Here is a 71,816-nt window from a genome sequence, read left to right on the forward strand (position 1 = left end):
GTCTTTTGGGGGGGAGGTTGTTTCTTTGGATTTTGCCTGATATGCTTGCATACACTAACATAGCTACCTCTTCTAAAACTATATCTACAAATTATGAACACCATCTGCTGGCAGTCTCTAGTATTGCATAAATGCAAGAGTAACCCATACCTTTTATTGAAACACTGAAAAACCAATCAAGTAGCAAGCTTTTGTGGATTAAATCACTAAATTGTAAACAAAAGTCCAAACACTGATTGATTATACATGTCTGTGAGAGACAATCCAGGTTTTCTTGAGGCTGAGTCACTAGTGTCTCTGCAGTAAGCATTGGAATTTTTACAGCCCTGTTCTTGAAACACCACTGCACATGGCATTGTTGTTATGTCTGGTCAAGCTGACTCCAACTTATTACAGTATTTTATTTGACTGTGTAAAATATTTTTACCCCACCTTTCTCCTTAAAAACGACCCAAGGTAAATGATAAATGAAATCAACACCCAGAACAGATTCAAAATAGGAAAGTACAACACTCCATTTAAAAACTGCCCTCAGAAAGCCAATCACTAAGGGAAAGCCTGTCTGGAGAAAAAGATCTTCTTCTGCTTGAGGAAGGACAGCAAAGATGGGGCCAGCCTGACCTCTTATGGAAGGGAGTGCCAGTGTCTGCGTGCAACAACAGAGAAGGCTCTCCCCCCATGTACCCACCAAATGCACTTCTGAAAGTGGTGGAACCAAGAGAAAGGCCTTTCCTGAATATCTTAACACCTGGGCAGGTTCATAAAGGAAACACTATATTCGAGATAGCTTGGATCCAAGCTGTTTCAGGCTTTATAGGTTAGAACCAGCACTTTGAATTGTGCCCAGAAACAGACTGGAAGCCAGTGGTGCTGCTGTAACAGAAGTGTCATGTGATCCCTGTAGCTGTAGCCTTTTGGATCTGAAGTTGCTGAACCCTTTCCAAAGGTAGCTGCACATACAGTATACACTAATCCAGCCGCTATACAACACTGGGCATCCCATCTTTATGTTGTTGTTGTGTGCCGTCAAGATATTTCCCCAATTTATGGTGACCCTATTAATGAGTGGTCTCCAAAATGCCCTGTCCTCAGCTTTTACAAACTGAAGCCTGTGGATTCCTTTAGGGAGTCAAACCATCTCATATTTATTCTTCCTCTTTTCCTGCTGCCTTCAACCTTTCCCAGCATTATTGTCTTTTCCAGAGACTCTTGGCTTCTCATGATGTGCCCAAAGCAGGGCGATCTCAGCTTCAACATTTTTGACTCTAGAGATAGTTCAAGCTTGATTTCATCTAGGACCTCCGTTTTGGTCTTTCTGGCAGTCCAGGGTATTCAAAAGCTCTCTTCCACCACATTTCAAACAAATCAATTTTTTTCCTATAGAATGTTAATCTTCAGAATTCACCTATTCTTTTTCTTTGAGATTCCTAGTTTTATAACTTGTTGTTTAGTTGTTAAGTTGTGTTCGACTCTTCGTGACCCCATGGACCAAACCACTCCAGGACCTCCTGTCTTTCACTGCCTCCTAGAGTTGGGTCAAATTCATCTTGGTAGCTTCGATGACACTGTCCAACCATCTCATCCTCTGTCCAACCCTTCTCCTCTTGCCTTCACTCTTGCCCAACATCAGGGAAAAAGTTTTATAACTTAATTTATATTAAAAAGAATGACGCCGGAGTCATTGTTACTGGTACTTCTGGCTTAGAACTGATGCAGTTTTCTACACGACTTTCCACTTCCAAATACAGAATGCTACACTTCAGATGTAGCAGCAACGCCTCTCCATTTTCCAAAGAGTTCCGTCGACGTTGTACATCTACCATTTTTGTATCTATGCAACCGGATCTTCTCCTCGAGCCCTGCCCCTTCGCCTTCGGCGACCAATCAGAGCCTCACTGGGTAAGGGCAACAGGTCAGGTGGTTTTCATGCCGGTAGCCGGTTGAGAGAGCACGTCGCCTTAGCGGGTGGAAGCCGGGATTCAAGATGGAGGAGTACGCGCGTGAACCTTGGTGAGTAACTAGCTCTACTTGGGTCTCCTGCTGCTTCTTGCACGTCCGGGAGAAGAGCTTAGAGATGGCGGCCTCGATCTGCAGTGTGTGTGTGTGGGGGGGGCAAGGAGCGGACCTCGGATCGAGGGTCCCTTCTCCCCCTGCCTCCTGTCTCGACCTGGGGCCAGCGCTGACCTTGGTGGTCGAGGGCGTGAGATGCGCCGTACAAGACTCGCCGTCTCAGGATGGCCTCCTCCGGGCTGGAAGGGCGGGACGTCTCTCCCTGGGGATGGTTTCCTTGCGGAGGGTGGAAGGACCTCCAAGAAAGACAGAGGAGGGCTTGAGCCCTCGCTAGGGGACGGGCAGGCCTTTGGCGTCCCGCCTCAAAGAGGAGGCGTTTCTCTGTGGACCCTGGGCGCCTTTCTGATGCCTTAGAAGTGCCTGGAGGCGCCCCTTAATTTTGATTTGGTGACCCTGGCGTGTGTGCCGTTTGAGATGATAGAAGATAGCTCCACAATAGAGCACCAGCTACTAGCCGCAGTCTCTGGCTCCCCCTCTTAACCATAGTTGCTGGGGCTTCTGGCAGAGGATGTTGAAGGAGGCAGATGGATTTCATTCAGCAACAATTGCCCTTCGTGATTCTTCAGCAAGTACATACCTAGAATCACTTAAAACATTGGCTTTACTCGAAGGGAGCTTAATTATCTACTGCTGCTTCATCATTGTGGTGGATGCCATAAGCAGAAGGCACATTGCATAAGAGCGAGTTCATTGCATAAGAGTGGGTTCAGTATTCTCCTTCAGGAATTTGAGATTGAAAATAAATAGCCATGTCATGCTTCATCCAAAACTTCAAACAATTCTAGAAAGTCACTTTTGTCTAGTGCATGTTTTATATTTTAAAAACACTATGCAATGATTTAAAAGGTATGATGGAAAAAGAGACATAAATCTGTTCCCAGTCTGTTTATAGTACTGTATAAGTTTAATGAGGCATCTGTAGCAAGGGATTTTCACACTTTAGTGAACTTCTTACTCTGTTTTTCTTCTTTCCTGAATAATTCAAACGATATATCTTGAAGTGGCTAATGTCGCTGTTGGAAAAAAAAATACTAATGCCTATGTTATATAAATCCCAGTTCTGTTACTTTAGAGCTACTTCTATTTATTTATTTATTTATTTGATTGATTGATACATAGATACATAGATAAAAGCACATCAATATAACATATATAAAATCATAAAAAATTTCAATTCTAACAATTAATTCTTGTTTCTTGTTTTTTTCCTTCTGGGCCTCCCTCGGCGTCAGGCCCCTCAGCCGTCCCTGCTGGTTATATCGGGTGATTCGGGTAGATCTAGGTGGAAGCAGATGATCTGCCAAATATTGAGGTCCCAAACCATTTAGGACTTTATGTGTAATCATTAACACTATGACGTCAATGCAGAAACGGATGGGCAACCAGTGCAGGGCGGCCAGAGTGGGAAAGATATGCTGATATTTTCTCACCCCACTAAGAAGCCTGGCTGCCACATTCTGGACGCCCTGAAGTTTCCGCATCAACCTCCAAGGCAGCCCCACATAGAGTGCCTTACAATGGTCTAACCTTGAGATTATGAGCGCGTGGACTAGAGTACTGAGGGCCCCCCCCATCAAGATATGGTCGCAGCTGGGTAATCTGCCATAGATGAAAATAGGTGGAGCGGACCAAGGACGCCACCTGGGTCTCCATGGTAAGCGCCGGGTCCAGATGTATCCCCAAGCTGTGGAGCGGACTCTTTGCGGCAAAGATTGTCCCCCCAAAAGAAAGGGCGTCACCTGTACCACTAGTGGAAGGGCCACCCACCCTCAAGACCTTTGTCTTGTCCGGTATTAAGTCAGCACTGGCTGCAAAAAGAACACAGCTACCTGCGAGAGAGGGAAGTTTTCAGTTAGGACATCCCCATTCAGCAAGATTGTTATAGGGAGATAGCTTACATTCCTGCATCAGCAATGTAGGAGTAAATGCCACTGAAAATTCAAAGTAGCTGTAGAAAAGCTCAGGGACACTTATATTGGCTCTTTGAATACAGCACATAACAGGGAAGAAAACCAGTCTGGGAAATAGAAAGTAAACATTTTGTTCACTGTCATGGGATATTTGCAAGGTTGAACTTGTTAACAGTGCTTGCTTTCTTTCAGCCCATGGAGAATAGTGGATGACTGCGGTGGGGCCTTCACAATGGGAGCCATTGGTGGTGGCATATTTCAAGCAGTCAAAGGATTCAGAAATTCTCCAGTGGTGAGTTAAAATTATTTTTTATAGATAGGTTTTCCCTCCTCCCATTGTTAGAAGTACTGAGAAGAAAGAAAACGTCATGTAGTTCATTTAATGGAGATACTTCTATCAAGGTGACAGAATTCCTTTGTATATTGTAGCAATTTGGTGTGGAAACACCATCACAACAAATTATAGATGTCAAAAACATTTAATTTTAGCTCAAAGGATAAATAACATAATGCAACTTTTTCAAAAGTCCAATTTGCTGTGAAGTGTTTTACCCCCCCAAAAGGCTGAAATTTTGTTGCTATGCATAAAATACGTTACAGCTAACATAGGTCTATTTGATTTAATGGAACTTATTCACCAAATACCTGATTCAGTTGGTTGACTCCAGTGCGATTTACCACACTAAGCAACAGAAATTTAGCCAAAATGATAAAACAGCTAAGTGCAAATTTTTATCAAACAGAAGTAAAATATGTAGAAAATTCCAAAATGCTGTAGTCTTCCTTTTCTGTTTATTTAAAAAAAAAACAATTCCAGTGAGAGCTATGAATTTGTTGTTGAAGAATCTCTGACTATCTATGACAGAAATGCTATTGTAGCCTTCGAAAAGAATCTGAATTTGATGCCTTCTGTATGCTGGAAGGAAGATTTGGGAATAGGTCCTATCTAAAAAGTACCTGCTCTTCTGAGCAAAGACAAATTGAAGATTTCATGTGTTTCATTGTTTATTGTCCTCTTTAAAGTCTATTGAGGGTAAAATGTCTGAGTCAGAATTTAGAAATTTATGGAAGAAGGAATATGAGTTAAACTGGAATTCCATTATTGCATGGCGAAGATGGACATGTAATTATGCAACTTGCATGCTTCCTATCTGTAGTAGCTTAGACTAGAGGTTAATTTTTCTAGGAATATGCTCTTCCTTGTTGGAGTGATTTGATTTTAAAGTGTTGGTTCTATTTATTCTCACTCACGTTTCTTTGTGTAGACATCCAGCTGTCTATGAATTTTGTACTTTGTGATGACCTGAGGACTGGGCACAAACTGAACTGCAGTAATTATTCAGATTCTTTTTTGTGTACTTTTCCTAGCTTGGACAGCTTCCTATACTTGCTATATTGCATGTTGCAAACATAAGATTCTTCAGACATTGTAAATTCAGTGCCATGTAATACTTAAGTTCCCTTACCCAAGTAGTTTGTGAAAGTTTGGGAGGGCTAGTGAGCTAACACAGAGAATCTCAGTTTCAGCAGTGTAGATTAGGCTAAATACAGTAGGACCCCCTATCCACAGGATCAATATCCACTGATTCACTTATCCACAATCTGAAAATATTAAAAGTATTACAAGAAACATTTCTAGATTTTTCCCCCACATGTATCACCAGAACTGGCCATTAGAGGAAGCCAGAGACTGTGCCATGAGTACTCGTTAATAAAAAACACACCAGTTCTGGTAATGCATGTGAAAATATTTTTTTTTCTGGTCCCCCCCTTTACCATGCTAGCTATATACACACACACATATATATATATACATATACATATACATATACACATACATATACATATACATATATACATATATATATACATATATATATATATATACACACACATATATACATATATATATACATATATACATACATATACACATATATACATATATATATATATATATATACACACACACATATATACATATATATATACATATACATATACACAGTATAGTGTTTACTATTATCCATGGTTTTCAGTGTTCCCAGAGGGGAGGGGCTTGGAACCAGTCCCCTGCAGATATGAGGGTCCTACTTGATATTCTTTGAACACTATGTGGATTCATACAGTATGTGGATAGCTGCCTATAGTGGTCGTAATGACCAGATAGGCTGGGTATAAATAAAATAAATAAATGAATACAGTGGTGCCTCGCTTAACAGGTGCCCTGTTTAACGATGAAATCGCATAGCAACGAAGATTTTGCGATCGCAGTGCGATGTTTTAAATAGGGAAAAAGCGCTTTGCGATGATTGGTACCCTGTTTCGTTTACCGATCATCGCAAAGCGATGATTTTTTAACAGCTGATCAGCGGTTCCAAAATGGCCACCGGGTAAAAAAAATGGCCGCCCGCTGTTTTCTGGGACGGATTCCTCGCTTACCGGGCAGCGAAAATGGCCGCCGTATGGAGGATTTTCGTTTAAACGTAAGTCTGAAGCCCATAAGAACGCATTGAAGGGGTTTCAATACATTCCTATGGGCTTTTTAAAATCACATAGCGACAAAATCGCTTTGCAGCGATTTTTGCTGCACCGATTATCGTCGCTATGCGAGGCACCACTGTACTGTAAATAAAATTGATGAAAACGACTAGCATTGCTTCAGTAGTGTACTTTTGTCTATTGCAGGGTATGAATTATCGGTTGCGAGGTAGTCTAACAGCTATTAAAACCAGGGCACCACAGCTGGGAGGTAAATGCAATGTTTGCACATTTTCCTTTCCTACTCTCTTCCAAGAAAAAACTGTCCAAAATTCTAATGGGATTTAACTTTCAGTACATAACTACTGTTAAATGAAAAGAATAGAGGAGTACTATTCATAGAACTAGTTCTTATTATTTCCTATTTCTTGTACTTTTACAGCTATGTGGACCTAATCTTAATGGTTACTCCAGTTTTGTTGTGTTACCTTCATGAAATATACTGTTCCATAGCCTGGAAGCTGATAGATGAGGCTAATACAATATTAAGCTTACATTGATTTATACATTTCTGTATGAAATAAATGAAAGCTGCATACCTGATGTGTTTAAATTGTATGCATTTCTATGAAGACTGCACATATTTTAACAATGTGTGCAGAATTGTAATGAGAGGGAATAACTGCTTGCTGATTTTCTCAAAATGAGCAAGACTATTACCAGAGCACAGACAGAGTTCTGACTCCTGTCCTCTGAAGATGCCAGCCACAGAAACTGGCGAAACGTTAGGAAGAACAACTTTCAGAACACGGCCAAAGAGCCCAGCTGTGAAAGCCTTTGAGAATACATTATTACCAACTATTTTGAAAGCTTGTTTGCAGCGTGGGAAGAACTGCAGGAGAGGGAGAGAAGGAAAAAAATGCTGAACTGAGTAAAATCTTTATTAGATCACTAAAAATTTACAGACAATGTGAGCTTTTGAAGTCTCTGAAAGTCTCCATCAGGCATAAACAATACAAAGTTTGAAGGCAGAGAAGGATGCAAAAAAATCAGTTCAAATGTCAATTTTTTTTGGAGGATAGGCTGCTAGCAAGACAAGGTGGAATGATGGAGGTAAATAAAGACAACATAGGGTATCTGCTGCTCCGTGTGTCTTTTGCCACCTTTGGGAACAAACAGGACACAGGCAGGCAGAGGAAAATTAACATTATTTGGCTCCAGTTAATGTGGTTTTATTTAGCTTTAGGTCAGGAGTCTGTAATCAGGCAATATTTCATCCAGCCTTCAGTGTTGTTTTTCCAGGTGAAGATCTAACCAATTCCTGCTCTGCCTAACATTCTCATGGGCTGCTAGCAGCAGCCCTTGTGATATTTTTAGAAGAAAAATTGCCTTGGTGATTTGACAGAAGGTGAAAGAAATGTTAAATGAAAGAGGGAAACATGAAAGAACATCATCCTCTTTTGTTCTGCTCTTCATTAATATGAATCATTTGTGCTTTAGAGGTTCTGTTTTGGAAATCAGCAAAAGAACATGAAAATGGTAAAAATTACCTCTTTCATGTTTTTTTTTCCCTTTCATTGAAGTCCAAAAGTCCCATCCCTAATAAGATATTCTTAAAAGACAGAAACAGTGTTAAACAATGTTGATCTCAAAAAGAAAAGAAAAGTGGGTGTCCCCTGAATTCAATCCCAGAATGCAGCCCCTCACAATTGGCCTCCAAGGTGATGCAGCCCACAAGAGGAAAAGTGCTTGTGGCTTTTAATGGATAAATTGCTATAATTAAGACTTCTGCATGGGACAAAGCAATTAATAAAGTAAAATTAATCACAGTGTCATGTAATGGCTTTGCCTTTGACTTTTTTTTGTAATGATTGCTTCTACTTTTTCTGTGACTTCTACATGAATTTTCTAACTTCTCTTTCTGCTAGAGTCATAATCCTCACAACTCCTGTTTTGAAAATAAGAAAACTACCAGTCTTGAATTCTGAATAATCTTCTGCCTCCCTTTCTGAATAACATTCTTCTTTTAAATAGGAAGCTTTGCTGTCTGGGGTGGTCTGTTCTCCATGATTGATTGTGGTATGGTGAAAACAAGAGGAAAAGAGGATCCTTGGAATTCTATCACTAGTGGTGCCCTGACTGGTGCCATATTAGCTGCAAGAAGTAAGAACTTTTAAGTTTAGAGGGAATACTTCTTTTTATAAAGTCATTAAATTATTTGTTCATGTTTGTCAAATTATGAAAATGTAAGAAAATCATATGTCAATGTTTCTGACAGTGCTTTTGTACTTTATGAATATGCTAACATTTAGACCACAATATGAATATAATACAATTCGATCTTTATCAGGCATAAGAATGTTAGGAAATCAATCATCACTTTAGCCCCAGAAGGATATTTATGTTTGTAAATTCACTTAGGAACAGATCCATAGAATGCCTGCTATTCAATAAAACATTCACATTGTTTCTTTCTAGTATTTTTTACTAGACTCTTCTACATTCTCAAACTCTGAATATTTGTAACTGTTAAACATGTATTTGACATTGCCAGCAGTTGTAGTTGGTAAAAAAGTTTTTAATCCATCTTTTTCCTGCTCCACTTTTTTCAGATGGACCAGTTGCCATGGTTGGATCAGCTGCTATGGGAGGAATTCTTCTAGCTTTAATTGAAGGGGCAGGTATTTTATTAACAAGATTTGCATCTGCACAATTTCCAAATGGTAAGTTGTCTTGTAGTTTAGAGTACAATGCAAGATATTAGTAGTATTTCATTGAAGCTTTACTCTGTATCTTTGATCAACAGTTAATTTATCTTCATGTGGGCAAAATGTGCTGTAAGCCATAGAAAGGGTTAAATAAAAGGCATTGCTAGGGAATTATGATGGTCTAAGGCAGTAGTTCCCAACCTTGGGCTCCCAGATGTTATTGGACTAATACTCCCAGAAGCCTTCACCACTAGCTGTACTGGCCAGGATTTTTGGGAGTTGTCCAAGAACATCTGGGGACCCAAGATTGGGAACCACTGGTCTAATGCAAAGAACTGTCCCAGATGTATTGAGGAATGTGAGAGCATTTCAGTAATAGGAAAGAATATTTTTAAAAAACTATTCTTACTGATTTATCCACAAGAAGTGGAAATCAGTATTTATTATTCTTGTTTATGGTTTTATCATCCAAACTATTTGTTTCTGTAATTTATGTGAACCTTCCAGAGTAGTGCTGGGGCACTAAGTGGTGAGGTATACTATGATTGATATATATATATAAACTACTTTTTAATATAAATATAAGCGGCTAGGTATACTGTGATTTATATAAACTACTATTATCAGCAATAGGTTCTCCACCACTCTATTATATATATACTAATATATATTAGTGGTGGAGAACCTATTGCTGATAACATGTGCCTGGAATGGTGTACAGGTGACTGTTCAGCAAACTGGCTGTGAGAGTTCATCTAAAAAGACAGTTTTTCAGATTTTAGCCAAAACATACTTGAGCATAATATGGTTTGGAGCATTCTACAGGCATTTCAAGAGTAAATGGAAACTGCTGTAAACAGTTTCTTTGTAAAAGGTGGTGACAGTGATGTGAGCAATTTAGCCAATTTGGTAAAGATTTTTTTTAATATATTCTGTGAGTAGCTCAGATTTAGTGTGTTCTCTATCATTAAGTGACTCTTAACTTCTCCATTTGGAGTAAGAGTGTTCTTTACTGGTGACTTCTGAACTTCTGTAAGTCGTTCACAAGTAGTTCTCTGACTGAAACATGCAGCTGGTAAGCAAGTCAGTTATATTCCCTGGGTCCTTGTTAGTAGTTGCCCACCTGTTTTGGGCTTGAAAAGCCTAATTCCTCATTCCTTGTCCTTTATTGTGGACACCTGCAACATTCTGTTGTTCAGGTGTCTTGGACATCCATTGGGCCTAGGGCCCTGTAGACCTAGAGTGTGTTATAAATACATTGTTAGATTAAGTTTGTATTTGGGTGGTTTAATTTCAAAATTATTTGGCACAGACCCATCCAAGCATTATGGTATTGCTATTTTCAAAACATTCCATGAAGTTGGTCCCATGCTATGTTCTCAAGCTCTTGCTAGAGATTTCTGCTGGGCTTTCTTTCATTCTTGTTTTATAGTGCTTTGTATTAAATGCCTGATCTCACTCATACTTCTGCTGACTTTGATTACAATGAATAGATATACAGTGTTGTCAAACTTAAGAATGCACGGCTGTGCACATGTATTAATAAATTCAATTGTACTTTGAATGGGCTACTTCCATCAGATTAGATTACAAGCATTTTTTATTATTATTCAGGGAAACAGTAAACCATCCATGGATATTAGACCCATCTGTAATCTTTTTAATAGTGTTCCTCAAACTATAACAAACATTGAGAATTATTCCAGTCTCTGTTCATGGTTGTTACTGTTCTGCTGATAAATTATCAAAATCCCTGAAATAACTACACATCTGAAGTGCTTTATTTGAAAAATGCCTCTTGCTGCTGAAGTCTGAATGTGTGACTTCTTTTGTGTAATTGCAGGTCCTCAGTTTTCAGAAGACCCCTCTCAGTTTCAAACTTCCCCATTTGGAGACTACAGGCAATATCAATGATTGTATATATTCTTCCCTTCTGTGCTGTACAAGCAAGTCGTTGCCCTTAAAAGAAGAAGCAAGATGCAGCATCACTTGAAGACTTTTTACTAGATGTGTACACTTAGATGTTTCTGTATTTTTCACAATATTTAAATTATGAATAGTAGAATTCCATTATTGTAAAGTGGATATGAAATGCCTGAAAAACTCCTTAGTTTGGTCTTGTCTTAAGAGGACCAAGCAGTGTATTGTTTCAGAAAAACTTGAAGCCATGGCCTTTATTGTACAGCATTAACTATACTGGTGCCATTAAGGGACAGAGCAGCCATGCAACACTGGAGGTGCCTCCCCTAAGTATCTGAGTGTTTCTTCTTATAGGGCAATTGAAGTGGGCTGTTTTCTATTTTGTATTATGTGAGCTTTCTACAATTAGATCTTATGTCATTCACATAAGTGCATAAAGATGCTAAACTTGCACATGTAAATCTGTTGCTCCTAAATATGACAAATCTGCAGAGCAAAAACATTATTCCCCTTACTGTTCTTGTACAATCTTTGCAGGTCCTGAATATCTATAAACATTAGCGGGTTTGAGTGGCCTTTCCATTCCTGAATATGAATTAGCAATATTTTCACACTGCGTTAGATCAGATCACTTTGCAGAAAAGTAGACACGTAAAAGGGCAGAATTGATCCATCTTAGTCATGCTTGCAAATCCAAGTACCTGACATACACTGTTCAACTGCTAGGTGTTTTCCTCCAGAGACTCTGTGCAGAGCAGAAACGTACTATTTATATTAATTCTAAAAATGTGAATGAAGAAATGACTCTATCCACAAGTTGTATATGACTGCACAGGCTGGAGAGTAGGTGGGTGTGGGAACATTTTAGGTATTTGAAACAGAAAGATACAGCGATCATGTTTTAAAAAGTTGTGATTCAAGAAAACTGATAATGCACTACCTGCAGCATCCCTTTGCAAAACTAAATGTAAATTATAGTTATCTAGTGGCACCTTTCTCTCATTAATCCATGGTAAAATGCTAATTTTCACACAGATTATATAAAGATCCAGGTATTTATATACACATACAAACTTTCTGTCCATTCTGCATGGTTCTGAGCTAGTAGGCCAGTGTCTTAATTAAACCACTTCATGTGTATCTTGGGTATTTGAGAAGTAAGTGCTTTCCTGCATAGAAACATAGTTTTCAGCCATGGGAGTGATGTCCTAAAATTTGATGTGGTACAGCCCAGACGTCAGGAACACCTCTACTTGTTGTCTTGCATGAATGAGTGAAACTCAATAATGCTGTTACCTAGGGGAGATCTCTCTTAGCACAAACTCATTGTGTTAAGTAACTTCCTCCAATAAATACACTGCCCTGTTTATGACACTCTTTTGTCTTTCAATGCATGCTCCATCACTAAAAATTACTGTGGAAAGCCAGCATGGCATACTGGATTGAGTTGTAGACTAGGACTTGGGAGACCTGGGTTCGGATCCATACTTTGGTCATGGAAACTCCGGGAGTAGTGGTAGCAGCTGCAATGGTAAACTATTCTTTGATGCTCTCCCCAAACTCCAGTGTCTTATTAGGTAAAGGTTCCCCTTGACATTTAGTCAAATTGTGTCTGACTCTAGGGCGCGGTGCTCATCCCCGTTTCTAAGCCATAGAGCCCGTGTTTGTCCATAGACAGTTTCCGTGGTCACATGGCCAGCGTGACTAGACATGAAATGCCATTATCTTCCCACCGAGGTGGTACCTATTTATCTACTTGCATTTGCATGCTTTTGAACTGCTAGGCTGGCTGGAGCTGGTACAAGCGGGAGCTCACTCCGTCGCATGGATTCAATCTTATGACTGCTGGTCTTCTGACCTTGCAGCACAGAGGCTTCTGTGGTTTAACCCACAGCGCCACCACGGCTCCCTTGTGTGTCTTATTAAGGATGCCATAAAAATGATTTGATAGCACGGAACTATAAAAATTACTGTTCATTTGATCTATACCTGTTTAAATGAGATTCCATTATAAGAAAGGATAAGTGGGTTATATTGGATAAGTATGCTGATGAGAACATGAGAAAGAGTATACAGAATGATACTAGGCATTTGTGATTTTACAATCTTTAAGAGAGATTGCTATTACTTGTTTATTTCACTTATATATCCCTTTTCAAAAAACAGTTTTATTCAGGGAAACAAAAATCACATTACCCCAAAACATTAAAACATCAAGAAGGAATAAAGCCAATACAATGTATAACGACAGATTAGATATGTTTTGAAATCTCTTAAACGCCGCAAGAGGTGAGGGAGTTAGTGTGTCCTGGTTATGCAGCAGTATTACAGTTTCCAATCCATCTTGATAAAACACAATAGAAATGTTTTATATGGCCAGGAAAAGTCAGAATTTATTAGTTGTGAATTCATTATCAGGATTTATTTTTAAAATGTTTATTGCTTATAAGGATATCTTAATATTTTCCCTGGTTACAGGTTGAAAAAATGTGTTGTTACTAATGTGTAATCATTTTCTTCTAAAAAGAGCCAAATAATAAATCTACAGATTTTTGGTTGACATACGCCTAACCAATAAATCTGAAATACTAGTTCAATGATAATTGAGTTTACTTGCAATATTGATATATCACAAGCAGTTCTGGGTTCCGTTTTGTCAAGTTTTAGATGTGTTTATTTCCCCTTAGTGTTCTGTCAATAGCGTGTTACAAATTTTGTGCCTTTATGTTGACTCCAACTTTTCCCCCCAGAGTAAGGGATTTTACATCATTCAGTTAATATTTGAAAGGAGCTCCATTTGCCTCAAATGTCTTGTCAACTGCACTCTTGCATCATCTTACGCATCCACACTTGAAAGTTATTTGAAACCTGCAGGTTTTGCAACAAGTATTCATACTTTTCTTTTAGCTGTTCCTATGAATCTGGGCATGTCGTATTCAACTCTTGTGTGTAGAAAACATTGGGTCTTGATACCACTTGAAGGGAATCTGACTCAGACTTCCTTCTGAAAAAAGATTGCTGGAAGTGTTGTGAGCATGGGGCTAACACATTCCAAATTCTGGTAAATTACTTAGGGAATAACCCGCCATCCCTAAAGACACATACCTGAGTGCACAGTCAATCTGAAAGACAAGTTTCTTTCAGCCATTCAAATTGCTTCATGCAATGCAATGAAGCAATCTGCAGGCCATTTCCTGCATCTTGAATTGTAAATACAGAAGCAATATCCCACATTCATGAACCAGGGCTTTTTGAAGAATAGAATCTACAGTAGTTTTATGTATATTTACAGTATATCCATACTAACTAATTATGTTGTAATCATAGAGTTAAGCTACACATAGCCCTTTGTTTTCTCTATGACTGTAGATCCAAATGTGATGGGGCCTAAATCAGTAGACAACGCAAGTGTTCTTGGACTGCAGTTCCTAAAAGCCTTCACCACCAGCTGTGCTGGCCAGGGTTTTGAGGAGTTGCAGTCCAATAATACCTGGGTTACCCAAGGCTTGAAACCATTCACCCTAGATGATAATGTTTGGTGAGCAGAAAGAAACTCCTACAACCTTACCACCAGACTGCACATACAGTATATTAGCAAGAGCATCTGAGAATGTAACAAAGAGCTTGCACTTCCTAAACTGTAGCAATAAGAAGTTGCTATTGCAGCAGATTATCTCATTAACAGGGTGGAGAAGAGGAAGTGTTAACATTTTCTGAAAATACAGAGATGAATCCTCTTGGAAATTCTTTCAAACCAAAGGAGGGTTGGAGTTATTCCAAGTAGCTTCAAAGGCAGGTGTAACAGATAGAATGTTGCCTATAGGCCAAAAACCACAAATGGTGATACACTAATAATGCTTTATTTTATAAAGTGTGGCATTAAGTGATATTCTAATTTAGCAACATAATGCCAATAGAAGGAAATATCAAGTTGAATGGAACCCTGTCCCAGTTACGAACTGAGATAATCCTATCAAACTAGTATAACTTATGGATATGGCAGAGAAATACAGTAGTGTTTAACGGGGTTATACGCTTTTAGAGAATCTTTCAAAATATGGGATATGTTTCTGGTATGAAGCTCTTTTCCTTTTTTTAGCTCGATGCCAGAATGCCTCTAATGTCCAGAAATGTCCAATAAAATGTTTTTAAAGTTTACATATTGACCAAGCAGTACCTACGCTACGCGCAGTCCATTCAGCTGGTCTTCCTAAGAGAAGATCAGCCTATACTGATCACTGCTACATTACCTAATAGGTTTGTATTTGAATTTTAATAAAATATACTTTAAACACCTGGGAAGCTGATACTGAAGTCTTATGAGTTCTTAGAGAAGGGAGTCATCAGTACACACTCCTTCAAGGCCATGGTGGAATTGCTCCAAAATGGTTCTAGAAATGAAAGAAAACAGCAGCCAATACAAGCAGATGAAAAATATTGTGGAAGTAGGGCTTCAGAAGTGCAAAAAGAGCATGAAAAATTAAGCAACCACAGCTACTGCTATTAGATCTCTTACTAGTGAAATCTCCCCCATGGACAAATGATAGTCAGGAATGGTGTGTTTATTGTCCCCCTGGGCCAGTTGTAGAGCATTCTCTCTGGTAGTCTTCTCTGCTTGCCCTTTAGCTTAAGGTTTAAGACCCAAGTCAATACGTATTTTGTACAGTATTTGCCAAGACACTCTATTGAGTTATTTTTGATTATTTCTATGCTGTTCTGATGTGTTAAATCTGTTTTTTTCTGTCATTTAACATATTTAAAATAGGATATACAGTACTTTTGATCGTTATGCATACCCACATTAAATGAATTGGAGAGTGCTGTGATCCATGAATGGATTAAAATTGACTCCTGACATCTTATGTGTTACAGTCCTAAAGTCTGTTGAATATGCTGTTAAGTTAGAGAAGTTGCTCCCTTTTAATTATGCATCAGATGCTGCTTTAATCCAACACTACTGCATGGAATTCCTTTATCAGATATCAGCAAGGAAAAACTTAAGATGCAGCTTTCCAATGGTTTTATAGTGAATAATGTGCCCAAGCTAACCTTTTTTCATCCTATAGCTGACAAGTCTGAAAAAGAAGCAGCAGATAAAATAAAATGAGAGAAGATAAAAACCGAGATACCTAATCACCGGTCAATGAAACAAGATACGATGGCTTTTCTTCAGTCAAATCCTTGTGTTCATTTGGATTGAATATCTCTGTTGAATATTAATAGGGGTTTCCCTTGGGAGCACTGCAGGACAGATCATGTAGCAATCATATCTGCTATTCAAGCTACACACTTTGGAAAACTACAAATAAACTCCTCAGGAATAATTAATTCTCAGATTCATCTTCTGTCCATTTACATCCAGATTCTTTTCCTAGTCCTGGATAGTTGCTTCAATAGGGAACGATTTAATTACCCTACACAACAATGCCAGTGGCGTATTCCTGTGTGCCTTCCTCCGCTAACCTACATACATTTCCTTCCACCAAGGTGGTTTATATTCCTTATAAATTATTAGTCTTTGCTCTAAAGGAAGGGCCTAATGATGATGACTCTAATTGCAAGGACCTTCTTGATTTAGTCACATCTTGCAACACTGAATGCTGGAGGGAATGTGGCAGTCTAAGATCCCAATCCAACCTCTTTGTTTTGGTGAGTAAGGTTTAGGGTCAACTACAGATAGGGTGTGTGTGCATACGTACTAGTTGGTAGTTGAGTTTTGTTTGATTTATTGCTCTATCAGTCTCTTCAGTTTATAATTCTGTCCACGCCTACTTTTTAATATACATATAGGGCTGGGCTGATAAGCTTTAAACACTATAGCTTGTCACAAGGCTTTTGGAAAGCTAAAAATCAGGATGGAGAACTCTTCAGTGCTCTTGAACATTTCCTGCACCCTCTAAGGTTTTGCAGAAGCAGTTTAGAATTGATTTCATTTGTCTGTTTCATTACTCTAGTGAGAGAAGAGTTAAATTCAGTGCATGGGTATTGGTCTCCCCTGGCAGGATGATCTCTCAAGGAAATGAACATTGCTAGCAGGAGCAGGTGGGGAACTCAGTAAAGCAGAGAAGATCATGCTAATTGGAAAAATTGGTGTAGTGTTTCTGATGTTCCAGTATATTGTTTCTAGTTCTTACTCATTGTATTTACAATGTTTATTTTTTTACATATTATTATGGTTTAATCGTGTTGTGAGCCATTCTGAGGAGATTTTTAAAAACTAATGGATATTTTTATAGCCCAATCACAAGCAAATTTGGTTGCAAGCAAGTTCTCCTGTGGACAGTGGCGCTAACTCCCAGGTAAAAATGCAGAGTAATGATCGTAATCCTTGACACATTCACTTGAGTTTAAACACTATGTTCCCACTGTGCCCCCCAGGAGAAGAACCAGCCTGTGTAGTTTTGGACAAGCTGCACAGCCCCAGAGTATCATCAGGGAAGAAGGGAATGATAAAACATTTCCAAGTACTCCATACCTAAGAAAGCTTCACAGTGGGTTGCCTTTAGTTAGAATGCACCTGATGACTCATTATTATTATTATTATTATTATTATTATTATTATTATTATTATTATTATTATTATTATTATTATTATTATTATTATTATTATTATTATTATTATTATTAAAAAACTCCAGGTACAATCAAAATTATAAAAACATTGACTGGTATTATATAACAGATACACATTTTAACAAAAAACCTAAGTACAGTATCTGTTAAACATCAGCGCAACATGTATGTTGTTCCTAATGCTGTTTTTTGTAGCTCTCATGGTGTGATTTCTGAGATCTGCAACTGCTTATAGTTCTGTGTGAAATTACTTGATATTGTCCCCAAAGCCCCAATGACTATGGGGACCACTGAAGTGGGCTTGTTCCAGAGGCGAGATGTTTTGATTGCCAGGTCTCTTTACTTTGTTAGCTTTTCCAATTCTTTATTTTCAAATCTGGCATCCCCTGGAATTGCAATGTCAGTGATTTAGACCGTTCTTCCTTCTATTACTACTATGTCTGGTGTGTTATGTTCAAGGTGTCTTATCAGTTTGGATCCGGAAATCCCACAAAACCTTGACTTCCTAATTTTCTGAAACCTTCTCTATCTGATGTTCCCATGGGTTTTTGGAGGCTGGCAAGTTATATTTTTTGCACTAGCTTTGCCACTCTATCATGTCTAATTTTGTAATCTGTTTGTCCAATCTTTGGACATTCACTGATGAGGTGTGACACAGTTTCATCTTTTTCTTGGCAGAGTCGACATTTGCTGTTAGTACTGATTACTTGGATCTTACCTCCCATCACATTGGTTTGGAAAGCTTGTTCTTGTGCAGCAAAAAATCAAGCCTTTGGTTTCTTTCTTAAGGGTCCCCAGTTTTAGCCATGCCCATGTTGAATTATGACCATGCTTTCCATTAATATTCCTCAGATGTTCCCCATGTAGTGGTTTATTTTTTTCCAGCTGTTTAATTTATTTTCAAATTCTTGTTTCTTATATTGAGCCTTTGTTTCTGTGGTTTTCAAAAATATTTTCCATTTGCACTGCCTTAAGTAATTTTTCTGTACTTGTACTTATATAATAATTTTTTCCCCTCCTCTACTACCTGCTGTATTTGCAGTAATCCACAGCCTCTGATTTTTTATGGTAAATATAATCTGCCCACATCACTTTCTGGATGTAGCACATGATGCACGTTCATTAGTTTCAGTGTTTTTAAATCCAATTCTTCTCATTTGTTTTGAGTCCAACCTATTATTCCAGCTGGATATCTAATTACTGGAACTGCCTTTATGTTTATGGCTTTGATTGCATTTCCATCATTTAATTTTGATTTAAAGATTTTCCACAATCTTTTGATATATTCCCTTTCTGTCAGTTCTTTATCTTTTGTGTGCCCTGCTTCTAGTATTATTCCATGGTACTGTATTTATAATTTTCATCATTTCATAGTGATTTTATAATATTGCCATTTTTAACTCTATTCCATCTAGTTTTTGAATCTTGCCACGGAGTGTAGACAGAGCTGCACATTTGCCAATTCAAAATTTCATTTGGATATCTTCACTAAATATTTGCACTGTATTTAGCAGTGATTCTATCTCTGTGGAACTTTTTGCATATAGTTTCAGGTCATCCATGTAGAACAGATGATGGACTTTTCCTGCTTCTTCTGAAATATGGTAGCCCAATCCAGTTTTATTTAAAATTATTGACATGGGAATTAGTGAGATGTTGAACAGCAGTGGTGACAAAGAATCCCCCTGAAACATTCCTCTTTTGATGCTTATTTTTCCCAACTTCTTCACCATGGGCCATTAAGACAGTTTTCAATTTTTCAAAAAAAATTTTTTTAGGAACTTCTTAATGTTTTTACTAATCCCAAATATTTTAGGTGGGTGTTAATCCAGCTGTGTGGCAATGAGTCAAATGCCTTTTTAGTCTATTCAGGCCACATTAAGGTTTGTTTTTAGCCTTTTTGTATTCGTCAGTATCATTTTATCAATAAGCAGCTGATCTTCCATGCCTCTTGAATTTTTAAAGTTTCCTTTCTGTTCAGTTGGGTATAGGAAGCTTTCAGTTAAGTAATTATGTACTGCTCTTGCAAGTACTCCTGTGAGGAGCTTCAGCATTGTTGGGAGGCATGTAATTGGTTGATAATTACTCAATTCATTGCCCCTTTGATGATCCTTTACTACCAGAAATGTGTGGCCTGTTGTCTTTTAATATCATGGCTGCTGTCACTATCTGTAGTGATCATAGAGCCCAAGAAAGTAAAATCTGTCACTGCCTCCATATTTTCCCCTTCTATTTCCCAGGAGGTGATGGGACTGGTGGCCATGATCTTAATTTTTTTGATGTTGAGCTTCAGACCATTTTTTTGCACTCTCCTCTTTCACCCTCATTAAGAGGTTCTTTAAGTCCTCCTCACTTTCTGCCATCAGAATGGTATCATCTGCATATCTGAGGTTGTTGATATTTCTTCCGGCAATCTTAATTCCGGTTTGGGATTCCTCCAGTCTGGCCTTTCACATGATATATTCTGCATATAAGTTAAATAAGGAGGGAGACAATATACAGCCTTGTTGTACTCCTTTCCCAATTTTGAACCAATCAGTTGTTCAATATCCAGTTCTAACTGTTGCTTCCTATCCCACATATAGATTTCTCAGGAGATAAATAAGGTGGTCAGACACTCTCATTTCTTTAAGGACTTGCCATAGTTTGTTGTGGTCCACACAGTCAAAGGCTTTTGCATAGTCAATGAAGCAGAAGTAAATATTTTTCTGAAACTTGCTGGCTTTCTCTATAATCCAGCACATGTTAGCAATTTGGTCTCTAGTTCCTCTGCCCCTTTGAAATCCAGCTTGTACTTCTGGGAGTTCTCTGTCCACATAGTGCTCAAGCCTACCTTGCAGGATTTTGAGCATAACCTTGCTAGCGTGTGAAATGAGTGCAATTGTACAGTAGTTGGAGCATTCTTTGGCACTGTCTTTCTTTGGGACTCGGATGTAGACTGATCTTTTCAATCCTCTGGCCACTGCTGAGTTTTCCAAACCTGCTGGCATATTGAGTGTAGCACCTTAACAGCTTCATCTTTTAAGATTTTAAATAGTTCAACTGGAATGCCATCACCTCCACTGGCCTTGTTGTTAGCCATGCTTTCTAAGGCCCACTTGACTTCACTCCCCAGGATGTCTGGCTCAAGGTCAGCAGCCACACTATCTGGGTTGTCTGGAACATCCAAATCCTTCTGGTATAATTCCTCTGTGTATTCTTGCCACCTCTTCTTGATGTCTTCTGCTTCTGTGAGGTACCTACCATTTCTGTCCTTTATCATGCCCATCTCTGCACAAAATGTTCCTTTAATAACTCCAGATTTCTTGAACAGATATTTGCTTCTTCCCTTTCTATTATTTTCCTCTACAGTTCATTTAAGGAGGTCCTCTTGTCTCTTTGCTATTCTTTGGAAGATTGCATTCAATTTTCTGTAACTTTCCCTATCTCCCTTGCATTTTGTTTCCCTTCTCTTTTCTGCTATTTGTAAGGCCTCGTTGGACAGCCACTTTGCTTTCTTGCATTTCCTTTTCTTTGGGATGGTTTTTGTTGCTGCCTCCTGTACAACGTTACAAGCCTCCATCCATAGTTCTTCAGGCACTCTGCCCACCAAATCGAGTTCCTTAAATCTGTTGATCATTTCCACTGTGTATTCATAAGGGATTTGATTTAGATTATACCTGACTAGCCCAGTGGTTTTTCCTACTCTCTTCAGTTTAAGCTTGAATTTTGCTATGAGAAGCTGATGATCACAGCCACAATCAGCTCCAGGTCTTGTTTTTGCTAACTGTATAGAGCTTCTCCATCTTTGGCTGCAGAGAACATAATCAATCTGATTTCGGTATTGCCCATCTGGTGATGTCCATGTGTAGAATCGCCTCTTGTGTTGTTGGAAAAGAGTGTTTGTGATGACCAGCTTGTTCTCTTGAGAAACCTCTATTAGCCTTTGCCCTGCTTTGTTTTGAACTCCAAGGCCAAACTTACCTGTTGTTCCTTTTATCTCTTGACTCCCTACTTTAGCATTCCAGTCCTCTATAATGACAAGAACATCTTTCTTTGGTATCAGTTCTAGAAGGTGTTGTAAGTCTTCATAGAATTGATCAGTTTCAGCCTCCTTAACACTGGTGGTTGGTGCATAAACCTAGATTACTGTGATGTTGAAAGTTCTGCCTTGGATTCGTATTGAAATCAATCTGTCATTTTTGAGATTGTATCCCAGTACAGCTTTCCCCACTTGTTCGCTATGAAGGCTATTTCATTTCTTCCACGGGATTCTTGCCCACAATAGTATTTATTTATTTATTTATTTATTTATTTATTTATTCGTTCGTTCGTTCGTTCGTTCGTTCGTTCGTTCGTTCGTTCGTTCGTTCGTTCGTTCGTTCGTTTATTTATTTATTTATTTATTTATTTATTTATTTATTTATTTATTTATTTATTTATTTATTTATTGGGAATAATCTGAATTGAATTTGCCCATTCCCATCCATTTCAGTTCATTGATGCCCAGGATGTCAATGTTGATTCTTGCCATGTCCTGTTTGACCACATCAAGCTTACCAAGGTTCATAGATCTTACATTCCAGGTTCCTATGCAGTATTTTTCTGTGCAGCATCGGATTTTCCTTTAACTTCTTGGTGCATCCACAGCTGAGCGTCCTTTCGGCTTTGGCCCAACCACTTCATTAGCTCTGGAGCTACTTGTCCTTGTCCTCTGCTCTTCCTCAGTAGCATGTTGGATACCTTCCGACCTGATATGACGCTCATCTTCCAGCATCATATCTTTTAGCCTTTTGTTTCTCTCCATGGAGTTTTCTTGGCAAATATACTGGAGTGGCTTGCCAGTTCCTGCTCCAGGTGGATCGCGTTTAGTCAGAACTCTCCACTATGACCTGTCCATCTTGGGTGTCCCTGCACAGCATAGCCCATAGCTTCTCTGAATAACTCAAGGCCCTTCGCCACAACAAGGCAGCAAGGGGTAAAAACAATTAATTAATGTAAAATTTAAAAAAATTAAAATTAAAAAAGCAAGATGATGGAGCTGGTAGCTTAAGAGCCAAGAAAACATCTGAGCTCTGTTGATGAAGTATCTAGAAATGCCTGTTTATTCCCTCTCATCATAATTGATGGTTGGTGTACACAGTTAGTCTGGCTTCTCAGCTGAGACCTGTCTGGCTTGGGTGACCCTTCAGACAGAGACATTACTACCAGCATAGCTCTCAAAGTCACTGAAGCACGCAAGCCCCTTCACCTCAACAAGGCCTGTATCTATGGAGGGGATGATGACGATTAAATTAAAACTCTCTTAATCTCAATGACTTTCATTTCTGATGAATATGCACTGGATTTTTATAGCATCCAAAAAGGATGAAATGTACCACCAAAAAGGGCACAAAACATCCATGCCCTCATAGTTTATATAACAACAATAACGCACCATCAAGTCAATTCTGAATTGTGGCAGCTCTTTTTTCATGGTTTTCCAGGTAGAAAACACTCAGAAGTAGTTTACCACTCTGTTATTCTGACAGTGCCCTGGGACTGTGTAGCTTGCCCAAGGTCACACAGGCTGGCTATTATATACTTGCAGGAGGCACAGTGGGGAATCGAACTGCCAACCTCTGGCTCCGCAGTCAGATGCCTAAACAAATGAGCTATCCAGCCAAGTGGTTTACATATAGATTATATAGAGAGATGCAAATATAGAATTTTCTAATGTAATTAGTATTTCAATATATTATTTAAGTAAAATTATTCCATCAGTGAAACTATAAGCTGTCATGGTGTGTGCTTGGTTAGTCAGCTCACACAGACAGCTCCTCCCCCTGCTCTCTTATTTTATTGGTTTTTCCTTAAACTAGACTTGGATTGAACAGCCCCACAAATGAAGGATTCTTTTAAATGGAGAGCAGCCCTGTGCAAAATAGAGAATATGTCCACTCTTCAAGAACAAAACCAAAACATAGACCTCATGCATTTTACTTCCTCTTCATTCACGTCAGCAAGCAATCTTCAAAGAAGGATCCGTCCACAGGCTCTTTGCTTGAGGGATGTATGAATGTGAGTTCTCACATTTTTCTCACATTGTGTCCCATTTACTGATAGCCAAACCTTTCACTGCAAGATCAAGGGAGAACAGGACACAGAAGTTTAGGTGAGGTAGGGCAAAGAAAAAACTGCCTGCTGACGCACCTCTTCTTCCTCTTCAGAGACTATCAGTTGTTTCTGCAGCCACCTGCCTGGCCCAAATCAACCTCAAGATGACAGTCATTTCCATTATGAAGTATCTGATGTTTGTGTTCAACGGGCTGGTGTTTGTGAGTATCTGATGGGGCTGCATGTGCGCACACACAAATATTCACCACAGAAACTGTGTAATTGGCACAGATAAGGACTGCCTCAGCTCAGAGTCTCAGACTAACATCATGCGTTGCTTCAGATACAATGAGCAGATAGTTGTACCTCAACTGATTTTTCAAAATCTGCAGTGTTTTTCCCTTATACACTATGGGGGGAAAAACACCCATTCAAGTATACATTTTTTTTAATGGATACTCGTGTCCTAATATGTGGTCTTAGAGGCAATTTAAATGAGTCTTTAGGTGGCTAGGTTAGCCCTCTCCCATTTTTTAAAAGACAGGTAACTGTGGGAGGGAGTTGTAAATAAAAACATACGAAACTTATAAGTTTTAATTTCTGCTTTATTTGTACTAAATTTAAATTTAAAAAAATGCAAAAACCGGAAAATTGATTAATGCGAGGATTAGAAATGTTTGTTACAAACAAGACACAAGCCCCTGCACCGTCTTTTAGTTCTGGTATAAGAGAAGAGTGGGCAGAGAAAGACAGTATGTGTACATTTATGAGCTGGCACTTGATCATAGAGGCAGGCAGAGCAGAAGTAAGAGGATGGCATTTCTGGATGTCAGGATCTCCAAGATACAAACCCCTCAAATCCTGAAAGCCTTAGTGAAAAACAAACAGAAAAACAGAACCTGAATCCCAAACCAAGTATGTGCGGTAATGTGCCCGAGTTATATTTTCAATCTGTTGGGGGAAGCTCAGACCTTCCAGAATTGTTTAAAAATAAATACTAAATTAGCTGCCTTACTTAGACTGAATAAATGGTAACAAGATCCCTAGTCTAAGCAGCTAAGGTAACTGGAACTAGGCCAGGTTGCTCTGAGAAATGCACATTTTCCCCAACTCTATAATAAGATAATTATATTAAAAATAAAAAAGGCTGAAACAAAGAAGAGAATGCAATGCAAGCGGCAAGTAACGGAGCCATTTTTGAAAGATATACAAGAAGTGCAATAATAAATCTAACTATTGAATTGAACTATAAATACCACGTGGAGGCGCTGCGGGCTAAACTGCAGAAGCCTGTGCTGCAGGGTCAGAAGACCAACAGTTGTAAGATCGAATCCATGCGACGGAGTGAGCTCCTGTCGCTTGTCCCAGCTCTCGCCAACCTAGCGGTTCGAAAGCATGCAAATGCGAGTAGATCAATAGGAACCACCTTGGTGGGAAGGTAACAGCGTTCCGTGTCTAAGTCGCACTGGCCATGTGACCACGGAAGATTGTCTTCGGACAAAACACTGGCTCTATGGCTTGGAACGGGGATGAGCACCGCCCCCTAGAGTCGAACACGACTGGACAAAAATTGTCAAGGGGAACCTTTATCTTTACCTATAAATACCACTAGCAGGTGAAATCCGAAGATGAGTACATGGAAGAGCATTACACGCAGCAAATGGACCCCCAGATCCAAAGGCCTGCAAACAGAGCAAAAGCTTGAACATGAACTGGGGTGCAAAGATGCAAAGGCTAACTTTTTATAACACAACTCCCTAACTGACCATTTGGTTCCAATTAGCCATCAAAAGAGATGGGCAAGCAGCTGTGCTGCATACGAGTCAAAGTCTACAAGAGTAGAACTTAATCATGCTACAGACATCTAGGGATACCATTTCCTCTCTAGGAGGTGGGTAGCCTGGAGTAGAAAGTTGGGAGGATTAGTCTCTGTGCCTTTCTGGGTTAAAATTTAAAGTGAATGTTAGGGCAGAGAACCACCTTGTGTTGGTTTTCATATCATTCCCTCTCAGGGAAAAAAATAACAAGATGAGATCTGTGCAGTTAGAAGTGAAGCTGCCCTAAGAAGTAAATGATATCTATTAATCCTCCTTGTTGTTCTGCAGCTTTGGAAGTTGCCAACTGAGTGGGTTTTGTCTGGAGATTAATCAACAAGAGGCAAATGCCAGTTTCATTTGAATGCATAGTGCTTTGACGAATGCATCTCTGGAGTGATAATGTCCCCCACCCCACCCCACTGCTTTCTAATTGTGAAGTTGTTGCTTGCTCTCTTTCTGCTTTCAGAGAGAACTCTAGAGTCAATATCCTCTTGGCTGAGATGAGAACTGTTAGACCAATCATTTTACAACTTGGAATATTACACAAGTAGTAACCTTGGATTACTACTTGGGTAAGTAACCCAAGGCAAGAGGAGAAGGGGACGACAGAGGGAATGATAGAGGACGAGATGGTTGGACAGTGTCATTGAAGCTACCAATATGAATTTGACCCAACTCCAGGAGGCAGTGGAAGACAGGAGGGCCTGGCGTGCTCTGGTCCATGGGGTCACGAAGAGTCGGACACAACTTAACAACTAAACAACAAGTAACCTTCACTTTGTGTCTTTTTCAGATTGGGGGCATCTGCCTCCTGTCCGTAGGAATCTGGGTGATAACTGACCCAGATGGAGTTCAGAATATCGTCTCCAATCCTTACCTCAATGCAGTAGCTTTCCTTGTTGTCTTTTTGGGTGTTGCACTCTCATTCCTGGGCTTCTTGGGCTGCTATGGAGCCATCTCTCAAAACAGAGAAATGTTGTTGTTTGTAAGTAAAATGGGGTTTGTTGGGAGTGGATATTGAATTAAAGGGGATCCAGGAAGGGATTAACCAGGGGGTAAGACCAGCATACCTAGTACAGAGTATGATATATTGGTCCATATGCTGAGCAGAGTGAGTATTTATTTATTTGAATTTTATGCCACCCATCTGGCTACCAAGGCCACTGGGGGTGATTTACAAAAGCAGTAATAAAAGCAATAACATAAAAACCAGAAATAATCTATCATGCTAGTCGTTGCAGGGATTATGTATTAGTGGCAGGCTGCTTGTGAACTTCAGAATTGATAATTTTGAGCCAATACATTTCAGGATCAAAGTCTACTGGCAACTTCAATAAACAGGTAGATTTAACAACACTTGCAGGTAGTTCCACCCCCATTTCTAGCATAAAGCACTAAAGAAGAAGTGACCTGATTCTTGTTTTACCTACTCTTTCCATCCCACAGTTTTTTCTCTTGGTGCTGCTGGCCTTTATATTGGAGATTGTAGCTGCTGTGCTCATTCACATCCATGGACAAAAGGTAACTAACAACTGCATCTGGGTAGTTGGTACTAGAAGTAGCTGCATTCCTTATGCACTCTTGACTCTACCTTTGTCACTGCTACAGAGTTTCCACCACACTTGAGACTGGCTTTCTTCCTGTGTGCAAGAATTTAGTGGCTGGAAATTAGTTTTAATTTACTAAGGGTTACTGAGCAAAAATGTGTCCTGGGTGGCATATTTATTTTATTTTATTTATTAGATTTTTACCCCGCCCCTCTAGACTATATAAATACCATTTACAAAAAGACTATCATATGTATCTATTCATACTTCAAATGCCATTCCAGGGAACCTAGCTCAAATCACCACTCCTGAGGGAAACTGGATTAGAACACTGGGGTAGCTCCAGTCACCAGGAAGAATCAGAATCAGTAAGGAGCAAGCAGTATTTTGCAAAGATCAACTTTGCTACTGTGCAAGAGTAGAAGTACAGTAGTACCTTTGGGAACACCTTACTCACCATTCTTATGTCTGAGGAAGGACCACTCAGAGTGAAGTGCTGAGACTGCTGGCTGCCTCAAGTCTCAAGACCATCCCAGCTGCTTTCCTGCAGGAAAGCAGAAAGTATGGCTTTCTGGAAAGGCCATCGCACACCTCCCTCTGATGGCACTCAGAGCAGGGAATTGGCCCCAGCATGTGTTCTATGAGGGGCAAGCGGTGGCAGTGGCATTAACAACAGCCCCTGCAAACCCTGCCTTAGTAGACACAGCCAGCTTGGGAGAGATAAACAACCTTCTACCTGAGGCGAGGGTTTTTAACCTTCTTTTAAGGGAGGTGGCCCTGGTTGGGATGAGAATAGCATAAGTTGGCTGTCTCTTGTGAGTATGTAAGCTAGTTGGATAGAAAGAGTCTAAAATCAATAGAATAAACTTTTCTGGAGAGGAATGTGGGGGGATGATTTTTAGGAAACTCGTTCTGTGCATAAGAGACAATGAACCCCAAGAGACACCAGCCTTCTTAATTTGTGCTTTTCATGATTGGATGGCATGGGCTTGTTTGGAGAACGTAGTCTTTCCTTTCTTAGCACAATAGAACAGGATGAAACACAAACTGCTAAACCACACTACGAGGTGTCATTCTAAATCAGACTTTGGCAGCCCCGGCCATGGCCGAAATAATATATATTTCAGATGCTTCCAATGTTAGCAGGCTAGAGTAAGATTTCACTATTTTCTCTTTCAGATCCGAGATGACTTTTTCTTCATGCAGCTGAAACAGAATTACCAAGGAGACAATAGCTCTGATGTATTCTCTAGAACTTGGAACACCTTCATGATCATGGTACAGTTTGTCAAGAAGCTGTTGCATCTATGGCTAGTTCCATGAAAAAGAGAACATAGAATGAATATTTTAAATGTCTGAATGAATATAGTGTAATATGCCAATTTAAAGCTTATCATGTGTGTCCCTGTCATTTCAGCTTCATTTTAATTTCTGTTTTGAAATATAGTTGCCAGATGGTGCTGTTAACTTTCCAACAAGCAATATTAAAAATGTCCAGTATATGTTGGATAAGAGGGAAATCGTGATGCTGTGGGTTAAACCACAGAAGCCTCTGTGCTGCAAGGTTAGAAGGCCTGCAGTCGTAAGATTGAATCCACGTGTCAGAGTGAGCTGCTGTCGCTTGTCCCAGCTCCTGCCAACCTAGCGGTTTGAAAGCATGAAAAATGCAAAACGCGAGTAGATAAACAGGTACCACCATGGTGGGAAAGTAACAGCGTTCCAGTCTAGTCGTGCTGGCCACGTGTCCACGGAAGAGTATCTTCAGACAAACGCTAGCTCTATGGGTTGGAAACGGAAATGAGCACCGCCCTCTAGAGTCGGACACGACTGGACAGATTGTGAAGGGGAACCTTTACCTTTTATATATTGGATAATAAGAATTCTAGATAGCAGAGCTTTTAAAAGGCAAGGTAATACAATATTTCCAGCACATTGCTTCCACAGTCCTGTCCTCTTGGGAGTGATTCATTGGAGTGGAAGTCTGTCCTCACCCAGTTTGTTTTTCCAGGATTTTTTTAAAAGTTCATGATTCATGTCTTGTCAGTAGCCATGAACCATGAACCATCATGAGCCACCAGTTTTCCAGTTCATGCTCATCTCTATCTATAAGCAACCAAGCACAGTAGCTTGTTTCTGTGGGAACTGCCTTTCTATCTGTGTTTGCTCCCTGGCTGCCACTTGTACAAGAAGGAATGGATGCCAGATAGATGAGATAGACCCTGAGGTAAAAAAACAACAACATCCTTTTAAAATTCAAGCCTCGTGGTCTTTGTGTGCTCTGTTTTCCTATTATTATCCGTTCCTGGTCCTATTCCACTGTAGCCAGAAAGTGCCTTTGTAAGCGTTTAATAAATTATAACACAAACAAAACAAAAACCTCAAAAATTATGGTAGTTTTTGAGACTGTATGTATTTCAATGTAAGCTTCTGTGGATTGCACACCACAGGTGTTATCTTTGAAAAAGTGGATTGGTATCCACAAAATTCAAACTGAAATAAATTTATTCATCTCAAAGGTGCCACGTTACTTCTGTTTTGGTAGCTGCTGAAAGAGATTTGGCTATTTCCTTGAAAACTAAATACAATCATATCCTTTTTAAGGTTAATCCTTTGCTTTTGACACAATTATTGTAATTCAAAATTGGGAAAACCAGGTTATGGGGTGGCCAAATCTCACACTGGCCAATTAACTGCCTATCTTATATACCACCAGAAACTGTATGTATTGAGATAGTGATGCTAACAGTGACTGGGCTTTTGGACGTATAAATGTTAAAATCAACCAAATGCTCAGGAATCTGTGAGACTACAAAGACAAGATATAGATGTTCCAGTTAGAGAGTTCATTCTCAGTTGTTTTGCTGGGGAAAGGCCAGTGGGTGTAATGGAACCAGGACCTCCAAGAGTCCTGGGACTTTTTTGAATAACAGGGACTATAACATCATCTGCCATCCGTCTTAGGCTTCCATGTTCTTCTTCTTCTTTGGCTCTACTGCAATACTTAGTAGCTGGGAGAGAAATGGATTTCCCAGGAACAATCTGTTCTGGCAAGCTGTTGTGCAGATCATTTGATGGTGGTATTCTCTTGAATGAGTGATCAAGACACCTAATTGTGGGGATGAGTACATGCTTTTCCAAATTGGCCACTACACCAGTAGAAAAAACACATCACAATTTTATTGACAATTGGAAAATGTGATGAAAGCATTTTTGAGGAAATGTGACAAGATGGGAAAATATGTGCATTTTCTTAAAGGTGTGATTGTTCCTGTTGACTGAAAAATCATAGGTTTTGAACAAATCACCACAAAGTATTAAAATATTCTTGGTTAGCGCATTTATTATATGCCATTTTCTTTATCTTCTTTTAGTTTGCCTGTTGTGGCATTTCAGGACCTGATGATTTTAAGGAGTGCTCCTACTTCCGGGAAAAGCAGCCAGATGACTTTTGGCCTCATGCCTGCTGCACTCAAATCAGTTCTGAAAAGAGAGCTCCAGTTCTGGACTTGAAGCTCTGTAAACAACAAGATCCAAAGTTTATCAATAGTCAGGTAAGGTTAGGTGCCTAGCTGTGGGCTGTTCAATTCCTTCTCAGATGTCTACTTATTGGGCAGAGTAGAGGTCAAGCAGGCCATTTACTAATAGAACTACATCTCCCACTGAGAAACTCTAACAGAAGCCAATGTCTAGGCCAATTTTTATATATGTATAAATACAGAGGTGCTAGTCAACTAAGGACTTAGTGCATCTGATGAAAGATCTCAGATGTGTGAAAACTTATATTGCAAAACGTATGCTTTATGTATGCAGCTGTGAATAGATTTTTGCACGGTAACTTTTCATCACATTCAAGCTCTTGGACATTTTTTGATAACATGTTATATGACTCGCTAGCGCTAGTAAGTATATGTTCTCAAATTATTTCCGACTTAATGATACTGTATTTTTCCATGTATAGGACTATACTTTTGTCTAAAATCTTTACACTAAAAATTGAGGGTCGTCTTATACACAGAAGTAAGCTGAATAGAGAAAAAACCAAGTGGAGGGGAAAGCAGGGATCAAAGTGATCCTGCAGGGCTTTGACCCCTGCTTTCCCCTCCACTTGCTAAGTCTTAGCAAAAGGAAAGCAGGGATCAAAGCGCTGCAAGATGGCTTTGATCCTTGCTTTCCCCTCTGTTTACTAAATCCCATGGGGCTTAGCAAGTGTAGGGGGAAAGGATCAAAGCAATCCCATGGCTGTATAAGGGGGAAAGAGATCAAAATGATCACGCAATCGCGGGATTGCTTTGATCCCTTTCCCCCTCCTTTTGCTAAGCCCCACAGGGCTTAGCACAAAGGGAAAAAACAGGGATCAAAGCAATCCTGCAGTGCTTTGATCCCCTTCCCCCTACACTTGCTAAGCTCCACTTAGATTTCTTAATTTTTTAGAAAAGTGGGGGGGCGTCTTATACATGGGGCATCTTATACACAGAAACATGCGGTAATAATAATTGTGTACTGTAGAGTTGCTTCTGACTTATGGTGACTCTTTCTAGGGTTTTCTAGCTAGAGAATACAGACATCATTTACCACTTCCTTCTGTTGGGGGCACCTGGGACTGTGCAGCTTGCCCATGACCACACCTGCTGGCTCTTCTTCCAGGAGGCACAGTGAGGAATCAAACTCTCAACTTGTGGCTCCACAGCCAGATATCTAACTGTTATCCAGTCAGCTAATTCTGCCTTATGGCGACCCTTTTTAGGGTTTTCTAGGTAGAAATTTCTCAGACGTGATCTATCACTGCCTTCTTTTGGGGGCATTCTGGGACTGTGCATCTTACTCAAGGCCACACAAGCTGGCTCTTCTGGGATGCACAGTGAGGAACCAAACTCCCTGAGCTATCCATTCCACTAGGATTACAGTAAAATTAAGTCAATCAAAGATCTAGCAGAGGCAAAACCTTTGTAAAAGTCATAGTCTAAAGACAGAAATAAATACTCAGGATTTGAATGCCATTCTCATTAACCTGTAAAGCAATTTCTGCTAAGATTCCTTTTACTCATTGTAGGGCTGTTTCTCCACAATTGCCAGGATATTGCAGAAATATGTTTCCATTACAGAGGCCTGTTGTTTAGGAGTAATAGCCATTGAGGTAAGTCGGTTTGTATCAATAAAAAGAGAGAATCTAATTTTACACACTTTGATATTCATTGTCCACTACAGTGTATACTACTGTAAAAGCATTTACTGTATAAGGCTTCAAACGGTCACAGTGTGTATGTGTGCCTTGATTTGTTTTAGTTATGTGTCTTTAGGTTGTTTCTCAGTAATGGTCATAAATTAATGGCCTCTCAGAAGTCCTAAAATTAAGATAGTTCAGATCTTGCAAACTAAAGGCCAAGACTTGGTTTCCTTTAATGAATCAATCTTTCTCACATTACGTCTTCCTCTTTTCCTGCCTTCAATTTTTTCTAGCCTCATTGTCTTTTCCAGTGAGTCTTGTCCACTCATGCTGTGACCCAGGTATGAGTGTCAATTGAGTTGTCTTAGCTTCTAGTGAGAGCTTTTGCTCGATTTAATTGGAATTAATTATTTTGTCTTTCTGGTTGTCCATAATGATATCTAAAATTCTCCTATGACATCACATTTGAAATGAAACCGTTTTTTTTCCCTGCTAGCTTTCTTCATCATCCAACTTTCACATCTATATATTATAAGCAGGTATACCACAGTAAGAATGGATTACTGTGTCAGAAACTTACCTTGTCATAAGCTGCCAAGCATCTTGCCTGAAACATTTAATGTGCATTATTTATCTATTACGTTTTTAAATACAGAGAATATGTTTTGGGTGACATTTCTGAAGAGCTCCAAGTTTCCTTGCCACACAAAATCAATTCCCTCTAAAATCTGAGAACCCTCTGAGTGAGATGCCCCATATCTTACATAGAGAGGATGGGCCTCTATTTGAATGTGTCCTCTGAGGTGCAGAGAATCTTTGGCTCTCCAATTATTTTAGATTTCCGTACTGTGAGGTCCTGGCCAACATGGCCAGTGGTAAAGGACTCGGGGGAACTGAAGTCAAAAACATATGGAGGGCTGAAAGGTTCCCCACCTCTGCTCTGTTTAAATGACAACAGTTATACTTAGATTGGCATGTACAGTATGTACATACATTGATGTGCTAACCTTGTGCAAATGTCCATCCTGCTTGGCTATCTTTTTGGGTGACACGCTTCCTCTTTTCTGACAATGTATTATGTTGTCACCTATGATAAGAGCAAAATCCTGTGGGAAACATGAACACAGCTCCACTCACAGGTACAGTGGTGCCTCGCTAGACGATGATAATCTGTTCCACTGAAATCGGTGTTTAGCGAAATCATTGTCTAATGAAAAGCATTTCCCCATTGGAATGCATTGAAACCTGTTTAATGCGTTCCAATGGGAAAGAATCGTCGTTGTCTAGCGAAGATCGGCCATAGGAAAGCTGCTTTGCGAACTGCCGATCAGCTGTTTAAATCGCTGTCTTGCGAAGCTTAGGTCCCGAAAACACCTGTTTGCGAGCGTGGAGGGAGCTGTCAAAATTGTCGTCTAGCAAAAATCGGTTTGCGAAGTAGGAACCAAACATTGTCCAGCGAAATTCCCCCATAGGAATCACTGTTTTGCGAATTGTTATAGTGATCGCAAAAAGCCAATGTCTAGCAAAAAAACTGTCATGCGGGGTAACTGTGTAGCGAGGCACCACTATATCCAACACACTGTGCTGCCCTAGTAATGTGTACAAAACACACACTATGGGAGAGTGTCATCCAGGGACCATGGAGAGGACAAAAAAGCACAGGGGGAATCAAACTCCCAACGTTTGGCTCAGCAGCCAGATAGCTAAACCACTGAGCAATCCCAAAGACCTGGATGGCTAAGGGCTCTCCATCCCTTCATTAGAGACTGGAACTGGGGGAGGGCAAAGTTGCCTACCTCAAAAAGGGACTAATGTGGAAATTTTCCTAATTTGGTTTCTTTGCTTTTTGTTTCAGATATTTGCCATGTTCTTTGCATGTTGCCTCTATAGATACTTTGACTGAAAGAAATGGATGGCCCTGAAGAAAATGAAAACAAAATTAGTCTCCAGATAAAACACAACTGGGGAATGCACAAGATTGAAGACTCTTGTATATGTCTATGTGAACTGTACATATTTATGTGGGAATGCCTCTCCCCAAGGTTGCTAAGCTGTTATCTGTGGTAGTGAAGAGCACACTCTCCTAGTAGATGCAGCTGCTTCTGACAAGGCAGGGTGGCTGCCCATTCTTCCTCTTTCCCATAGAGTCACGGAGCATAACTTCAAAGTCTTTCTTCGGCCAATCCTAATTGGCATTATGTAACCAGTGCCCTATCTGTATACTATCAACAATCTGTAAGCTTGTTAAGGTTAATAAAAAGGAGCCCTCCTCGGGATGTCACCCGGGACGGGCAGGAGGACTTCGCTGGCAGACATCTGTGTGTCGACTCATTTCATTAACTTCTCTCTCTCTAAAGTTAATTGCCTTCTTAATTATCACCCACTTTCTCTTTCTGTGATCACCTTCATAATTAGCCTTTCTTTAAGTTCTGTGATAACTACATATGTACAGTAAAACCTCCTTATCCATGGGATCAGTATCTGATGATTCACTTATCTATTATTAAAAGAAAATATTTTTTAAAAATCCCTAATTTTTTCTCATGTATTACCAGAACCAGCAACTAGAGGGAGACAGACTGTTTTATCAATACTTGTTAGTGAAGAATACATAGCATCGCCTCTGGCCAGTTCTGGTAATGGTATGTATAAACATTTTTTCTGCTTTTTCCCCCTTTTAACATGCTCTTTTTCACATTGGTGCATTCTCTATTATCCACGTTTTTCAGTATCCATGGGGGGGGCGGGGCTTGGAACCAATCCCCAGGTATATGGAGATCCTACTGCACAACACAATTGCTCTGTCAAGCCTTGAGCGACCTATCTTTGTTTGGAAGTTTAAATGAAGATAAATGGTTCCAATGTTATTCAGTATATGTCAAAATATTACATTTAATCTTACAGCTTCTGCGGTTCAGTCGGGTCAGTCGTGCAAAACATAACCCACAATACTTGTTGCTAGTCTAGTTGAACCCATTTTGTCTTGAACCCAGATGGAGGTGACTTCAGAAAACACCAGTGGTAAGTGATCTGTACAAAATTGTTGTTCCTTCTCTACCACAAGCTTATAATGGGCAGAAATGTCTGTTTAACATGATCAGGAGTAAAACCAATGTAAAAGTTTGATATTAATATGGCAATTTAAGCCTTCTTCGGGCTTTACAAAGTATGTGCATTACTCAGGGGCAGAGGAGGGCCATTCTCAGCCCAGGGCTTGGGCAGCAGAATGACTGTTGTTCCTGACTACTGTGAACAAAGGAATTTAACTCATGCTTCTCATCTACACAAAGCAAAACTCATAAATATCCTTAATTAAGAAAATTTATTAATGGAAAACACAACTCACAAGTGCCATCATAATAACAATAGATAATCATTTTGGACCTAATCTAATTGTACATATCTTAGAGCTACATCTATATGACCTCAGGGTAGGAAAGTATTGTGTCTGTCTCAGACAGGGTGTTGAGCAGAAATCTGAAACTGGGGCTTCCAGAAACAATGTACAATATGAGAAACTAAACTATGCCAACTCAATGCTGTAAGCTTAAATAAGCTTCCTAATTAATACAGAAATCCAGCTTTGAAAGCAAGACCAGCCAATGTGTTATAAAATGCTTTGATTCAACTATTTTACTGTTTTTGTCAGATTTTTTTAAAAATTAAGCAGCAAAGCTAGTACCTCAAAATGAATCCCAAGCGACTTCCTTACCAACTCCTTGCCGCTCATTCTCCCTTTCAAACTGCTCCTATGGTTATATCACAGAATCCTACCTATACCGTCAACCCCTTCACCCAGTGGGGAGAGGGCCCCCCCTTCTCAGTAGTCTAACAGCTTTCGGTCAGCATACTGACAAACCAGCTAAAATTAAATTCATTATCTGAGGATAGTTTCTTCCACAGTGAAAAGGCACCAATCCCATGTATGAGGTAGGTTGCAGCAGCCTTAGAGGAACAGGGAGGCTTCCAAAAGTATAAAAATACATAAATGGAAAGAAAATCCAGAATAGCCCATTGGGGATTAAACATAGAGGCCACTGAATGACTTTGGGGAAGTTGATGGAAAACTAACAGTGATAGAGGAAGAAATGGAAAAGTTTATGGCTGAAAAATGAAAAAGGAGATGGTTGCCTGGCAGACATATTTAACAGCAGCACTCAACACTGCAACATTTTGTTGCAGGTCCTACTAAAGATGCATATATGAGTCACTGCTGGCCATTAACATGCATTCTCCTTAAAAAAGGAAGGTCACCCATGATTATGACAGCTCATTTGGTATTTCAGACCAAGGTCCTTTGGTGGAAGGCATTCTGATAATTAATGGTAAAAAGACTCTGCTAAATCTTTAGTACATTTTAATTTAAATACATTCCTAAATCAAATCATTCCATGTTATCTTTATTAGTAGAACTCAAAGTGCAAATTAGATTTAACTTCAAATGTTGGCTAAGCAAGAACTGAAAAGCTGACAGGCAGAAAACATAAGGTCCAGTCACCCTTGCTAACCGACAAGGCCTAGTTTAAAAATGGGAAAATTTGGGTGAGAAATGCATTATAATAGGCAGCAACAGCACACAGCTGAAAAGGGAAGTAAATGAATCCAAAACAGCATAATTCAATCTTTGACCCTCCAGACATTTTGGATTTCAGATGCCAGACACAAGACCATTGGCTATGCTAGATGGGGTTACAAGAGCCAACATTCAAGACCTATGGCTGCCCAGGAATGAGAATGAATGAATGAGATGACTCATGCCACTTTCTAATCAAATATGGCTGTTGAATACAGACCATATGTCTGTAATATAGCAGAGAGGTAGACCAACAGTAATTACACAATAAATTTACATTAAATATTCAGTTCCTGAGCTGTAATTTAAGCTATGTACATATATGCCATGCACTGAATCATAAGGTGTGGAGGCAAACTCCCATTCCTGAGAACTGTATGGCCCCTTTGCAGGGAAATCACAAATGCAACAACAGGTTCTCATTTGCTTAATTTCTGTTTTGAAAAATTTGAATGAAGGAAAGATGGGAGGATGACTGAGGCAAAAAACTGGAGTATGTGTCCAAGTCTACTGCAGCATGAGGTTATACTGAAAGGAAGTTGCATCATCATGATTAAGGAAGCCAACACATCTGTCCTGCATTAATCTGAGCTGAGAAAGCAAGTTTTTGTCCTAGGCGATGTTCATTTGGTCCTATATCCATCTACAGACATCACCAAATTGGTACTCTCCAAATGTACTGGATTGCAGCTCTTATAATCCCCAGCCTACGTGGTCAAACACATGGAGGAAACCAGCTGAGGAAAAGTTCTCATCTGGAACAATGTTTTACCTGCATCCGGAACAGAATGGCTATCCTTAGACCACTCAGATTACATTCAACTGTATGAGTTTTACCAGAAACAATTAGATATAATTTTTTTATTTTATTTATACCGTCTTTGCCAAAAAAAAAGGCACTCAAGGTGACCAACAAGAATAAAATACAGATGAAACGCAAAATCTTAATCAAAATATAACATACAAATAGATAAATTACGAACACAATAAAAGAGGTGGCCAGCACCAAACTAGTAAGGCCCCCTTCAACAGCAGACAAGCTTGCATGTCTGCAAGAAGTTCTGTAAGAATAAATATGAATTCTTCTAAATCGCCTTGGTTCAAGTCTTATAAGGCTTTGTAAGTCATAACTAGTACATCAATGAAGATGTTGTAATATAGGAGTTGCTAGTTTCCTGTCACCGGCTTTGATCACCAATCTGACAGCAACATTCTGGACCAACTGAAGCCGTTTGAATGGGATGTAACCCTTGGAGGGGTGAGGCAGATGCACTAGCTTCAGCAGAATCCCATTGCCACTGCTGAAATCTGGGGATACAGTATACAGGTTCTGGGATAAATCCAGGGACTCAAAATGTGAACCCAAGTCTGCTCAAAATCTGAATGGGAATATAACTTCATTCAGTACTGGTTACTTCCCTACTGTCTGACTTGCCATTTGTTCAACTTAGTGTCCGTTTAGACAGATCTGTTTGCCATTGTGTAGGTCCTCAGCCACTCCCACCAGGAAAGCATCGGCATGGATATTATCAAGCGCAACAAGCCGAAGGGTTTTTACAGATTTTTCCCTGAAACAAACCTGCATAGCTCAGGAAGGGAGACCACTGGGCAGCAGCATGGGAGGAACCCCATCAGAACCCCAATTTTGTCCAAAGCACCTGCCTTCAGAGATATACACAGAGACCGGGAAGACTGATGGATGGAACACCTAGTCAGGAGATGGAGCCGAAGTAGATTAGAGCAAGCTTATCCCACCCCCCAGGCCTCACATGCTGTATCACAAGCAGACATAAGTGCTAAGACGTCTCCACAGTACAAGCCACATGCTCATCCAGAATCAGGCCCTTGATGTTTACTTTCCCATTCACCAACCTGGCATCCAGCAGCACTATCTCCAGCTCAGGGGAAATGTCACAAAAACTACTCAGGCTATTTAGGTCCCTGAAACTGGGAGACAATTTAGGAGCAAACACAGCCCTTGTTAAACTTCCTCCCTCCTGCTGTCTCTGTGTGTGCCCTTTCCTGTTAAAAGTATTTTTAATCTTAGCCTCCTTGCACCTTAAAAAAAAATATCTCCTGCCAGAACACAAAAACTGCAGCTCTGGTAACAATGACCCACCTCCATCCCCGAATCAGGGAAGCTGATATAAAGTATAAATTGCCACCATTCCTTCTTCCATTCTCTCACACAGGTAGAATGGCCCTCGCCTTTCTTCATTCATAAAAAGACTTTCCTAAAGAGGTGGATCTTTTCAGTGTCAACCTTCTGGTGAAAACCTACGGGTGACAGGCCCACCCTGTGGCAAGCTTCCCCTTTAGGCCTTGGCCAGATGAAGCTGGTGTAAGGAGTCAGACTAATACTCCCATTGAAGAAAACCAAGCTTTTAACCCACAGGAATATCCCTAGCACAGGCCCAGGTAAAAAGGCATGCAGTTTAGAGAACATACACTCAGTCTAGAGTAGAATGTTTCATCTTACCCCAGACTCAGAGTCTCAGCAGGTAGTTTGTTCTTCTCTCCCTCCAGGCAAGTTTTTCTGGCTAATTGTAATTCCAGATAAGAAATATCCATTTGTATGTTTTGCTGTAGAGAAACCTCTCTAAATCATCTAGAAAGGAAAGGGCAAGAAGCTGATCCAGCAGCTTCAGTGAAAAACATATTTTTGTAAAAATGTGCTTCATGCTGTTTTGCTGAACAGAAGTCCACAAGTGACTTCTTTTGTGTACCCTTGGCTTTGTGCTATAGGATGCAAGCACCTGAGAGATATAGACGAAAATTGACACAGTGAGCGGTGTTAGAAGTAGAGAAGTGATGGTCCTTCATCCACCTTCACAGATAGCATTTTGGAGAAGCTGTGAAAGGACTGCTCATCTAGGGGCAGTAGATATGGATACCAGACAGCCAGTGGGAATTTTGGCAGAATGTCTGCAGGGCTACTAGATGGGCTTGCAATTCTGTTCCTACATCCAACTCACGTACTTCTCCAATCCCATTAAAAGATAGCAATATTAATCGAAGCATGCCAAGGAGGGTGGACACAAACTATCCCAAGCCTAGTGACAGAAAAGATCCATGTAGGTCTCCCTGATCAGCTGAAGACATTACCAGTTGGGCACATTAGTGGAGAATACTTCAAGGGAGCTTCTAGTGCTTTGGGAAAGATCACAAGTACCTATTTTGCAAATTACACAGCCACTCATTATGACTCCAAAGGATCTTGGGGTTGTTGGAGCAGCTTAGTGAAAATGTCAGTCCAGTGCACACCAGCAGTAGGAACAGTAAATAGAGGAACTAAAAATAGAAGTGCCAATATCATACCAACCTTATATAAACCTATAGTGCAACCACAGCTGGAATGCTAAGTACAGTTCTGGTAGCTGGATCTGAAAAAAAGGATATTGCAGACCTGGAAATGTTGCAGAAAAGGGCAACGAAATGATCAAGGGATGAAGCAACAGCTCTATGAAAGAAGATTACAATGTTTGGGGCTTGCTTATCTTAGCAAAAAAATGCAATCAAAGGGAGATTTATGCTAGAAATTCATAAAAAACTTGGTGTGGAAAAAATGGCTAGGCAGCTCCCCTCCTGCCCCTTTCTGTCATAATATTAGTATTTGGAGTCATCCAATGAATCTGAATGGTGGGGGACTCAGGACAAATAAAAAGGAGTATTTCTTCACATAATGCATAGTTAAACTGGGAGATTCACCGCCACAAGATATAGCGATGGCAACCTGCTTTGATGGTTTTAAAAGGGGGACAAATACTTTAGTGAAGGGAGCTTGAGCCATCAGTGGCTATTGGTCAGGATGACAATGTGTCATGCCCAGTATCAGAAACTATCTGCTCCTGTATATCAGTTCCTGGGGATTGTAAGACGGAGAATGCAATTGCGCTCATGCCCTGATGGTGGGCTTCCCATGGTCAAATGCTTGGTGAAGAGATGTGTACATACATCTTTGCACTTGCTAGTGGAGCCATTTCCATGAGGATACAGAATCTGTTTTTCCTTCTGCCCTCTCTATTCTTACAGCAGAACAAAAACGGAACACAAGCAGCATTTTGAATCTGCGAAGGACTCTGATCATCCAGCGTGAAACTTATTGAGACCCAGGCTTTAGCCATATGTTGACGCTGCTTATGATCAGCCATTCAGCCTGACTCTTAGTCACTGTGATGCGCACACACTCGGGGGCAGAGGCTGTGCTGCTCTCCAGGTTCTGTCCGTCAAAGTCTCCATGCTCAAAGTGTCCTACGGGAACGTACGTGACACACTGCAGCTTGTCCTTCTGGGTGCCCAACTCCACAAGTCCAGCCCGGAGATAGTCCCCTGGGCGCTGCTCAGACCCTGTATGGATCTGAATGCGGGAGATGTGAGCAGCCTTCTTAAACACAATGGTGAATGTGTTGCCAGCAGAAGGGGCCTTGCCCCAGAAATAGTCTGCCATATTGCTGTATGCCTTATTGGGCAGGTAATTCTCAAATGTCACAATATCTGTCACCATGTCTGCAGGGGGGTTGTCAGGGAATCTAGAGAGGTCCTCTTCAAAGTCCTCATCTTTCAGCCTGTTTGCCATGCCTTGGAAGGAAGAGAAGTGGCCCATGTGCTGGAAGAGAGAGGGCTTGAAACGAATGACCTCTTTTTGGGTGAGCAGGAGGCGGAAATGCACAAAAAGCCAGTCGCATGGCATCTCTTGGTAAAATAGCAGAAGGAACTGAGCAAGCCGAGGGAGATCACTGGAATGGTACAGCTTGCCAATGTAGCCAAGCTTCGAGAACTCCACGGTGACCCAGTAGGAGCCCTCAAGGGACACTAACCTATTCCGGATAGTTCTGAAGAAGGATTTGGAACAGTGGACATCATCTTCTATCATGAGGTAGTAGGTGGAGAGGTTGGCAGCAAAGTTCATGAGGTAGGCGTAATCCACATTTTGCTTGGATCTAAACTGGACACGGTCTTCCGCATCGTTAAAGTTTCTCTTTAGGCCTTCCAGGGGAGGGTAGTACTCAAAAGGAGCGTGGACAACCAACAGGTGGCCCAGCAAAAGCTGTCGAGCAAACCTTTTGGTAATTTTCTCCACCACTTGAGCATTCCAGTTCTCATCTGGATCAGCTAAGTGTACCACCACCACCATCTCTCTCAGCTCTTCCTGCGTAGACTGTTCAAAGACTGATTTGAGGGTTTCCAAGAGGTAGTTCCCACGTTTCCGCTTGACAGAACATAGGCCCACCGTGAGGAATCCTGAAATCAACAGCAAAGAGGTAGCCTTCAGGAATCACTAAAATGCTAGCAATCAGAGGAGTACGTGAGCCACGGCTTGCAAGGTCAAAGTCTTTGGACTTTCTCAGAAGCAAGGGCTATGACATGACCCATGACTCTCACTTCCAGTCACATTTCTCTGTCCCCTCTGGGCTTAACTGCAATTCTTAAAGCAGCTGGGAAATAAACTGATTTGCCTTGGGACAGTATATTTTCCAAGCTCTTCCTGATGTAATGCAGGGAGCATTTGTGTATATTCTTTTTTAATTTTTAAAATTTTTTTTTACTCTGCCCTTTTCCTTAAAAAGGACTCAAAGCAGCTTTCATAATTAAAAAAACAGTATTTAAAGCTATATTTGAGTATACAAACACTAAAAAGGATCAAACAAGTACCATACTAAAAAACATAAGGAACACCAAAATACATTCAAATCAGTATGGTAAACAATCCATTTAAACCACCCACTCAGGCAGCCAGTCATGGAGAGAAAACATGCCTCAGTGTTTGGTCTTAAATGGGAAACTAACACCCATTAACTTTACAAAAGACCTGTTGTTAATTTGTTGATATGGACTGATCAAGTTGCCTTCACTTTTGTATCTTCTTTATAGATTATATGAGGACTGTCATCATAAGTACTGGCACTCACAAATTTGCCACTGCCAGCAATGGTTACAGTAGTTGTAAAGTTTCTGAATTAATGTCCACCACAGTTCTTTGCTTCTGAACAAATCCATAAGAACAAGGCTGCTAAATGAAAGGGATTGATAACCAATTCTAGAAAATCAATTGGAAGTATTTATCCATATTGTGAAGAACTAGCTAACTTAGGAAACTTTCTGAGACAAAATCCAGTGATGGTTCCAGGCCAATGTGACCTGGAGATGAGAAAAATACATAGATTCAAATAAATACAAATAAATACAGTGGTGCCTCGCATAGCGAGGTTAATCTGTTCTGGATTAACCCTCGCTATGTGAAAACATCGCAGAACGGAACATAAAAACCCATAAAAACCCAACGATGTTTAATGCGTTCCAATGGGCCCTAAACTTACCGTTCAGTGAAGTTTCCTCCATAGCGGCAGCCATTTTCGCACCCTCGGTAAGCGAGGGGAGGGCGCGAAAACACTGCGCCCGGCCATTTCGGGCGTCTGGTGGCCATTTTAGAACTGCTGAACAGCTGATCCGCGGGCATCGCAAAGCGAGGATCGGTAAGCAAAACGCTTACCTATCGTCGCTATGCGAGTTTTGCCCATTGGGACGATCGGTATGCCTCCGCATTAGCGATCCTGAAAAGGGGATCGCTATGCGGATTCGTTGTTGTACGGTGCGCTCGTTAAGTGAGGCACCACTGTACATTCCACAACCCATTGTCCTCTAGACTAGTTGTAGTCTAATTCTAGTCAATGATCTTGTTGGCTGCAGATGATGAGAGCTCTAATCCAACACACCTGGGTAATTACCAAACTGGGAAAGCCTACTGTAGAGCAGGACACCAGAGAATAAAAAACGGATCTGCTGAATTTAAATTACATCAGCTAGGATTAATGACTCCTGATTATTTAACAAATGCAACAACTGATTCCACTCTCTCCCAAAGTATACTGTTCAGAGAAAGGTGTGAGGGAGAGAGATACACAGGTGCATGAACAAGTATGGATTTGTGTGCAGAAAGGCTTTGAGTACCATTCTTACAAACAAATGTGCATGATCAGAAGAATTTTTCAATCCTAAAGTCTGAATTCAATTGCTAGTCCCAACTAGAGCAGACCCAGTAAATCAATTGCTGAATGTGAGTCAACATCTACGCAAACCTCAATAATTCAGTGGGGATTAGCAATTGGATTTAAGACTAAATGTTTCCCAGGCTCCAGAATGTCTGATCTTTGATTCCCACAGGAAACGAAAGTGCATTCCACAAGTGTGCTTAGTCCTTGTAGGAAGGATAAGTCCACCCATTGCTATTAGCTATTAGCTAAGTGAAATGTGTGCTGCAGGAAGGACTGTCTGCTTATTGGAAGCATCTTGCTGATTATTGTGGTAAACAACATAAATAGACCTTCTGTCTCTGTTTCTATCTTGGGAACAATTTGTATTTTCTTCAATTCCCTGTGCACATTTGATGGGAGAAATCTTATTGCTAACTCCAAAACCACCACCACTGCCACTACTCTATACCACATTGAACCCACTAATTTTAACAGTGCTATGAGCAAAGCTTGCCTTTGCCTTCTCTCATCAGTTTTCTGAAATCCTGCATTAAGAACGAGATTCTAGAGCAGTTGCCTAGAAGATCTGTGTCATTCATTTCAAAACGAAAAGAAAGAACCTGGGATGCAGATGTCCATTAAGAACGCCAATGAGGGTATGGCAGAAAAGGACATGACTCAACATGAGATGGGAAGGGAGCAAATGGAGAAAGGAAACTGGTTTTTGGACTATGATGAAGGCAAACAGTGGCAGACTCCAGCCATTCTTGAATCTCCAGGGCCATGCCCCTCTCTTGAAGGTCAACCTGCCCTCAGATGCAAGAGAGGCTGCTGTTCAGCTGCCAGTGGTTCAACTACCAGTTCAGATGGCTTCTGTACAGGGGATGGAGGACATCATTCTGTATGTAGCACAGAAGGGACAGGAAGCATTTTGTGCTCTCCTTCAAGAAGCAACAAATTATCTTTGGGTCTGGCCCAGCCAACAGAAGCAGCCCCCTTCCTTCTTCAAGAGGAATTACAATCAAAGAGGAAAACAGACAGCTCAAGTTCTATTGCCCCACCGGGGGAATGGTGTAAGGTCAACAATAGGCAAAAGAGATGTAGGTCTTGTGGAAGCAGATCAGCACCAGAGCTTGGGAAAGGTTCCTTTGTGTGGACTGCAACTCCCAGAATCCCCTGCCCAGAGACGCTACTTCCCTTGTCCTCTGGGGATCCTGTGAATTGTAGTTCAAAAAAGTAACATCATCAAGAGCAAAAATATGGCTACACTGCAGAGAGTAATTTTCAAGAGGATAACTTAGCAGGGAGTCCTTCTACTTCCACAATGTCCCAGAACGGCCATTCTCAATTGGGGGGGGCATATGGTCCCCTGGACCCCCCCCCAGCACATTTGAAGGGGGCCACAGACTGGAAACAATTATTTACACACTGTTTTATAAAATATGTTATTGGACTTATACAATTCTGATTCAGCCTATATTCCTTTCATCTGTTTGTGGCTGTGCCAAAAAAAAAAAAAAAGTTGAGAATGGCTTTCCTAGAATGTCCCAACTTATTTCAAGTTGCCTCTAGAGCTTATCTGGGTGGGCAACATGTGGCCCATGGACTGCATGTACTTCCCCCAAAGCCTAAATGCAGGCCTTTGGCACCTCTGCAAGATTCACATGCCTCCAAATTTTAAAACTTTTTTAAAAGAGAAAATGGGCTCAAGAACTTTTGTGAGTTCTAGGGGGTATGGGGAGGGCAATGTGCTATGTTTTGACAGCCTCCAGCATTTCTCAAGCCACACCCCACTTTTTAAGAAAAAAACTTTGGATTGAAGCTTTTTCAATGACAAAAAAGGCATAATTTTGGTACGAAAACAATTGAGGTGTGGGTCATGGCAGTGGATACATCCTTCCCAGGTCCATGGAAAGGTGTATGCTACTCCTGGGCCTTTGGCAATCACCCACTTCTGAGTGAGACAGCCCATTCTTCTACAACAGGCTGAACTACAAACTCCTTTGAGTGCCAGCTTCTATCAACAATTCCACACTTTTTTTGTTTGCTTGCCTGAGGTACTCACTCTTTTGGGTTGGGGGAGTGCCAGCAAGAGAACGATAGGAGACGTTCAGAAAGTTGGTGGCATTGCTTAGCTGTTGAAGACTTTGTCGGTTCCAATCAGCATGAAGTTGGTACATTCCCAAATCCTGAGCCCACTGCTGTATCTCCTTCTGTGAAGAAACAGGTTGGCAGAAATTGTTAGAAAGGTTCACCATATATTAGAGAACACAGTTGGTTGTACAAAATGTGCATTTGCTTTGTTAGAAGAACCTGAAATTTAGGGGGTTTGGACTACAACTCCCAGAATCCCCATCGCAGAATGGCCACTAGACAAGCTGGTGGAGGAATTCTAATATCTGGAGTGCAATGAAACACCTCTCTCCCAAGCTTCTGCCTTTCTGGGAATGCATCTTCAATTGAAGATGATTACATGCTGTCTTGTCTGTTCTGACTTATGAGGAACCTTCTCTGGGTATTCTATGTACACTCTCTTCTTCTGGGGCCAATCTGGAATGATCCGGCTTGCCCAATGCTACACAAGCTGGCTTTTCTGCCAGGAAGTGCAGAGGGAAATCAAACTCCCGGCCTCTGGTTCTGCAGCTGGATACTCTATCTCAATGATCAATCCAGCCAGCTATTACATAGGTATAAAGATTTAATACCACTTTTACTGTCTCAGTTTCATTCTAATAATCCTTTGATTTGAGGCTTGGTGAGATTCTTTGCATTCTATGCTGTTCCTTCTGTCTGCTAAAGTACTCCAGACAAGAAACTACAGGATTCCATAGCTTGAGGCCATGGCAGCTGAAGTGGTATTTGCAATAATATAGATGTTTGTAAATTAATAGATTTTTTTAAAAAAAGAAACAAAGCAGTCTGAATATAAGAAGATCCCTGCTGGATCAGGCCAAGGGCCCATCTAGTCCAGCTTACTATATCTCACAGTAGCCCAACCATATGCCTCTGGGAGCACACAAGACAGCTAGATACCTGTCTCCTGATACCACTCCCTAGCATCTGGCAGTTTGAGGTAATGCAATGATAAAGGCATATAGATAAAAAAACTTTACAGGAACTTAATTATTTGTATGGAGAGGAAAATACTTGGTTCACAATGAATATCAAAAGCAATAACTTATCTTTGATACTCTGTTTTGTTGTTAGGGTAGGCAGGGAAGGAACACTGTAAACTATGCTGGGTACTGTCTATTTTATAGTGCATTATTTTGTACTTCATCAACTTTTTCTGCATCATTTGCCAAAATCTGAGGACATGGTTGTCTATGTTCTGCTCTAATGGACCACATGTCAGCATCCTAATATGGAAGATCTCGATCAAAACTAGGAGAAACGAAAGTCCTTACATGAAAGCAATGCCCATTTCATAAAACAATGTTGGGAGAATTGTCTCAAAAGTTTCTTAAATTTCACCAGAGCACAGGTTGCTGTCCTCTGAAGATGCCGGCTACAGAGACTGGCAAAACGTCAGGAAGAACAACCTTCAGAACACGGCCAAAGAGCCCGAAAAACCCAGAACAACCATTCTTAAATTTCTTTTGGGATAAAGTTTTCTAATGGGACAAGAGATAAACAAGATGGTATGACAGGATCTGCTGTGAATCCACTTACCCCTTGATACCTGCAGAATGGAACAAATGTTTGAAACCATGCTCACCATCTCAGGATCCTCTCGGGGCCATGAAACCAGATTTATGACAAGCAGGAACACTAGGAGGAAAATGGCCAGTGTAAGTGAACGCCTCAGGAAACACCGCATGGTGCTGGCACTCTAGAACCAAATGGTTCCTGCTGGAGACTAGCAGTTCCACAGATATTCTGGCCTCATCCTTTCACCTGGGAGACAAACAAATAAACAAATAAGAAATAGCTTCTCCAAACAGTCCAATCCACAGCACTGGAGCTTCAGCTATGATACTTCTTGTGTTCCTGGAAATCTTGCATTAACCCCTGGTTACAACTCCCTAAATTGTGCCTGAGGAATTCTTGGAAAAATTCTGGCATGTGGAATCTAAAATAAAACAAAAGACAACACTCCTAGAAGACACACAATTCTTTCTAGTTGTTGGGGGGGGGGAAATGGCGTGTCAAGAATGCGGCTACGTATGCTTGCTTTACTGGTTGTGAGAAAGCCTTTTATAAAGTCCAAAGTGGCAAGCTGATGGAGCAGTTGGTAAACAAAGATTGAGACTTGAAAGGTAGTCATCTAACTGGCAACCGGTAGTCGCAATAAAAAGCTACAGTGAAATCTGAAGATAAGATGGGAAAGTACACCAAGGTATGAAGAATATGACAAAGACAAATACTTATTACTTTTTTCAATGACATTTAGAAAACAACTTGGCATCATTGTCAATGGTGGGATTATCTACAATAACTGATATGCCATTGATAAAGTGTTACTAGCTGACAGTTTAGGGGGCCTGCAAAGGCTACTCAATAAAGTCAGTGAAGTTAGTAACAAACACAAAATGAACAGTAAGAAAAACAGGTTCACTGTAATCAGAAAAAAGCAAGCAACCCAAGAAATGCTGTTAAGTATCCCAAATGAACATATTGAGTGTATTCACAAATATGATGACCCTGAACTTTAGCTGAATGAACACTGGAAGCATAGCCATGTGACAGAAGGCAGAACAAGGATGGTTCAAAGTACAGTAGCTTACTGAAGCTGAAGAATGTAATGTGCAATAAAATCTTAAACTGAATATGCAAACTCCATTGCACACTGTATTCTTGGCTCTACTATGGAGTGGTCATTATGTGCCCAATAAGCCCTCCAAATGACATTTCTCTCACTATGTATGTACAGTGGGGTCTTGACTTGAGAACTTAATCCGTATTGGAAGGCGGTTCTCAAGTCAAAAAGTTCTCAGGTAAAATCTGCATTTCCCATAGGAATGCATTGAGAACCATTTGATCCGTATCTGCTCTTTTCCGTCCATAGAAACTAATGGGAAGCTGCTATTCCGCCTTCAACCACTTTTGTTTCTTTTTTTCTTAGGTCAAGAAAGGTTCAGGGAAGGCAGGGAAAATACAGTCCAGACAGTACAGTACCAGGCAGTCCGAAGACTGTCTCCCAATCCACTCTCTAAACGCTGGGAGGAGTGAGGAAGCAGACAGGCACCCTTTTCACTGGCCAACAGTTAACTGAAAGTTCAAATTTTGCACTTTCCCTGCCTCCCACGTGGGCTTTTTTCTGTTTATAACTCAAATCTAAGTATGTAAGTCAAGTCAATATTTTCCGATGAGAGTGGTTTGTAAGTCAAAATGTTCTTAACTCGGGCTGTTCTTAAGTCAAGACCCCCACTGTATGTGTGTGTGTGTGTGTGTGTGTGTGTGTGTGTGTGTGTGTGTGTGTGTGTATGTATGTATATGTGTGTGTGTGTGTGTGTGTGTGTATGTGTACACATACACACAGAGTACATATATACATACTGCATATACTCACACAGCATATATACACAGATACTGGTTGTATAGGAGTCACAGGATGCAGCAATGCTCCTGAGAGGTCTACATTGACAGAGATATGGGTAACATAAGAATTGATCCTGAAATCTCAATAGATTATAATATCCTTCAACACTTCTGAGTCCAGATACAAGCATCAAGGACCACAAAGGTGAGCAACTTGATTGGGTCTGGGGGCCTTTTTTCTATCCTTGGGATCCAGGAAGTGTTGTCTCACCCTTGAAATCAATAAAATGGATGAAAACTCAAACCTGAATGCTACTGGAAGGTTGCTTCTAGTTCATTTTTCCGAGTTCAGGGACTTGTAGCCCATTTTATTGTAGATCATCTAATCCTAAAGGATGGGAAATGACTCTGTTTGCCTTTTTAAGAAAATTAGGAACATCCATGATCTGCAGAAACATCTGGAGAAGAGCACATTGGACCATGTTTTGCCCGTCTTAACTGTCTGATATTGCACAGTTTCTATGGTTCCACTCTAAACAGCTATGAGTGAAATCTTCATATTTTCCTATACCTTTCAAAGCAACAGTTAAAACTCTTCATCAAAGCAACTTCTAGCATTTTAAAAATTAGCCTTAAGAGCCATCAACACAGATTTTTTTCAGATTTAAAAACAGAAAGAGGAAATGCAGCAAAACTATTTTAGTCAGTTTTACACCAATGTGCTTTCCTTTGTTTCCTATAAATACACGAAACTCTGCTGTACCTATCAATGTTTCAGAATCAAAGAAAGGAAATCCTGTGATGTTTTTGACAGTCATCCCTCTGTGACAAACACCGAACAACATTAAAACTAGACTGGCTACTGTAATTTAGCATTGCATTACTTTCCTAGATAATACAGCCTTCTCCCCATTATAGGTAGAAACATTTGTGAAAGCTTGTCAGTCTGCCAGACAGAACTCTGGTACCATGCAAAATCTCCTAGGGCTACAAACCAAAGCTTATTTTACTATTAACCTTCCCAGGTTTTAAATTTATTTATTTATTTAACATATTTTTACTCCACCCTTCACCTTAAAAAGGACCCAAGGCAGCTTATATAATTAAAAAACAATATTTAAGGCTAAAAATAGTAAGTATATAAATACTAGAAGGACCAACTACCACACTACAACATGGTAAACAAAAACAACACCGGAACCACATTCAAAGCTCTAAGGCACAACAATCCATTTAATAATGCCATTCAGGCAGGAGGTCCCTTAGGGAAAGCTTTGCGTGCTGGCTTCTTGTGGCATGGAGTTCCAAAGTCTGGGAGCAGCAACAAAAAGGCCTTCAGAAGGTGGTGGGATCGAGAGAAAGGTCCCTCCCGATGATCATAACATTCATGCAGGCTCATAAAGGGAGATGCAGTCCCTGAGATAGCTTGGACCCAAGCCATTAAAGGCTTTGCAGGTCAGAATCAGCACTTTGAATTGTGCCCAGGAGCGGATCGACAGCCAGTGGATGTACTGTAACATGGAGAGAGGGGGGCCACTTTTCAGAGACAGCCCCAGGTAGATCATGTTACAGTAACTGAGCCAGGGTGTAACTAAGGCATGTGTCACTGTGACCAGATCAAACCTCTCTAGGAACAGGCACAACTGGCACATTAGTTTTAATTGTGCAAATGCACTCCTCGACAGCAATGAAACCTGGGCATCCAATCTCAGAAATGAATTCAAGAGCACCCCCAAGCTCCACACCTGTTATTTCAGATGGAGTATTTGTAGCCTCTGCTCTTTGATCAAAGAGGCCAGCAGAAGTTTCTCAATGGCTGGCCCTTCCCTGCCTTACAAGAGGCAGATTTCAAGGCACACATAACAGGAAGGGATAGCAAATGGTCCCCAGCCCCCTAAAATACATGACTCTAAGTATATTTGCTCCTGCTGTACCATGGATAATCCCCTCCTGGCCTACAACAACAACAACAACCAACAACAACAACAACAAAAGCCTTGTCACCACCCTCCAAGTTTCTCTTGGAGAGAAAAATCAAAGATCAGAGAAAGATCAGATTAGATTTTGATGTCAGAGAATGGACAAATTAATGACAACAGAGACACTCCTTCAGGTATGGGGATCATTCTCAACCCATATGATGCTTTTTATGATGTTATATTTACACTATTATTTATTATTATTTATTCTCCAAAACAGGAGCAGCATTTATATTGTTATATATAACAATACAAATTTTGAGATTGTTATGTTAGTTTTTCACATAGTTACGTGTGTATTCAGACGTATCCCAACAATGTGTAGTAACACACACAAAGATTTTTCCAATATACTCTTGTAGGGTCAAACCAGCACTCTGAACCAGTGGCACAATCATACAGATAGCTTAGCCAGAATACTTTTTACATTATCAGAGATTCTGGAGAGCAACCTCTTTATGTACATTCTACGCCAGTTACATTTTCCAAACCATTTTCAAAGAACCATTTATAGCATATTGCTATACAGCACAAGACTCTAGCTAGACCATCCAGAAGACACTTTAATAGGCTGTGGAAGAAAGTAGGAAGATCAAAGAATAGTCAAGTTCAATGGGGCTACTTGGATACAGGACAAATTTTCTGTGACTGTGGATAAACTGAATCAATGCCGCACTTATGTGCATGCAATTTTTACCCCACCACCGGTACAAAAGAAGATCTAGCAAATGGCTGGGATAACATTACTGAAGTAGCCCACTTCTGGTCAAAAACAGTCTAATTGTCTTAATATTTAAATTTGTTTTTAATTTTACACATATTTCATATATGTCCAATTATGCAATGCTCTGATGAGCAAAGAAACAAAGCATACTGAAATAATTTAATTCAGTGGTCACCGGAGCACAGACTAAAGCTAGCTTAGCTTTGCCCAGATAGGGCACAGGTGGGCCATGGGCCAAAACCGACAGAAGACACTCCATGCCACTGTCAGGCCAGAACATCTAGTGCTTGAATACCTTCCCTAAAGCCCTACAGACCTTTGCAGACCTCAAGCAAAAACCAGAAGCCTGGGTTGGATAGAATTGTACTGCTTGTCCTCACAGTCACCTGTGCTTTAGGATGCAATAAAGGCTCCAGAAAAAACTCACCCTACATATTAGGGAAAGGCAAACCCATTAAATTAGATTAAACACAATGTGTTTGTTAAAGAGTCACCCTTTAACAGTACCTTAGTTCTGTCTGCCCTGATCCTCAGTTTACTTTTGCTGTCTTGTATCCTGCTACTCCTATGGTCAGTCATCAATTTGACACATACGCCACCTCACCTGCTGAAGGTGAAGTGCAGTTGTTCACCCTTGGCACACTGAAGACAAAGCACTCCAAACCTCTGGATGACTGGACTAATATAGATGTTAATTTGCATGCAAGATAAGACTGGGGCACCAAACTGGGAAGAGATCAAAGAGAATCAAGAGTCATACACACCCTGTCTCTCTCCCTGTACAGGTCATTGTAGCAGGCAAACAAGGTGAGGTCTGTGTCAAAACTGGGCTTCAACATGGACAGATGAACAAATCAAATTAGATAGTTTCCCTTCCAAAACAGGATCTCTGAAACCATCCAGAATGAAATAACTCTCAGGAGCATTTACCTGGCAGTAAGTTCTGTTGAACCCCATGAAGCTTATTCTTGAGCAGGAATGTTTAGGATTTCACTATAGCATGTTTATATTTTTAATCAAGGCATTTCTCACTTCCACATTCTAAAGATGAACAGGAAGCTATTTTTTTGGTCCTCCAACATTTTAATCTGAACCAGCAAGGTAGAAAATGTATCTTCTTCAGAATGAGAGTGAGGAGCCATTTCAAATTAATAGCTCACCCCTTGCAAAGTTTTCCCCACCTGTGTAAGAAACCTCACCGAGGAAAACAAAGTTTAGTTTAAACTAGTGAAAAGAACAAAAGTAAAACAAGTAAGACTCAGTGGGCAGAATACCCCAATAATTACATCCTGATATGGCGGTCAAACAGAGAAGAAAACAGGATTTTTGCAACTGACTAGAACAGGGAAATCCACCTGCAAAAATCCTCTTTTCTGCACACAACTGTAACAGGTACAGAAGCCTTGTCCTCCCTCTGCGTATTGCATCTGGCCACCACCAAACCTAGCCCTCAAAGACACAAAGCTAGGAGTTCAATGAGCTTTCAATCCTGGGAGTAAATTCCCCGGCATTCCAATCAGTCTACTTCAGAGGAAACATACCTAGGATGGGAACGTCTATCTAGCTACCAACAAGCCCCTTGTGACACTGCAGAGCATCATCCGGCATGCCCGCCCTTCTTACATTTTTTTCACCTCTACAGTTTCCTGGTGTTTCAAAAGATCAGACGAAGGCAGTGTTTACCAACTCCTCACTTGCTTCGAGAATCTTGACGCCACCGGCCCTCGGAGGGCCCCAAATCACGACAAAAGCTGCCCTTTATTTAATCCAGGAACCCCCAACCTCCCTCCTTTGCCGGCCCGGCGAAGTTCCTTTCGAAAGGCTGCGAGCTACAGCTGGCAGGAAGGGGCGGCCGCCTGAGGGATTACAGAGAGCGAGCAGAGGTTCGCGAGTCACCGAGACCGGCCCGGCGGGGGCCACGACCGAAACAGCTCTCGAAATCGCCCAGGCACCCGAGTTAAAAAGTAAAGCCAAGGGCATCCTCGACCTGGGCGAGCCCTTTATGTCCGAGTCCAGGATTCAGGAGGACCAGCGAGCCGCTCTCGCGGGGTCCAGGCGAGGCAACAGGACCTTCCAAAGCCACCTCGTTCACGGCGCAGAGGGAAAGCAGAGCTCCAAGACCTTCTGCCCGCAGGGACTGAAACCTCGGCTCTTTGGGTCCGCTAGCCTTCCAAAGGCGGAGGAAAGGGAGACCGGAGCGTCCGCGCTCCCCTCGGAGAGACCACGTGCGCCGCCGCTGCCGCGCGCTCCCGCTCTTCTTGCCCCCCCCCCCGGCTCGGCGCTGCTGCTGCTGCTGCTCCCGCCCGGAGCGCCGTCGACGGCTTGCCCGGGAGGACCCCGCGCTTCGGGGCGCGTCGAGTCCGGGCTCTCCCGCTTGACCCGAAAAGGAGAGGCCCTCTTTGTAACGAAGTCGTAGAGAGGCGCGTCAGGACGGAGAGAACTTGAGGCTTTCGTCAGAGGAGGAAAAAGGAAGCAAATTTATCTCCCCAGACCCGGTTCGAGCGGGCGTTGCAGCTTTCCTCCCCTCTTGCCACAGGGTCTGTTCGAGCTCTCCCTCGTGTCGCCTTTCTCGGTCCGCCCGCGCGGCGGCGGCGGCGGCTCTCTCAGGCTCACCTGCCCCCTTGGGCGCGGCTTTTCCGACCCAGCCTTTGGCCCGTGCCCTGCCCTGCCCTTGCTGGCGACGACGTGGCTCCCGTCACTTCGCAGCAAACTTTCCATCCCTTGCTGCGTCCCTGGCTTTCAACGCTCGGGATTTGGAGACGTGACTGGCGCCCATTCTCGATCCATAACCACGCCTCTAACCCTCTCCTTGTTCGTATTTGCCTCAAATTTCAGATGCCTCTGAAGGTGGCTACTTAGGCCACTAATTTTTATGTTGATCCCATTGGTTCGTCTTCAAGTGTCATGAGAGTCGGTTTTAGAAGCAGAAGTCATCTTTTGGATTCCTGATGGTTTGCTGATGGAACTGTAAAAATAAAGAATAACTCTTTTCCAGCCGTTTTCAACGGTCAATTGTACTATGCCTGTTTCTTCCCAGATATTCATACTGAAAGAATTTGAATGTGCACACAAATCGTCATCATCATACAAGTCTGTGGAGCAGAGATAAGGAAATGCGGTATATGGCAAACTCAGCTGTGAAACAGATTAAGTTTCCAAGAGTAACTGAGTGCATAGTGGAGCAAGAATTAAAATTCACCCTGGTGATGATTATAGTTCATGTAAACGGGTGAAACAGGAAAGCATAAGTCTGTGACTCAAGGAGTAAGAATGAAACTATATTTGTATTCACTTGTGACCAGCATAAGTTTAGGATTCTCAGTAACTTACATTTTTGAAACTTATTTTTGCTATAGTTGACATAGGACACCATATTTGACAATGTCCTGTGTGTACATAAAGCTTTTATCTAGACAGGATTCAGTGTGACTGGGTAGAGAGCCAAAGGTTATTGTGATGCTCATGTCTCAGTTTCTTTCTTCATAACCTGGATCTGAGTTAACTATACATCAAAGCATATTGTGCAAAAGCAGCAGTTTTACTGGAAGATTGCTTTTGCTTTTCTTTAAGGGGAGTGTCTTGGTAAATGGTACAGTGGACCCTCGACTTATAGATGGCTCGACTTACAGACTTTTCGAGTTACAGACTTCTCTGGCCACAAAATTTACTCAGAGAAGACTCATCATTGAGTCATTAGGTCTATTTCTGTTGGAAGCATCAAGTGGATTCAGGCCATTGTGTCAACAATTAAATTAAATCTTAAGTTAGTATTTATTTATTTATTTATTTATTTATTTATTTATTTATTTATTTATTTATTTATTTATTTATTTATTTATTTATTTAACTTGTACACCGCACACTCTACCCAAAGGTCTCTGAGCGGCTTACAAAAATTAAAATCCAATTAAAATATAATAAAAGATAAAACACAATTAAAATAGACAATAATTATTTCTGTTGTAGTGTTTATATATCTAAGTTAGCATATGGAATTTTTATGCAAGTTTTCCATATGTTTGCATCCTCTTTTGTGGTGATGCATTTCCTCTTTTTTCATTTTTTGTAATGCATTCAATTGTGCCCTATGCCAGGGTAATAGACTTTCTATGTTATATTGTACTGGAGCACTGTCAGTAACTAAGAAGGGATGGTGTCATAAGAGATAGTTCCTTTAATATTAGTAGCTGGCACTCTGCTGGAGTCTAACAAAGCTACAGTGCTGCTTCACATGACCAGGTTGCCAGGGTAATTGAGAACAAGAACAACAGAGTACTTGGTTTTATGTGAACAGACTGAGTCACTATAAACTCCCGTTAAAGGGAACAAGTTACATCAGGAGCTCCAGGAAACAAAACAGCAATAATGGACTTGTGCTTCATGATTCTGGAACAAAAGAATCAAAAAGCCTTCATAAACAGAAACAGGCTGTAGGTAAGCTCGGCACTCCCATTTCGTTTGGCCTCTTGAGAACTTAAAAACAACTTATTCCTGATTACAGTAAGAAACTTGAAAATGTCACCTAGAGGAGAGGTGGGGAAAGTGTAGCCTATGGGCACAATGCATCTTTATCAGGGCTTCTTTGCACTCACAGCCCACCCTTCATTGTCTGCAAAAGTCACTGTCCAACACTTCTGGAAGCCGCCTTTCAAAGGTCTGCATCCCTGCAGATATACTGGCCACCTCTATTGGGAAAGTGAATGAGCAAAAGATTGTGGGCAATATATATTCTGCTGCTGCTTTCAGTTGTGGCATGATACGTACGTCTTTCTTGATACTACCCTGAAAATGCTGGAGTCCTACAGTTCACTTGGAAGATCTCGATACAGTTGGGATATAAAGATGCACAGACGACTGTCCTGGATCTCCCAGCCTTAAAAATAATACAGTACTTAAGCCCCCCTTGATCATAAAGGGATGATGCAATAGTTAGGATATGATGAACAATTCTTGGCTTCTTGAACCCGACAATAAATAGACCTCTCTTGATGCATGCCAGCTGAACTAATGCTCTGAATGACAAAACTTTGATGATGAAATACTGTAGCTAGTGGATAGCTCAGTAGCTTAGGTCTCTGGCTACGGAGCCAGAGGCTGGGAGTTCAGTTCCCCACTTGCTTCCTTGAGAGGGGCTGGACTTGATGATCTGTAGAGTCCCTTCCAGCCCTGCAGTTCAAAGGCTTAAAGGTTAAAATGCCATGAGTTTATGGTGATCTAAATGCTACTGGATATATAAATAAAAATGGCCTAGTGTCACAGAGTAATGGTATGAGTTAATTAATGACAATAGGAAAGGAATTTGCAATGACAGTATTAATGAATATTCATTAGTCATTTTGATCATCATGACCTAAGAAAATATGTGGAAAATTTCCACTTTTCTGTCACTTGTCAGGCTGTGCATCAAAGCGTGTTGCTTATATACCGCCCCATAGCACTTCAAGCACTCTCTGGGCGGTTTACAAGTTAATTATGCAGGCTACTGCATCGAAATTGTCCTTTAAAAACTACTTTTCTGTAACCAAACTATTTCTCATGAGAAAATCTTTAGAATACAGTAATAATAATTTCGTTGTATGGGTATACTGTGTATATACTTACAATGACAATAAATTATTATTATTAAACTTTTAAAATATTTCTTTTAATTTTTTCTACTTTTCTATCCGTTGCAACCAGAGTGATTTATTACAGTATGTTCCATTCATTGCATCTTGTCTTATACTCTCTAACATAATATTAATATAATCTATTCTACTTAAATCGGTGTAGATTTCATCCAGGTACAAAGAGGTTCCCACTTATTATTATCCAGCCTATCATATAGTGTATCTGTCAAAATATCCATTTCTGCTAGTTACAAAATATTCTCAATGAATTCCTTCTTTGTAGTCTTCCACTTACTGGCATATACAATTCTAACTGCATTTATCAGATGTAAGGTCAAGTAAGTCTTATTTTTTTTGAGTGTAGCTGGTAAAATATTCAATAAGAAAATTTCTGGTGTCAAAGCAATTGTAACCCTTAAAATTTTGTCTATCATTTCTTGAATCATTTCCCAAGGCCTTACTGCACGTCCACCACATATGATAGAAGCTCCGTACTTTCTTTTCATATTTCCAACACTTATTAGAAACATTTTTATACATTTTTGTTAATTTCTCTGGTGTTATATACCATCTGTAAAACATTTTGTATATATTTTCTTTTAGATGTATACAGTTAGTCATTTTAATATTTCATTCCCAAATTTGTGACCAGGCACTTAGTTCTATATTATGACCTATATTTTGAGCCCACTTTACCATGCAATCCTTCAGAATTTAATCTTCCATTTTTTGCTGCATTAAAGTATTATATAAACCTTTAATCAATTTTTCCTCTGAGTCCAGCAACCCCTTATCCAAAGGTATTTTGTCTTTCTCAATAATAATAAACTTCTAAGAAATCCACGTCCCCATCGGACCTTCTTTTCAATGATAGATGAGTAACTGAAAGCTTCCAAACAGGACTGTAAATGTGAACTTTAGTGGGAAGTGCCATAGTGCTAACTGTGCCCCCTCCCCCAAACAAAATGGGGCTAAAAATAAGCACAAAATAAAAATAAAAGCAATAAACTAAATTGAGACAAGCCTTATACTGTATGGATAGTAGGAAAAATATTGAAACTGACAATTGCACAACTTGTGTAATTGCTCCACCTGGATAAGCCAATAATTCTCCTTTTCACATAAAAATGCTCCACCTGAATAAGCCAATAATTCTCCTTTTCACATAAAAAGGCAAAATTGATTCAGGTGGCATTCGGTGAGAAGCTCAGGCAACAGTTAGGGTACAGTTCCCAGAATCCCAGCTGACAAAGAGATTCTGTGAGCTGTAGTCCAAAAAAGTACCTTGTCACTGCTTTGTCCCGGGCAGGGCTTCTCCATCTTGCTTTTTGTTTCCTGGATAATTCCACTTCCCAGCTCAGAAGTACCCTGTTCTTTCCCTTTCTCCCCCACTCTATCATGTGAAACTTCAAAGAAACTGACACACTTACGGACCCAGGCAAAAGACACCGTGGACACAGTGTTGGTGCTGAGGAAGAGGCTGGCAGAAGACTTCTGGGAATGTTAACAAGTGCAGCTCTTTGGCCTCCAGGAAGAAACCGGTGCAGTCTCCCCGGAGCTCTTATGCTGTGCATGGCAGAAGCTGTTTGAGTGACCAATTAGAGGCAGCATCATATTGCAGCCCCAGGCACTCTAACATAGAGCTAACAAAGACAATAAATCAACCTGATCCTGTGGATGCACTGGGGATAAGAGCACAGGAGCAGAGAAAATGAAAACTGAAGGGAGCCAGAGTCATTCAGCACTGTTTGAATCAGGTTACAGCTGACCTCTCTCCCATCTCCGTTACTAACAGGCCTCAGTCTGCTTAGAGACAGAAGTGGGGAAGTGACATGAGGGAGTACAAGCTAGGGAAGGAGGGCAAAGACTCCAAAAACCAACACATCATATCTCGCAAGCCTTTTAAGATAAACAAAAGTCAGGAGTACATTTCAGGTTCTTTCTCACTTCCATGCATCTGACCAGCAGGAATAAGGGTGGAATCAGAAGGCTGCAAAGGTGCACGCCTGATCATACTGAAAAAGATTGCTTTAATGGGAGCAGTCTCCCTTAAAGTGATCCTTTTGTCTGCCAGGCAGGCTTGTCTCCAGCCTGGCCCCAGAAAGTAGAAGCCCTATGACTAGGCCCAAAAGGTCCACCTTGGGTACAGATTGGAGTCAAGTGGGAGCACACTTCCTCGTACATCATGTGATCGCCGGGAAACAGATCACACAGGATTTCTCCAAAAGAGCTTCAAATTAACATCTACTTTCCCATGTGACCACACCCTATGTTGTGTTTATGTTTATTATGTGTCCCCAAGTTTGAACTGGCTTGGAGTGTCCCTCATAGGGGTTTCAAGGTGGTTTTACCAGTTCTACTTCCCCAGTGAGTTTCCATGGCCAGGTGTGAATTTGAACTCAAGTCTCATGAGTCCTAGTCCACTACACCACACTGGGTATACAAATGTTAAGAATGCAAAGTAACGTCTATGCCTGTTCTTCAAGTTTGAGATATTGGTGGCTTTCTGATGTTGGTTGCTTTGCAAAATGTTTTTTAAAGTAAATTATTTTCTTAACCATATTCTTATATGCTAGCTATTCAAAGAGAGGTCTGGTTCATGTGCATTTGCTGCCTCAGCCAAAACAGTACAGAGCACCCCCTCACAACTCGTTTTAAGATACAGGCTACCCAAAGCCAAGTATGTTATCTCGTCAATGAGGCAGAAAATTGCATAACCACCTCTCCCCATATCTGATGGTAAAAATGCTAGAGGAGCAGATTGTGCCGCTAACCATCTGCTGCCCTTTCATAACTAAAATCTGTTTCCTGAGAGGTTGTCTCCAGAATGGTAAGGTTGGTGGTCCTGGAGACGCCAACTCTTTCAAGATTATTGAAGGGAAGAGTAGGAGATACTTTTATCAGCCCACTTAAAAACTCGCAAACTTCAACAAGCTTTCATCCTCATATGGGTGGACTACACCTTCCAGACATGTTAGAAAGCATGGCCAGAGCTTAGGGATGATGGCTGAAATCCAACTGAAAGGCCACCTCCAAGCTATAAAGGAAATCTAAATACTGTACTGGGAAACAAATGGCTGTGCAATACAAGAGGCATAAGCTCTGACAATACTTTGTCAAGCTTAGGGTCAACACAGTGTGTACTGTACATTTTTGGAAACATATGCAATAGCAGTTGTTAGAGCTAAACCTAGTAATCCTACCAAAAAAAAGCTGCCCTGGAACTTTCCAGTGCTTAGTGGACTGAGGGAGCAGGAAACAATAGCTGTTGTATAGAATGCATTGCCATCTGGGGACAGCTTGTGTTACTGCAGCCCTATAAGGACTTTTCTGGAAGACCAAAACACTTCTACATCCTGTTTTAACCTTTGCAGTTTTACTGCTGGCTTTGTTCTAGCGATCAGTGCAGGTAATAAGCAGAGACATGTGCTTATTTGTATCTTGTCTAAGCTGACATTGGGAGCACTTTTCCCCGGTTCATGCTGCTTTGACGGTGATGATTGAAATGTTTTTGTATTGCTTCTTTTTTTGGTTGGTTTTTTTCTTAGTAAGATATTTGGCAGATGTTGACTTGCTGCTGCAAGTTCTTTTGAGCAAGGACAGCCACTAATATATTGCTAGAAATAAGAAATGCTTCACTTAAAAGTGGCAAATTCCTTAATTCTCTATAAGCAGTAAGTTATTGCTACTGGGTACAGATGCTCAATGACCAAAATCCTGTTGCTTGATGTAGTACATTGCACTAGTGTCGTCATTTAGTCGTGCCCGACTAGTGCACTAGTGTAGGCCCACTGAATCATGGGAATTTGATGAGACAATTCCTCTGTAGGTTTCACTGATTCAAATGGTCCTACTCTAACTGCAACCTACTATGACAGAGTGGGCTCATTGGAATCATTGCAACTTACTAAGGAGTTTATTTGCTAAATTCCCATTGATTCAATGGATCTACTCTTATGCAATTTACTATGCTAACCGACAGGATGTTGTTCAGTATAATTCAGGGTGGGAAAACCTTTTTCTCTCCAGCTATTTTCAGCTACAGATCTCACAGCCCTTTACCACTGGCCGTGCTGCAAAGACTGATGGAAGTTACAGATCAACTATTGAGCTGACTATTGCAGCAACATTCTGAAGCTGAACACAGGAATGAAAATGAGCTATTCTCATTCAGAGGATTTCTGAAGCAATATAATCACACTACTGTAATGAGTTTAGATGATTTGTATCAATGGGCTTACAGTATTCTGTGGAGCTTTTTCCAGCAAATTGGAAAGGTGATCAAGGAAATAACTAAAGGGTTTAAAGGAGCCTTAAAAGCTTTCCCTTTACTTCTTTTCTTTTTTTCTGTAATCTGGCTGCATAACTCCTTGGGTTAAGTATCTGGCCATGGAGCCAGAGGTCAGTAGTTTAGTACTCTATATACCAGCAAACTATGGAAAGCATCACGGCAAGCTGGAATTGACTTAATGGTACATATCTATTATTAAGCTATGATGGCTCACTTCCTCAAGCAATGAGAGGAGATTGCTCCACACACAGCTATGAAACTTTCTGGGTGACTTTGGGCCAGTGATTGTCCCTCAGGTCGACCTACCTTACAGGTTTGTTGTGAGGACAAATTGGAGAGTAGCACCGTAGATGCATCCTTGAGTTCACCTGAGGAAAAGTGGGTGCAAAGGCAACTAAGAAGGTCCAGTTATTACATATTTCTTCACTCCATCATCCTAGGTATAAACTGGAACTGTTCAATGCCTGACAGAGCCTGAATCAGCTAAACTTGCCTTTCTCTTATGTTCCAATGTCATGGAAGCAGTTACTGGGAGGAAGACTTTTTCTTCTAAGTCTCAAAATGGTTTCTAGATAGAATTCTGTGTATCACTGTCCCAATGAATGAGTTCACTCTGATAGTGTAAACTATCTGCTTCAAAGTAAGAATCTTTGAGGTGACTAGGGACATGAGACTACTGGAACAACGAAAGATCTGCAATGTACATGATGGGCAAGCCAGTAATGGACAATGGCCATTATTTATTTGTAGACATGACACACAAGTAACAGCATCTGTGTCTGGGTGAACAGTCCTCATCTTTAGCTTGAGGGTGTCAACAGCAATGAAGGATGCTATCACATAGCATTGTTCACCACATCCCACAAGGTTCATCTGGAGTCTTTGTATAAGAATAGTATTACTGTATATGGAAGCATTTTGTGAGGTAATCTGTACAATGATGCTATTTCTGCACCCCTGCTGATGTTTTCCATGTACAATCATCTTCCTTAGACTGATCACCACCATTTATCATTCCATCTTGTTCCTTTGTCTCCTTTATATTATGATGATGATGATGATGATGATGTTGTTGTTGTTGTTGTTGTTGTTGTTGATTTATATGCTGCTTTTCTCCCAACAAGGGACCCAAAGCTGCTCACATTAAAAAATTCACACAATTTAAAAACACAGTAAGTTAAATATTAAAAAATAAATTAAACAATATATGATTTAAACATTATATTACAAGATTAAAACATGGAAAAAATTAAAATTATTTGCCGAAATGGGGTTCAGGGATTCAGTTGTAATTGTTAAAAGCCTGCCTGAAGAGATGGGTCTTTAGCTTTTTTCGAAAGGATAAAAGGGAAGGGGCCATCCTGATCTTCTAAGGGAGAGTGTTCCATAGCCTGGGAGCTGCCACAGAGAAGGCCCTCTCCCGTGTCCCCATCAGCTGTGCTTGTGCTGGCAATGGGACCGAGAGGAGGGTCTCCTCTGCTGATCTTAATTGCCGAGAAGGCGTATATAGGGAGATACGGTCGTTCAGGTAGCCTGGACCCAAGTTGTATAGGGTTTGATGGGTAATGACCAGCACTTTGAACTGGGCCTGGAAATGGACTGGTATACAGTGCAGTTCTTGTAAGAGGTGCATTATATGCTCTCTGTAGCTGGCCCCAGTCAGTAGTTTGGCTGCAGAGTTTTACACCAGCTGAAGTTTCTGAACAGTCTTCAAAGGCAGCATATTTTATTCTTCCCTTAAAGCACTGCTCCCTAACCCTTGCATGTCTTGCCCTCAGACTGATACTCATTCAGTTTTGCAGCTGGCCATCTCTGTATTAATTAGTATTAGTGTGTAGTATTAATTCTCATAAACTTATTATATCCCCTTCCTGTACAGAAACTAAGCTGCCAAATTTCTATTGCTTCTCACAGGTAGCTAGAATACTGTATTTAGGAATATTTGGCCATATCACATCAGCTCACTCATTTGGTGTCAAAGCCGTACTTACCATTTAAAGCACATTCCATAAAGAATAGCAGAGACAGCTCGCAATATTAGTCAGGAAGCTACTGCGATGCTCCCTCCAATCCCACCCTCACCCAAGGTACAAGTTTATAGGAGAAAGTAATACAAAACATATTTCCTTTCACTACACTGTGTTGGGGGATAAATCCAGCTTCTGGCAACTGACTTTACAGCCACAATATAGGAAAAGCAGAAGAGCTTACAGAGTCCCTATTTCTTGCATTTTTAGACTTGAACTACAATCAAGGCAATTTCCCCATCAAAAATACTAAAATAAAGAGAAAATGAATAGAATAGTCTATTCTCATGCTCTTGATACTGTATTCTCCTTCAGGGATTAAATACTCACTTCTATTCTACCTCAGCAAATGAGGAATTGCATGGGCTTATCTCAGTTCCCACTTCCTGAAATATCCAGGCCTACTTTTTTTCCTACCTCCCCTTTAAGTGGAGATGGTTCTGATGTAACCATTTAAAATGCATTCTGGATAAAATTCAAGGCTGTTATATCCCAGCTGGAGACTAATCAAAATAAATAATACTGAGGCATAGGCTTGAAACAGCCACAGATTAATTTTAATTTGGAAGTTCTAGACTTCCCTCTCATGGCAGCATATGGAATGGCTACATTAACAGCACCTAGGATAGGAATTATAGTAGTGTACTGTATCTTTCAAAGCATGAAGACCATCTACTTTCACAGGCTATTTTGTTACACAGAATTCATCACAGTGTCTCTATTTTCTCCCTTTTTTTCTGTGCATGATCCATTATGACTCCCCTACTGCTGTCTGTTATCTTCCCCCACCCTCCCATTTAATACTGTGGAGGTTAACATCTCTTTGCTTGGAAATACTTCTCTAACTTCTGCTGTCATATTCTTAAAGGATGCCAATTATTGCTAGGTGGATAGAATGCTTATCACCTGGTATTCTTGTATCATTTCGAAATAATTTTGTTTTATAAATATCTTAGCTCCCAATCCTTTGATGTGACTGTGGATAATCATGGATGTAGCACCAACTTACAGCTTGGTGTCCTATGGCTTCTTTGACCATCATAAAGCTGAGTTAGTTGGTGGCTAGCTCCATAGGTAAGGCAGGGCATATCTTTAATGTCTACACTAGAGGAAGTAAGATGGGTTGTTTGGCTACAGAAACGATCATGCTGGATCTAATTATTATGGTCAGATCATCTCCTACTGAAGTTTGGGAAGACTCACAATTCAGTAGATTTGCAAATGCCCTGGTTGTTGTTGTTTAATAATGAAGAACTATATAGAAAAGATGCAAGTTCCTTGAAGAAAAATCCTCTGATGTAAAACCTGCAATTTTAAAATGAAAATTGTAACAAGAAGAGAACAGCAAATACGGAAAGCAAAACATTTAAAATGAAAATCCTAACAAGAACAGACCAGCAAATATGGAAAGTAAAACTAAGGCCCACAGAGCAGAAATGCTGAATTCGAGGGAGTGCTGACAAGTATTGAGCCTTACCCAGAAAAAAAATTGAGCTAGAAAGCTGTAAATTGCAGGGTGTAGATACAGTGGTGCCTCGCTTAACGAGCGCACCGTATAACGATGAAATCGCACAGCGATCCGTTTTTTTGGATCGCTAATGCGATCGCTCAACGAGCTTCAGATAGGGAGAAATTCGCTTTGCGAAGATCGGTAAGCGTTTCGCTTACCGATCTTCGCAAAACGAAGCTCTGACGATCAGCTGTTTGGCGGACAAAATGGCCGCCGGAAGCCCCAAAATGGCCGCGCGCAGCATTTTCGCGCCCTCCCCTCACTTAACGAGGGCGCGAAAATGGCTGCCGGCCATAGGAAACCTCGCTGAACGGTGAGTAAAGGAGCCTTTTGGAACGCATTAAACGATGTTTAATGCATTCCAATGGCTTTCCCTGTCCCGTTCAGCGATGTTTCGCTATAGCGAAGGTTAATCCGGAACGGATTAACCTCGCTATGCGAGGCACCACTGTACTTGACATCCACAGTATTCCTGATTATTTAGTATGAATGTGGGCCAGACCAGATGGGTGGGATACAAATCAAATCAAATCAAAAAATCAATCAATCAATAAATAAAGTTGGATAGTGAAGCTAACAAGAACAAAATAAACTCATTTGAAATATAGTGTTGGAGAGTTTTATAGATACCTGGACCACCAGAAAGATGAACAATTGGATCATGGGTCAAACAATACTGAACTTCCTCTAGAAACCAGAAAGATTAAACTGAGACTATTGTACTTTGGACACATCATGAGGAAGCAAGAGTGAAAGGAACAGATAAGGCTAGGAAAAGTTGAAGGCAGCTGGAAAAGAAAACAAAATATGAGACTGACTTAATAAATGAAGTCACACCCTTGTGTTTGGAAAACCTGAACAGGGCTGTTAATGACAGAACGTCCTGAAGGTCACCATTTCATAATGTCACTGTAAGTCACAAGCAAATGGACGTCAGCTAGAGCTCATGATACTGTAGAGCAGCGATGGCGAACCTTTTTGGGCCCGAGTGCCCAAACTGGAAAAACAACAACACGACAGCAGGTGGTGGGTTGCAGTGGCGGCGGCACCGGAAGTGGTGGTGGTAGAACTAGAAATGGTGGCAGAAGGGGGAATCCTGGGCATAGAGGTGCCTCGAGACAGGGGACAGGATTGTCACTGGGAGTAGCATATGGCCCTAAAAAGGAGCAATAGCACAACAGGAGACATAGTGCCAAGGCCAGCTTCAATTTTTCTCCACTCCCACTATTCTAATTTTGCGTAGTGACCACTTTCTCCTTCTGCAGCGTCATTTCCAGCCTTATCTCTAATGTCTTCTATGAAAATGTGGTGCATCCTGGCAGCTATGTTAAGCAGCATGGCCAACAAGGCTTCCATGCTCAGTAGGATAGTGTTCCTGTTTCCTTCCTCAAATGGTCTAGTCTCACTCACCAGTTTCTGGCCAAAAACAGTCACTTCTGTATGCCTGCATTCAATTCTTGGCCATTTCCTTTGAGGCTTTTTATTGAAAATATCACACTCATTCCTCCCATGTATGTCATCTGCATGGAACACAAATCAGTCTGAAGGGACAGGCAGATATCTTACAACTACTGTATGAAAAAGTACTGATAACTTATTAGTACCTATCCCAAACAGTTTGAACACACTGCGTAAATATGACTGGGGGAGGGTCATCCCCAACATGGAAAGGTTAAAGATATCCTGGGTATAGTCTTACCTTACTTCCCCTTTGAAATGATTTATGTTCAACTTGTGCTGTAAAATTACTCAAGAAAAAAAAGACAGAATTCCAAATGAACTAGATTTTATGTAATAGTATTTTGGAATGTTACAATCAAAACTATTACATTAACTCTCTTTTTAGCAACTGCGTACTATAGCACCATACTCAGTGACTGTATTTTATCCAATTGTCTTCTTTCTATAGATATGTAATGTGGTGACCTATGACCGTACTAGATGAGCACGTTGTCCAAGACTGGGAGAAGCACTTTCCCCTTTGTTTGGGGGAACATTCTACCCAGAAATCCCCTTGACAGCTAGCAAGATAGCAAGCAGTCCTGCAGAAACTGAAATATGAAAATGTGTAGCACATGCTGTTGTTGCTGTCAAGGTGGAACTGACTTACAGTGAACCTAAGAGGGCTTCCAAATTGAGAAACTGAAGGAGTGGTTTTAGCAGCTCCACACCCCCAGTGAGTTTCCATATCTGAAGGGGGAGTCTAACCCAGGCTTTCTTATTTAGCACTCTATGCACTATACCACAATGGGTGTACCACAGACTGCGTTAAGAAATTACTAATCATAACCTCTGCTATACATTGGAAGTTATTACATAGCATGTAAAATCAGACCCAACTAAACTGAGCAGAATGAGAAAGTTACTGCAGTGAGCACATTGGATCTACACTCAGTCATACCTAGAGTGAAAGTTCTGAACCCAACAGAACCAGTAATCAGGATATTATTGTTTTAGTGGGTTTACTCTAAGTCAAATGAAGTCTGAAAACAGCCTATTATTTTCAACACATACAATTCAGCCAAAGGTAGACCACCTCTATAGTCTTAAAGGGTTACTTTCAGTGTGGTGATTTGGAGGGGATGCAAGTGTACACAAGCACTCACTGGGGTGGAAGGGAGGCTTTAATTTTGATCTCATTCCTCCAATACTACCTAGTAGTACTGGAATGGGAATTAATCCAAAGGCTCCCCCTGGGCCAAAGTTCCTCAGGATACCAAGGTGGAAAAGATAGTGAGTTCTCTTTCTTCTCAGTAATTGTGCTGTGAAAGCATAGGCATGACTGTCTTTGTAGGCCCTCTTACCAGTAGTTCAGGTTCTGCTGGGAAACAGGACAGTTGTATTCTGATGGGAAAGAGGACATGAGAGAGTGACTTTCCTTACTTAAACCTCTGTGTGACAGTAGCAGAAGGGTGGTGACAATATGGAGGCAAACATCTGGCCGTGCCGCAGGGTAGGCCTGGGGAGGGCACAGGCTGCGCACCCATAACTTGCCAAGGACTGCATCATATTCTTCCTAGATAAGGAGTAGATAAGGAAATTAACACTTTACTCCTTATACTCTCCCTATATGAACTAGTATAGCAGAGTAGGAGGGCATTTTAAGAATTGGGGCTATTCCTATTTCACTTTCTCAAATGACTAACACCCAATATGCTAATGTTCTCGTAAAGGAGAATACATGACCATTTTCTGTAGCAACAAAAAGAATTTTATCTCAAAGTTTTTCCAACCTGGACCATAAAATCCCTTAATTGTGTATACAATCTCATTACAACTGTTTTCTCCACACAGGTGATCAAATATCTGCACAGACTGGATGATCAAATGTAGTTATTTATCGAGATCATACAGATTTTTCAGATGTGTGAGGAGGGGAACTGTGGGTGCCACCAATCAAAAAGACGCACACTGTATACAGGGTCCATTACAACTTGCACTCCATGGTCAAATCTAGGTTTCTTGCCATTCCAAACTGGAGAATCATGGAACACCATTTTCACTCTGTGATGCCTCATATCGGTGCTCACATTAATTGAGAACTGCAAAACAAGACAAAAAAGTCAAGAGATCTCTTCATGATTTAGAGACTCTTCCAATATAAAATATTACTCACATCCTCCTAATTCTACTAAAAGTGAAACAAGAGAGGTTATTTTTTACAGTATTTGAGCTTGTACATACTTCAAGAATATATTTCTTGGAAAGACTACATTGTTATTCAATTTTTAACCATAAAGGCTTTTGATTCAGTTAACACCTGTTAACAAACAGTACTAAATCTTTACTGGAACATAATGGACGTAATTTCTAATCTAGCAAGACTGCTATAAGGATTGCTTTGTGCATACTTTTAAAGATGTGATGATAACTCCCAGCACTTACCAGGGTAACTATCATTCCCATGACTACAGGAACATATATAAAGTCAAGAGTAGTGATCTGTAAGAGGCAGCAATCTTGATCAGGGTTCATGTGGACATCTTTGTACCGGATGGGTGGTTGGAGACGTTTCAAACAGTTATTCTTAAACTTGGGAGACTCAAAAGAAAAATATTCATTAAGTTTACTAGAAATAGATTTTTTGGTACACTGTCACAACTGAAGACCATGCCTGCGAACTGAGATTTGGCAAGCAAGAGAGCATATTCCATTGCAAGAGAACTTGAAGAGCTGTCTTTGGAGGATTATGACTGCCTTCTGACTACAGTGGTGCCTCACATAGCGATCGCTCCATTTAACGAAGAAATCGCTTTGCGACGATGTTTTTGCGATCGCTTTTGCGATTGCTTAGCGATGGTCCCTATGGGAAAAATTTGCTTTGCGATGATCGCAGGGAAGCGATCATCGCAAAGCCCCCATTTTCAGCCAGCTGATCGGCGGTTCCAAAATGGCCGCCAGATAAACAAAATGGCCGCCCGCTGTGTTTCCTTGCTTTAGAGGCACCGAAAATGGCCGCCCCTATGGAGGATTTTCGCTTAAGGTTAGTTTTTAAGCCCACAGGAACGCATTAATGGCATTTTAATGCGTTTCTATGGGCTTTTAAATATCACTTAGCGATGAAATCACTTAGCAGCGATTTTTGCTGCACAGATTAACATCGCTAAGCGAGGCACCACTGCACTTATACCCTTTTATGTAGGCAACGCCTGCCCTTGCATTGAAGCTTTCTATATGAAGAATTTGCAAAAGCTTAAAGGAAAAATTTCTTTCCAGTACTCAATTTTAAGCACTAATTTTTGCCATGACATGATTTCAGATGAATATGTATCTTCTAGTTCAGAGACTGTGAACCAGTTGTCAGTTACTTGTCTATGAGACAGAAGCAAGCTAATTTAATACTAAGTAATACTATTCTTGCGACTTTTAAAGCAGGCGTCGTAAACTTTTGGACTACACATTTTGTTCATAATGACCCATTTGTGTGTATACATGTAGACCACAACGAAGAACACAGTAGTTTCATACACTGTGCCAGTCACATATAATTAATCTGTTTATATATTGCAGTCTTCCTGTTACAGAAAATCCTTTTGGAAGGGCATACACTGTATCACAATAAAGCAGAAACCCATACTGCTGTAGAAGTCACAACCTGGTCACCTAAAAGGGAAAGGCCAGATTTTCAGAACACATACTTTATGAAACTAGAGCAACCATCAAATATGCAGTTAGGTAAACCACCTTTGCTTAATATTTTAACAATGAAAACAGAAAAATAGCTGTACAGACATTTAGAGGTTACCTTGAGTTCCAGAAATCGGCTATCAAAGGTCATTTGTCTTATCTTGAGATGCATAATCATTAACACAAGAATCTTCAATCCAAAGTTTTTCTGGCATATAAGTATTTTTACTTGCCAACTAACTTTCACTGCTTTTTAAATTTAATCAATCAGCTCAGTATTTCAAATTGCTACTTTTTATGACTGTTTTAAATATGACAATATTGTTGGCCTAATATATTGCTTCCTTCTTCTGTGTAAGCAGCTCTGGCCATTAATAATAGAAAAGCAGGATATAAGAAGACAAGCTATTCCGAAATGTTGTTGCACTGATATTGGTAAATATTTAGCATACTCACCTGCCTTTGGAATTTGAAGCTGAATTCCCACAGTGAAGATTGTTGGTCAACTTTTTTTGACCAAAAAAGCAGACACTGATGCAGAAGAGAGAAATATTGGTGATATGTCAACTGAAACTACAAAGACATAGAGCAGCTTGTGCAAACAAAGTCTAATTAATAAAGTTTGAATTGCCATTAATAAGAATCTGTTATATTTTTAAGTACAACAGGGCAGCAAAAATGCTTGCTTATGATTCTATCCTGATTCTACATGAACAATGAATGAAACGTAACACCAAAGCAATCATACAACACAGTTAACTGTGTACGGTGTTCATACTGAAAAGTTATCAGTAAGGAAATTAAGGGCTGATAATTAGCAATGATAACAAAGGAAAACCATTTACAATTCTCTACTGTTATTTTTTTTTTGCAGGAAATGCAAAGTTTGGGAAGTCTTCTTGAAGGCATATTCCTTAAGAATTCTAACAGTTTAAAGTTCAACCTTTAAACTCATTGATTCTACTCTGAACATAACTTTCCCCCCATTCTGTTAATGTTTCTTGAGCAGTAAGAATACTTTTGACCATTCTATGGCAGGTCAAAAATTACATGCGGGTGGGGGCTTGTTGCAACAACTGCAGCCACAGTGCTGACAGATCTTCAGTTCAAGACTAGCATCAGGGATGGATATGTTTGCTTCTATGCAACAATGATACACTAGACTGACAGCTTCCATTTTACTACAATTTATCAGTTTGGGATTACTATGCTTTGTGTGACAAATTCCTTGTTTTAAGCAAATCCCCTTATGAGCATCC

The 71,816-nt window shown here is 40.6% G+C and overlaps 3 protein-coding genes and 1 pseudogene across 9 annotated transcripts in view; 2 read left to right on the forward strand and 2 right to left on the reverse strand.

Annotated features, from left to right (window-relative positions):
* The first annotated feature begins 1,861 nt into the window (after nt 1-1,861).
* TIMM17A (translocase of inner mitochondrial membrane 17A) lies at nt 1,862-12,456 on the forward strand. Its single transcript, XM_020782496.3, has 6 exons — nt 1,862-2,010; nt 4,173-4,272; nt 6,669-6,732; nt 8,496-8,624; nt 9,074-9,184; nt 11,013-12,456. Exons 1-6 carry the CDS (start codon nt 1,985-1,987, stop codon nt 11,081-11,083), a joined length of 501 nt encoding a protein of 166 aa, XP_020638155.1. The 5' UTR covers nt 1,862-1,984; the 3' UTR covers nt 11,084-12,456.
* An 11,369-nt stretch (nt 12,457-23,825) lies between these two features.
* Nucleotides 23,826-32,402, forward strand: LOC110073319 (tetraspanin-18-like; annotated as a pseudogene). The gene is made up of 6 exons (XR_013545084.1): nt 23,826-23,958; nt 26,348-26,539; nt 27,001-27,075; nt 28,281-28,379; nt 30,473-30,652; nt 32,152-32,402. The product of XR_013545084.1 is annotated as a tetraspanin-18-like (transcript).
* Nucleotides 32,403-39,744: 7,342 nt separating this feature from the next.
* LOC110073381 (alpha-1,6-mannosyl-glycoprotein 4-beta-N-acetylglucosaminyltransferase) lies at nt 39,745-59,117 on the reverse strand. 4 transcript variants are annotated; one of them, XM_072997100.2, is made up of 4 exons: nt 59,037-59,117; nt 47,528-47,706; nt 45,875-46,022; nt 39,745-42,079 (listed from the first exon to the last, which is right to left on the reverse strand). In XM_072997100.2, the coding sequence occupies exons 2-4, from the start codon at nt 47,627-47,629 to the stop codon at nt 40,938-40,940; spliced, it is 1,392 nt and encodes a 463-aa protein (XP_072853201.2). In that variant the 5' UTR covers nt 47,630-47,706; nt 59,037-59,117; the 3' UTR covers nt 39,745-40,937. The 4 variants fall into 4 exon arrangements, with proteins under 4 accessions (XP_072853201.2, XP_020638159.3, XP_078249445.1 ...); XM_020782500.3 differs by lacking the exon at nt 59,037-59,117 and adding an exon at nt 53,617-53,824; XM_078393319.1 differs by lacking the exon at nt 59,037-59,117 and adding an exon at nt 53,535-53,640.
* Nucleotides 59,118-68,618: 9,501 nt separating this feature from the next.
* Nucleotides 68,619-71,816, reverse strand: part of TMEM183A (transmembrane protein 183A) — a 32,044-nt gene continuing 28,846 nt past the window's right edge. For 2 of the 3 annotated variants that reach the window (XM_072997101.2, XM_020782508.3), the window contains 3 exons: nt 71,014-71,088; nt 69,316-69,471; nt 68,619-68,972 (listed from right to left, as the gene is read on the reverse strand). In XM_072997101.2, the coding sequence (XP_072853202.2) occupies nt 68,790-68,972; nt 69,316-69,471; nt 71,014-71,088 (414 nt within the window). In that variant the 3' untranslated portion in view covers nt 68,619-68,789. The remainder of the gene's footprint in view (nt 68,973-69,315; nt 69,472-71,013; nt 71,089-71,816) is intronic. The other variant, XM_020782509.3, reaches the window with a different exon arrangement.

This window comes from Pogona vitticeps, chromosome 4, assembly GCF_051106095.1.
Source record: "Pogona vitticeps strain Pit_001003342236 chromosome 4, PviZW2.1, whole genome shotgun sequence".
NCBI classification, from domain to species: Eukaryota; Metazoa; Chordata; class Lepidosauria; order Squamata; family Agamidae; genus Pogona; species Pogona vitticeps.

What these genes read in the sequence shown, in the direction of transcription:
- LOC110073381 (XM_072997100.2), bottom strand. Translation starts at nt 47,629, where the DNA reads ATGCGGTGTTTCCTGAGGCGTTCACTTACACTGGCCATTTTCCTCCTA. An exon ending in CCCGAGAGGATCCTGAGATG is followed by an intron (nt 46,023 to 47,527) that starts GTGAGCATGGTT and finishes GTTTCTTCACAG; the next exon opens with AAGGAGATACAGCAGTGGGC. An exon ending in CACTCCCCCAACCCAAAAGA is followed by an intron (nt 42,080 to 45,874) that starts GTGAGTACCTCA and finishes TGTTGATTTCAG; the next exon opens with GATTCCTCACGGTGGGCCTA.
- TIMM17A (XM_020782496.3), top strand. Translation starts at nt 1,985, where the DNA reads ATGGAGGAGTACGCGCGTGAACCTTG. An exon ending in GAGTACGCGCGTGAACCTTG is followed by an intron (nt 2,011 to 4,172) that starts GTGAGTAACTAG and finishes GCTTTCTTTCAG; the next exon opens with CCCATGGAGAATAGTGGATG. An exon ending in ATCTGCACAATTTCCAAATG is followed by an intron (nt 9,185 to 11,012) that starts GTAAGTTGTCTT and finishes GTGTAATTGCAG; the next exon opens with GTCCTCAGTTTTCAGAAGAC.